The 72,089-nt window shown below is 36.9% G+C and overlaps 3 protein-coding genes, 1 long non-coding RNA gene and 2 pseudogenes across 4 annotated transcripts; 3 read left to right on the top strand and 3 right to left on the bottom strand.

Annotated features, from left to right (window-relative positions):
* Window positions 1-19,385: 19,385 nt before the first annotated feature.
* On the top strand, window positions 19,386-19,532 carry LOC149202473 (dolichyl-diphosphooligosaccharide--protein glycosyltransferase subunit 4C pseudogene; annotated as a pseudogene).
* Window positions 19,533-28,017: 8,485 nt separating this feature from the next.
* On the top strand, window positions 28,018-29,169 carry LOC149202474 (uncharacterized). Its single transcript, XR_016253527.1, has 3 exons — window positions 28,018-28,615; window positions 28,726-28,842; window positions 29,059-29,169. It is a non-coding gene; the product is annotated as an uncharacterized LOC149202474 (long non-coding RNA).
* Window positions 29,170-34,146: 4,977 nt separating this feature from the next.
* LOC149202475 (cytochrome P450 750A1-like) lies at window positions 34,147-51,237 on the bottom strand. The gene is made up of 6 exons (XM_089401597.1): window positions 51,190-51,237; window positions 51,038-51,056; window positions 50,627-50,717; window positions 38,040-38,301; window positions 34,669-35,550; window positions 34,147-34,419 (listed from the first exon to the last, which is right to left on the bottom strand). Exons 1-6 carry the CDS (start codon window positions 51,235-51,237, stop codon window positions 34,147-34,149), a joined length of 1,575 nt encoding a protein of 524 aa, XP_089257723.1.
* A 2,855-nt stretch (window positions 51,238-54,092) lies between these two features.
* On the top strand, window positions 54,093-54,665 carry LOC149202476 (uncharacterized). The gene has a single exon (XM_089401598.1). The coding sequence runs from the start codon at window positions 54,093-54,095 to the stop codon at window positions 54,663-54,665; it is 573 nt and encodes a 190-aa protein (XP_089257724.1).
* Window positions 54,666-63,641: 8,976 nt separating this feature from the next.
* Window positions 63,642-64,742, bottom strand: LOC149202477 (nematode resistance protein-like HSPRO2). The gene is made up of 2 exons (XM_089401599.1): window positions 64,278-64,742; window positions 63,642-64,082 (listed from the first exon to the last, which is right to left on the bottom strand). The coding sequence occupies exons 1-2, from the start codon at window positions 64,740-64,742 to the stop codon at window positions 63,642-63,644; spliced, it is 906 nt and encodes a 301-aa protein (XP_089257725.1).
* Window positions 64,743-66,934: 2,192 nt separating this feature from the next.
* Window positions 66,935-67,081, bottom strand: LOC149202478 (dolichyl-diphosphooligosaccharide--protein glycosyltransferase subunit 4C pseudogene; annotated as a pseudogene).
* Between the last annotated feature and the right edge of the window lie 5,008 nt (window positions 67,082-72,089).

The raw sequence follows: 72,089 nt of genomic DNA on the forward strand, positions 1-72,089 counted from the left end.
CATCCTCTATTATATTCTCCAGATAGATGATTACAATTGAAAAAGTGTCCAGACTTTGTCTATCATCAAAGTTGGATCTGTGTCATCCCCCAGGGAAGCTGAGCTTCAGCCTCCTCTCCCCGGCAACAGTGCCAATTATGTTAGCACTCTAGGAAACTCTCCTAGGTTGTAGCTTAGAGATGCCTAGTAACATATAAATCTTCAATATCATTCTCCAAACTATTGGAATGGATGATGGTCTGGATCAAGTCAAATCACTGTTTCAACTCTATTTTCACTGAATACATGCATGAACACCCTCAGCTTGACAAGGCTTTAGACCACTAATGCTCAATAGTTTATAGATTCAATGAATAGATGGAGAATCCTAACTGTACCAGTAGATACATATATAAACACATATGAATGGCTAGCTACAGAAAGTAAATGAAGCTTGCAAATCTAATTTATCAACGTAGAGATAAGATGACAGTTATCTGCATTAGATACAGAAGAAAACGTGAATAACCTATTCGAGTGCAAGCTTAGAACAGAGGAGAAAATGGGAATTGAACATGTAACAATAAAAGAAGCTTGTACTATTGGAATGAAGATGAGATACTGAAGGAACAAAGTATCCACAGTCTCCAAAAGTTGAACCTTTGTTTCTTCTAGCTTTTAGCCATTTATAGGCTTTTTACAATGCTCTCGGGTTCTCTAAGGCTCGGGATGTCTTAATCTATCCCCTCTGGCTTCTAACTGCTTGATGCCATAATTAGACAGACATGAGCCAGAGGTCTCCTTTTCTAACAACACAGTAACCAAATTCTGGTAATTTTTCCTCGCTGACAGGTGGCTCACTCGTGCCAATGACGTTCCATGACCATTCATGTTGGTTCAATTGCACAGTGCTGTTGTTTTTCCCCTTTTCAGCCTTTTACTCCCGGTCTCTGTCCGCTCGAATCCCTCTTCTAGCATTAAATAATCATTGCATAACGCCTTAAGGGGAGGCGGCCCCCTATTTTGCCACGGATGAGTGCATCGGGCCTTTTAAATCCCTAAAACGACCACTTTCTGTTAACACAGAGAAATGCATTCAAACTGTGAAAATCTGCCAAAAAACATTGTTCATCTGGACTTCAAAAGTCCTTAAATCTGGTATATTCTCCTATCGGGTCCATCCTCAATTGTTGTCGCAAGTCGCTTCAGCCTTGTTCCAAGGCTTCCCTTTGTATTTTGGAAATACATTTAAAACATTGAAAATAACAGAAAAAATGGCTTCCTTCGTACTTGAAACAATATACATTTTCATTCCCAAACCTCTTCGGGTCTTGGTTTTATCGCATCGGCGTTTTCCATTTGTATTTCGTTAAATAACAAAATATATGAAAATATATTAAAAATGATATTTGGCATATCTCAAATCCTTTATAATAGTGTTTATATTCCCATCGGGTCCGGTTAATCGCATATATATATCTATATATATATATATATATATATATATATATATATATATATATATATATATATATATATATATATATATATATATATATATATATCCCGCTCCTCTCTGAAGCTCCGATGCGATTGATCGCAATCGCATATCATGATAACCCCAGGCCATTTGGTGAGCACTCTGTTGTGTTGGTCGATTGCGATTTTGCGATGCAACGTGGGCCGTCGATCTGCACGCTTGATCGACAGTTCTCGTTGACTTCGTCGATCGCCATCACAACTCATATATGATATGCATCGATATCCTCCATCTACCTGTGCCGATTGTGATTTGCCGATCAGATCTGGACCGTTGATCAGCCAGATCTGACTGCTATTGTGCATTCATTGTTCAAGCCTCTACTGCTCTATTTTTCATTGTTTTCTCTATGTTTTTCGTCTCCCGATAGTGTTTTATGCCTATTTGAAGGTTCCCCTGATGCGACTATTTTGATCTTTTGAATGATTTTAGGAAGATCTCGAAGACTTAGAGAGTGTTTTGGATCAGTTTGGATCAACACCTCAAGGCTAACAAGGCTAACAGATCCCTATCCCTTTCAATGTACTAACCATAGGTCGGTCGGCCTCATTTGTTGTAACTGGTGCCCCTTCTAGCAACACTATCGTGTTGGTTGTATGAGCGTGCAACATTTCTTCAGTTGCGATTGTCTCGATTGCGAGGCTGGTTGAGAGAGTACTAGCTTGAGGAGCACACATCTGCAACTCCTGAATCTGTGCTCGGAGGGCCCCCAACACAATCTAATTCTTTGCCACAAAGTTTTGGATGGCCTCTGTGGTGACGTTGTGCACCGTCTCTCCTATATCATGCAGATCACCCTCAGTAAGGGTGATCGGGTCGATCAATAGCTTGGATGCTTTCACCTTCTTATGCAGCCTTGTCTGCTCGCTCAGGCGCTGGCACTTCAATTGTGTTGACATTGTTTGTGGGTCCGCGTTGCCATTCTCTTCCTTTGTTTCCATATGTTTCTCCTGCTCAAGTGAAGGAGACTTCTGGCCCTCTCACACCTTCTTTGTTGCCTCCTGTGTTGTTGTTGTTGTGGCCTTTTTCTGTTCTATTGATGTCTGCACAGCATCCCGTACCTCCTGCACTTTTGCTGCTGCTGCTTCTTGCCTTCTCTTTTCTACCAATTGTGCCATGCACAGTTTGGCCTCCTCCTTCTTCTTCTGTCCAGCAGAATTTTCTGACGTGGTGATGTCTGGGGCACACCATTCCGGTGGCCACGTCTCCAGTACATCGAAAATCACATCATCGGTGGCTATGAAGGGTAGCTTGCTCCACTTCTTGGCAGGTTCCTTGCACACCCTAAGATAGATTTGATGAAAGTCCACTTTAAAATCTGCAAAACTTTGCAAGCTATTGTAGACCATGGGTGATAACCGCAGCTTGCAGTTAATCCCCATTCTAATGTTCATCTCCATGAAACCCAGAATATCTTGCTTTCGTGGATCCAGTTCATGTACTTAGTGTCCCACAGCGAAGCATACTTCGCGGCCTTTGGGAGATCCCTAGCAATCGTGGGGAACTGGCTATCCTTCGAAAATTCCCCTGCCATCAGCAATATGGACAATAGAAACCATGCATAGTGGAATGTTTTTCCTTATTCTTGTGCCTCGCGGCAATTCTCCAGGAACTCTTTGCAAAGGAATTTGGACCAATTAAATTGGATCCCTTCTAAGCATTGTTCAGCAAGTGCCACCATTGGCACCGGTACCTCATCCACGTGGCACTTTTGCATGAGCTTACCTGCCAGTATCTGGGTCACAACTTTGACTACTCTATTATTGATGTTGGATATTGTGTAGCCCTTTTTCTTCTTCTCCAGGTTGTATTTATTCTTCATGGCCTCCGAGATGGCCAGGTCACTACTCTTCCTCTCCAAAATGTCTATGGGGTCCTCTCCTTTACACGGGAATCGGGGAATGCGATGGATTAAGTGGTCCGTGATGGGGATGGGCTCCTCCAGCCACAAACAACCACCATGCACCAGGCAAAGCAGTTGCCTGATGACGAAGATCATCACTGGGGCATGATGGTAATGAAACACCCAGAGCAGGTTTAATAACCCTGCCTTTTCAACTCTGCGTAACCACTTGCGCGGCTCCAATTCTATAACTCCCGCTACGGTGTTCTGCTTGGGCGTCATGAGATGCGCAGTCTCTAGGCGAGGGAATTTCTCGTGGTTAGCGAGATCCCAATATTCAAACTTAAAGTTTGGCACCCATCCCAGGTGTGTGCCCTCAAAAATGATATCGCCCGAGAGGAGCAGAGTTTGTAGAGAGTTCTTGCTCTCGTCGAGGTCCTTGGGTGCTTTTGCCTTCCCCTTTTGCAGAGGGACATATGTGGGCAGCCTTGTTGGAGGGTGTGCAGCCTCAGTTTCTTCCTCCATGCCCTCATCCTCATCTTCTTCAATTATGAGATCCTCAAGGTCTTCTTCCTCCTCATCGATTTCTAGGTTAACTACTTTCCCTTTTCCTCCATCGTTAATCTGGTGCGCAGCGGGTTTCGTGGGGACACACATACCAAAACCATTGGCTATTTATCTTTCTTCGGTCTTGACGTGCACGGTAATTTAGGGAATTCTGCAACAATCCTGATGCCTTCAGGGGCATCTTCTATGGTGAGGGTCTGTGCGGCTTCTTCGACAGTCATCTTTGTGATTTCCCTAGCTTCTTCAGACGTTGCCATCTTGCTTGCCTAGAAATTTCTCAACTGTTAACTTAAGTGCTCAACCAACGCTCTCCACAGGGCAAATAGGTCTTGGCTCAAAATACGTGGGGCATATGACAACTCAATTTCGCAAATGACCAAGTGTTGTTTGTGGTGCACCCATTTGTAATTTATAGTGCCTTTTGTATTTAAATTCGACCGTTCCCCCCAAATCCAGTTCATTAATGTTCCCTTGGCAATAGGTTTTCCCAAATCTTGCCCATAAATCGCATCTTAAATGCCTTTCGCCCGCTCCATTTGGTCTTAAGTCAAGCATCACATAATGAATAGTGACTACAACGGTCAGTTTCTAGCCAACCCGCATGGTAGCATAGCCCCTCTTGCGCGGTCGCGGACCTTGTGACACTTTGCTCCTATGTGCAGCCTCAACATCATGCAGCTCCTGGGAAAAGTAGTTTATAGTCCCGTGCCTCCTTTCAACTACTTGGAGCACTAAGACTGTACTTCCCCACAGCTAGTCAGGTGGTCATGCCACTTTTATAGGGCTCCAACTAGTCATTCATCACCTTTCCTGGAACAAATCTGCCTTTTGGTTTTATTGTCTACGTCGAGCACTTCACCATTTGCATTGCACCACCACGGGTAATCCCTTTAGTAATAAATGGTCCAAGCCAAGGCATCAAGCTAATCAACTCTCAACGGTAGTCCCCAAATTTGTTACCGTAGTCATGCGCACCCTGTTTTACCTCCCTGGTTTTATCGAGAAAATCCTTCTTTATTTCTTTCTCGATCTTCTTGACTTTCGCTTCTATCAGAGTGCTTTCCTCCCTAAAACACACTCTTTCTTTCGTGAGTTCTTGGAGCCTAAGATCACCCTGTTAGATTTCTTCTTCAAGTCCGAAGTGGTCTTCTTCATTCAACTTCGCTATCCCTTCTTCCAAAACTCTATGATTCCTCCTATCTATCGGCACTACTATGCGTGGACTAGGCATTTTATACTCTATTGGGACTACAACGTTCACTCCATACTCTAGCCTTGGAGGCGTCTGCCCCATCAGTTTTTTGCATGTGGTCTTATAGGCCCATAGAACTGCTAGTACATGTAGGTCCCAATCAGTCCATTATGGATCATATACCTTGTTCAGTGCTTCACATACTTCATTAAACGCTTCTACGTGAATAACCTTTTGCACACTCATTCTTTCCATACTCCATTGTTACAACCAAAGGGGTCGTTCGCGTAATTGCCTCGCCTGCACATGCTTTTTGACCGTGTTTGTATGTATTTGCACAGGTTTTCTAACATATGCCTGTACCCATCTGGACAGGTGCATGCGCAGATCGTTTTGTTTGACAATCTTGTCTGTTAATCGCATTTGAGGCTTCCTAAAACACATGGACATCATTCTCCTACATTTGTGCCAGTCCTAAAAGCTTCCTTGGTACGTACCCCACCACTTCGCGGGAGTAGCACGCATCAGAACGTTGTTGTTCCGACACCTCCCATTTAAATTTGTTTAAGAAAGAATCTACCTCACTTAACCTATCATAAGTAGGTAGATCCCTTACCTCTGTCAATATGCAGTGCAATGGTCTCATCATCATGTTACAGTTCAGCATGGTTACTTCATGTAATTGGTTCTGCCATCGCTCTATCTCCTCGTCAGAATCCGATGTACATGAGCTTTCGCGCTCCCATGAGATCCATCCATCTGCGGTGGGATTTACCTAGTCTTGCTCTCGCATAATTATTTTGTAGATGCAGTCTAAGTCGTCGTCACTTTCATAGTCGTGCACTGGCTCCGTGTAGCGCGATCCTTCTATAGGGTCCAAAGGTACTACTACACGCATGGATTTTTTCTCAAAAATCATCTTGTGCTTCTTTAGGTTTATCACCCCGTTCATGTCAGTGGCCCAATCGATTCCTAATAGCGCGAGGTAGGGATTGCTGTCATCAACAATATCTATCACTTCAAAGTCTGCTAGTCCTTCAATATCCACTGTGATTCCCTCCAATCTCCCCATAGGTATTATCTTTTGTTGGTTTGATATTCGTAGTTGGATAGGAGACCATTGCAACATAGGCCTCCCCATGCACTCCCATGTTTGCTTCGGCAGAATGTTCGCATCCGACCCTAAATCTAGAATCACTTGGTCCATCTCATATTCTCCAATCTGCACGGTTAACTTCATTTCTCTTCTCGTCCTTTTCGCATGCTTTCCAATATTCCGAACTACGTGCGGTTATCCTAGCATAGTCCCAACGCATCTATTAATGAGTTCTTGCAATCCTTTTACAACCTTACTATCATGTAGCAACTTCATGCATGTTTCTATGAACATTGTGAGCATCGATGGATCCATTTCTGGCTCCGGTCTGTCTTTGCTTCCTGGAGTGGAGGCATCAGCGAAGCTCTTCTTGGCTTCCATGAAGGTTTCCTTAGCGTGCTCCAAATCAAACTCTGGTTCTTTCTTCGGAGCCTTGCGAACCCAAGTACTATCTTCAAGCTGCATGCCTTTATCATCCCTTGTTGTAATTCCACTTCGGAGCACAATATTCACGTTAGGTATTCCTCGCGCGACTCAGATCTCGTCATCTACGGGTTCTGAGTCGAGGGAGGTTGGAGAGCTCCCTTGTCGCGCAACCTAGCTATCAGTGTGGGACAATCCTCTATCTCATGGTCAAACAATGTACAATATAAACATGACGATTGCGTTGGATTCATACAATCACGGGCATAATGTCCTGGCCCTCCGCAATTGTAACATATCATCTGTCTTCGACCTCTTCTAGGCCCTCCTCCACCTCAGCCTCATTCGCGCCCCTGAAATCCAGTTCGCGTCATCACTGTGTTCTGGTCAAGGGGCCGCATTTCAGTCTGAACTCTGTAGGTGGGAATCCTATCCATCATCAGGTCATAGCTTCTACAAGTGCGCTCATCATGTCCCACTGATCTACATAAATTACAAAACAACTGTTGCGAATTCTGCGTGTACTTCTGCAATAGATGACAATCGTCTATAATATGCTTTCCTCCTATTTGACAAATTGCACACCACAAAGAAGATGCCACGCTAGGTCCTGCTTGTGCCTCCAGTCTTAAAAGCATCGACCCTCCTCCCGCGACGTAATTCACAAACACTGGGTATTGGTCCTTATCATGGCCCTAACCATTACATTTAACACACCATAACTCTTCACGCACTTTCGGGTGTGTTGTCTTGTACTGTTTCAGACTTTGCATCTCAAGGCATTGGTTTTTCAACTACGCGTGGATCTGCTAAATTCCCAGGTTAGGATCCTGTATTGGGGTCTCATGCAGTCTCATCACGATCTCCAAGGCCTCTGCCTGAGTTTTTAACCTCTGTTGTGATAGCGCGTTCCTCAAATGCGGCATTAGCGATGCTATAAACCATTTGCGATGATGTCCATTCGTCAAAGTCATATTGGCTTCGAAAATTGTGCACTTTAGTCTCTGGTCCAATTCCCAAGGAGTCTCGCCTCGCATCATTGTGATCTCCTTGAACCTAATGATCGACTATGCCTTTGACTTTGGTCTGCTAAATTCTTTGTTCAGCACAATTTGGAAATCCGCGAGCCTCGCATTCAGATTGTCATTAGAATACTTAATATACTAGGTCATTGCGCGATCCTGCAGAGTGCTGACCAGCATCACTTTCTGTATATTATCGTCTGTAACTTCCTGTGCTTCCCATACATCCCTTATCACGAACCAAAACTAGTATGGATCTTCATTTCCTATTCCCTTGAATATGGGCAACTTTATTGCGCTTGCCATATCGACTCGCGGTGGTGGCGGAGGTGGTATGGGTGAAGATGGGGGTGAAGGCGGTGACACTAGTGGTGGTGTGGGTGGGGGTGGTATGTACGGAATCCTCTGCCTTATCAAATTGATCGCACTTCTTGGTGAGACCTTCGCGAGCTCTTCCTTGCCCCCTCGCAGAGGTGAAATCAAGGGCCTAGTTTCTAGTTCTGTACTTCCTTCGTTTCTATAAATTCTTCCACTTCGTGTAGCCCCGAACATCAATGTATTCGCATAATCCAATTTTCACACAGTAGCATTTTAATCCAAGTGTTCAAAGACTTAACGTACTTACCTCACAGTCCTTTGAGAAAGCGTCGTTATGCCTCGCTATAGCTGACTGAAGTATCTACCGTGAACTCAGTAATGAATCCTCCTATAATCCGATCAAGCCGGTGATCAACACCATGCACAAGCTTACCCTCTGATGCTTCCAATTTGCACACCAATTCTGGAGTCCACACAATAGGATTATCAAGTCTCCACCTTCCTTGGCTATCTGCTAGCTTCACAATCAACTCGTACAACTCAGCAAGGAAATATGTGAAGAAAATTTTGTGGATTTCCCTGTACAAGTAGCAGTCTAACCACTTTTCCTTTGATAGTCGCAGATTCTTGTTCTCCTGTGCCGTGAACTCGTGAATCTTCCAATTGAACCAATCTTCAATTTCTTTCTTAGTTGGATTCCAGTGATATGACATCAGACATCTCTATGCAGATTCCGGTCCCAATAATGGAACCATTTGTTTGCTTCTTGGGGCTTGACCCACATTCAGAGTTAATTAGCCAAACAAATCCCTATACTACTGGCCCTTTCGACAACAGTCCGCGGAGCGCAGACTGAGGTCTCACCTGAAGTAGTATGGGGGGGTGATGGAACCAGGTTTCCTCACCCTTGAGATGTCTAAGGGGTTGATTTGGTCCAACTATTGATACCTGCGCGCAGGTCACTTTGCGTGCTTTCCTGACCTACGAGGCCTTCGCAACCTTGTTATACTTGACTTCGTGCAACCCTAACCATGGGTTGTCGGGCTTTCATGCTTGGAGCAGCGATCTGCATGGTTTCCCCAAGTCACACCATGGATCTTACTTATCTTCTTATGATAGTTAGTTATCTTCACGTAAACAGTTACCTTTTATTATATTTACTTACTCAGCACATTTATATAAGTTCGTGCAGCAACATAACAGTAAACTTGCAATTCATACCCAATATACTTCAATGCATAAACATGAAAAGATACATAGAAATATGGTAAAACTTCTCTTTATTAATGCTTCCAACCGGTTATAGACTCAACCTGCCCTGCACACTCAGCTGCAGGGGTCCACGCACTCAGTTGCAGACTACTAGGCCTCTATGCACTGAGTTGCAGAGCCTTCTCCTACTCTACAACCCAAAGACATGACTTACACTTCGACTCAGCACTTTATTAATTCCTTAGATTCATTGATCCATCATTCCATGATCTCCCTTTACACCTAGAGCCTCACACTATTTATACAATCCCATGGTCCACAGACCATGCATAGATCTTTCAAACTGACATTACTTTACAAAAACAAGGGCAGACGACCCTATGACTCTATTATGACTTCGCGCTCCACGCCCACGGACCACAAAGTATTTGCAATGGACTTAGTCAAAACTTGGGCTTTAAGCCCCAAAACATGCCTCGGGGGGATCCCACGCCCAACAATGTGGCACATCATTTCTTCATTGTTTTAGCAAAAATGACCCCACCTTCTCAACAAGGGTTGGGAATCTATGATCAAAAGAAACCTGAGACGAATGTTTTTCCTAAGAAGGAAGTTGGCTTTGGTGCCCAACAAGATACGTCATAGTATGGTTTTGTAATGATAATGATTTTATTCCATTTGAAATTGACGTCAGTTGTGTATGTTAATTATTATGTGTCTAACAAAGCCACTGCACCCCTCCAATGATATTCACGTCATCATACCTTTTCAATAGTTAGCTACTTTGAAAGTAACTACTACTTTGAGCATAATATATCTTAGTAATTTTTTGGGATAATAAAAAACCATAGAATATATGAGGTTTTGTATAGTGTGATAATACAGAAAGTTACATTGTAATGGGTTACATCAGATTTGGTTCGACCCTTTTTATTATTTATATGTAACGAAACATTAAGCATAGAAGGGCGTTTGCAACCTCTCAATCCATGGAAAACAATGTATTATATTCAAAAAAACAAATTTCAATACAACCTTCATTTAACCAACTCTAATTTTAGCTCGTCCTCCCTAATTATCCATATCCAAACTTTTTACCTAGATTCGAGGAAGAAAGAGTTTACATAGTGGATATTGTTTTGCCTCTGAAAATCCCCTATCCATGATCTCATGTTTGCCTTTGTGGATTCCCTCACCCATATCTAAATTAGCCTGAGAGGAACAAACATATATGGATTTATATATACATATGAATAGGAGGTAGATTGGTTCTAAATGTTCTCTAGTGATTTCTAGCATACTAAATTTTGCACCATCATGTAGGCTCAATATAGTATCATTCAAGGCCAATATACATCGACCTTAAACAAAAGTACCCACATGTTTCCCATGTAAAGTATTAATGTATTAACATGAGGCTTAGGCATCACTGGTGAAGCTACCAACAACATGGATATGACACCTTAGATGAATAGATGATTAATGAGCTACCTCCTAGCTTTCATGATGAGGATTCATCTATAGTTTTTAGGGATCTTTGCCCTCTATAAAAATAATGGAATGGAGACATGAAATTTGCAATTGAAACTACAAACTTATTTATGCTTAATGTCAAGGAAGCTAACTTAATGGCAATGTCACTGCTAAGATAGCAATAGCATAGTTTATTTGAGAAACATTTTTTTTAGATGACACAAATTAAAACAAAAGGAGATGATGCAAAATTTCATGAATCAAGACTCTTAGTATAAAGTTTTCTAACATAATGTGAATGGATTTGTCTTTTACTTTCACAATTGTGAGGAACCAAGTATGCCACTTATCATTGACTTCTTAAATGATATTCTCATGAACAAGGATTATGACGCCAATAGCATCATGGTCTAATCACATTTAGAATGGGGAATTTCACAATTGTGAGGAGCCAATTGTGCCACCTATCATTGACTTCTTAAATGATATTCTCATGAACAAGGATTATGATGCCAATATTGTTAGATGATCCAAAAATACAATTTTATCATAGGTTATAAAATTAGAATAAAATAATTATTAATTTAAGATATTAAATTAATAATTATTATTCTAGAATGTTTAATTATTTAATGGAGACTTTTAGAATTAGCATATTGTTGTAACTAGATATGCCTCTCCAAATGTGTCGTATCTTAGGCTCTATTTTAAGAGATTAGTTAGCTAATTGGTTTGAATAGCATTTATTGTAAATGGACACTTGTTATTTAATAAGTGATCCATAATTAGAGGTAGTTAGGACATGGAGCTTATATATAGCTCATTGCAAGAGTGTTTGTGTTGTTCGGGTGTAAACTCTTGCAAAATCAATTATGTAATTGTTTTTTCCTGATTAATAAAATTACGTGTCTGAGGACACTTCTGCCATTATTGTGGTATCAGAGCTCCAGTAATGCTGCAGTGGATGTGAAGAGGAGATTCTAGCTCTACAAGTTTGTGGAAGACTCCCTTGAATTGATCAACAAATCACTGGTATGAAATTGGCCAGTTTTGTGTTCAACAAACAATTTTTTTTTTCTTTTTTTTTTTGTTTTGTTTTTTTTTTTTTTTCTTTCTGCAAATTGATTCTGTTAATTCTTTGATGCTGGAACATACGCCCTTGCTGGAATTTAATGCAAAGTTGGATGGTATTTTTTTTTTATTGAGTGTAATATTGAAAGCGTTGAAGAAAATGTAATAATGAAAGCGTTGTTGGTCAAAATTCATTAACACTGACAATCAGCATCTAGTTGTTTGGGACGCAGTTGATTTTCTGGATGCAGTTGCGTCTTTTTCAGTATAGGCAAACTCAAGAATTAAAAATTTGAATGATAATTAGCAGAACGGCCCAATTGAATTCCGCATAGACGGATTCAAAAATTGTGGACAGTTTGGGAAATTTCACCGGTTCTCCCAATGCCCAGTTTTTGCAAAAGGCCTACGAATCATAACCACATACAGCCTATGAATGGTTGTTCTGTATTAAAGGAATTACCCAAAGGATTTTGCTCGACTTGAACTGTTGTATTCCTCATTAATTCATGGAATTTGGATTTAAGGTGGTAGTTGATTGAGCAATGAATTGAAATCAGATTGGAAGAAAATGATTGATTGGATATCCACGGACTTTGCTCAATGGATGTTACACAGTAGATATCCACACGAAGGACGATGGTCGGTTACAGTGCATATAATCCCTGAAACACTGCATTGAAAAATAAACTCGAGTATGCAAAATATTTTTATATAATGGCTACAATGGCTTCAATCTGAGGGTCATTTTCTCTGCGAAAGGATTGCTGTTACGCGACAGGAACACTCATCCATCCCCACAGTGACGATCATTGATACACAGTGCGATTGAATTCGAGTTCTGCGTGTATAACGCTGACACGGCAATGGGTTTTCAGTCGAATATAAAATTTCGAGTTGCGCCTGGATCTCGATTTTAGAGGAGGATTTTTAAAGAATGCAGATGATACAGCGATACGAGGGAAAAATGGCGGGTTTGGCCAGCCTTACAGAAAGTGGTTTTTATTTCCTCTAAGAAGCGGTATTGGATTGGCGTTGATATCCTACCTGCGTTAGAATGCTGCATTGATTAAAACATGGTATGTGTGAAGTAATGTTGGCAACGGACTTAACCTTTTGATTGTTCCATTCCCAGTCATTCTTGCAAGTTAAATCTCAAACATACATTAATTCCAGTCAAGAATAACAGACTGAATTATGCAACGCATGCAGAGGTTATGGAAAGAGTAAGAAGCTAGCGTGAAGCCAGCCTGCCAGCAAGAAGCCAGAGTGAAGCCTGTCAGCATAAAGCCAGAGTGAAGCATGTTAGCTTGGATCATAAAGTTTTTTTTGTAATATAAGGCATATTGTATTTTGGAGAGATTTGGTGATTTTTTTTTAATTTATTGTTTGTGGAGTAATAAGGTGATTTGTAAATTTTTGGAGTAATAAGGGGATTTCAATTGTAATTTTTTGAAGGGATAAGTGTAACTCAAAGTAATTTTACTTTGAGGGGGGGTAACTTTTTTTTACCAGATTGTGCAAAAGCACCATTGTAAAAGTCAAATTTTGAAAGTTGCCTTGTAAAAATTTGAGATATTGACTAGAGCCAAGTGCAAAGCTCAGTCAATTTTCTCCTGTTTTGACGACTATTCGAGGGTCAAGGCCAAGCCCCGATAGATCGTGTTTTTTGCGTCGTGTGTTGCTATTGTGTTGCGCATCTTGAGTTTTTTGGAGCTTGATTCGTGGTGTGAAGTCTTAACGCTACAATGTCTAAGTTGATTAATTTGTTTTCTGATTCCGACAAACTAGAAGGCACCAAATCTTATAAAACATGGCATCGTCTCATCGAAAGCACACTCATTTACAATGAATTATGGCAGGGAATATGTGATGGAGATGTTAAGCCAAATAAACCCACAGATGCAGCTGCACTAGCAAAATGGGAAATCAAAAATGCTAAAGCCTTAGCTCTTATTAAATCTTCTGTGAATGATGAAATGTATGTCCATATAGAAAATGCTTTAGATGCATGGACTGCTTTGAAAACTTTTAAAGACCTCTTTGATACTCAGCCTAAATCAAAGAAAGTCGATCTACAATTAAAATTGTTGTAACAAAAATTAACTGAAGGTGGTGATGTTCTTGAATATATTTCAAGACTTAAGAATATCAGGCAAGAAATTATTAATGCTGGTTTTCCAGCAATTGATGATAGCTTTATGGTCACAATTGTAATTGTTGGGCTTCCTTCTTCCTATACGCATTTTTTGGAGACTCTACAAATAACTGGGAAATTAGAGAAATTAAAGTTTGATGAACTATGTGAAATGTTAACTCAACATGATAAAACTTTTGGGAAGAAGAAGAAAGTTGGTGAAGATGTTTTTCTCACAGAGGCCAGCACTAGTAAGTCATCAGCCGATAGTTCTCGAGGCAGAGGCAAATGGAATCAGAATCAAGCAGCACATAATCGAGGTCGAAGCCAAAGCAGAGGAAACAATTTTAACAGAGGAGGAAGAAATAATTTTCAAGGTAGAGGAAACAACCAAGGAAGAGGCAATTTTCAAGGACAAGGATATAATAATCAAGGTAGAGGACAATCTCAAAATAGAAGTCAAAGCAGAGGCAGAGGACAATCTACAGGAAGAGGAAGAGACTTAAGTCAAATTGTGTGTCGAAGATGTAACAAAGTTGGCCATTATGTTGAAGATTGTCGAACATCACTTAATAAAATTCCCAAGTTTCAGCAGCATTCAGCACAATTTGCAAATGATCAAGATGAAGATAACTCAGAATATGTTTTTACTTCCTCACCAGCATCACAACTTTCATCCCATCTTAGAAGTGACTATGAAGATGCCTGGATCTTGGATTCCGGGGCAACTCAGCACATGACTTGTCGACGTGATTTTTTCTGGAATTTTCAAGATTGCCAACTTAATTCCATTTTTCTTGCTGATGATACAAAACATAGTCCTTATGGAAAAGGAGTAGTAAAAGTTTTTCTCCCTGGCATTGGAGAAAAAATGATTTCCAATGTATGGTATGTACCCAGTTTCAAGAAAAATTTGCTCTCTTTAGTCACGATTCGACAAGCAGGACATCAGGTGATTATGGAAGATGGTTTAGTGAAGATTAATTCAGTGAAATAGAACTTGAAAACAGTCATGACAGGTTATGAAGATGGAAAATTGTTACGGATGAAAGGGACAGTTATTCCAAGGCATTCTGATTTTACAGGGGCAGTGACTACAGGTATTTCACCTATAAGACTATGGCATGTAAGATATGAACATTTGAATTTTGAGAGTCTTTCTCAATTTCCGAAACAAGGAATGGTTAAAGGACTTCCCACATTCAAAAGGGAAAATACAAAATGTGAAGCTTGCATTTATGGCAAACAAAATCGAGAAAGTTTTCCAACAAGTTCATGGCGTGCAAACAGGCGGCTACAACTAGTTCACAGTGATGTTTGTGGTCCACTACAGACTTCATTTGGTGGTTGCAAATATTTCTTACTATTCATTGATGATTTCAGCAGAATTACTTGGGTTTACTTCTTGAAGAACAAGTCAAAAGCATTTGATAAGTTTAAAATTTTTCGCCAACTTGTTGAAAATGAAGTCAAAGAAAAGATAGGTACTCTCAGGACAGATAATGGGGGAGAATTCACTTCAAATGAATTCAAAACTTATTGCAGTGAAAATGGCATCAAACGACATCTTACTAATGTTTACACTCCATAGCAAAATGGAGTAGTCAAAAGAATGAATCGCACTTTGTTAGGCATGGCGAGATCCATGTTAACTTTCAAAAGGTTAAGTCCAACATATTGGGCAGAAGCAATCCATACAGCTGTCTACTTAAGAAACAGATCTCCAACTACTTCTTTAGACGGAGTCACACCTTATGAAGCTTGGTTTGGTTTCAAACCTTGAGTTAAACATCTTAGAGTTTTTGGGTCAGTGTGTTATGCCTTAGTTCCGAAAGAAAAACGAACTAAGCTTGACTCAAGAAGTTTAAAATGCACAATGATTGGCTATTCTGATGAGAAGAAAGGGTATCGTCTTTTGACCAATGGAAAATTCATTGTGAGCAGGGATGTCATTTTTTATGAAACAGAGAGTAAGAGTGCTGAAGAAATTGAAAATCTTCTTCACAAGTTAGAAACTAAAGGAAGTAAAAGAAATGGAAAAATGCAAAGTCAACCAACTTCACCAAATTGGTATGAACTTGATTTTCCTTCCTCTAAAGATGAGTCATTCAGTCCATCTACATCAACAACATCATCTGGGTCTTCTAGCAGTTCATCCGCATCTCCAAGCAGCAGCAGTTCTTCTGACAGTGATTCTGCACATTCTTCACCTGAACGACAAACATCAGTTTATATTAATCGTCTTTACAATGATGGGGACTTTACAGAAGCGCAAACAAGTGAGCACCAACTTCCGAAATGGGTAGTTCAACTTTTGAAAGATGTAAAGCCTGATGAAAAGAATAAAACTAGCACTAGAAGGGCACATAGAAGTGAAGGCAATTTTTCCTTGATAACAAATGATTTTACTGAACCTTCCACATACAAAGAAGCAGTAAAACATAAAGAATGGCAACAGGCTATGGTTGAAGAATATCAAGCAGTAATTGATAACAACACTTGGAAACTTGTTGATTGTCCAGCAAATGTTAAACCCATAGGATGCAAATGGGTTTACAAAATTAAGTATAATCAAAAGGGAGAACTTGAAAAGTATAAAGCACGACTTGTCGCAAAAGGTTTTGCGCAGCAGGAAGGCATTGATTATGAGGAAACTTTTGCTCCTACAGCTAAATGGAACACCATCTGATTAACACTTGCATTGGCCGCTCAAAAAGGATGGAAAGTTCATCAAATGGATGTGAAAAGTGCTTTTCTCAACGGGGATTTACAGGAGGAAGTGTATATGACCCAACCACCAGGTTTTGAAGTTGAAGGACAAGAACATAAAGTCTGCAAATTGATCAAGGATTTATATGGATTAAAACAAGCTCCCCGAGCTTGGTATGCAAAGATGAATGAATACCTTAAGAAAGTTGGTTTTCAACGAAGTGAATCTGATGATACTTTGTATGTGCGACAACAGGGAAAATATCTGGTAATTCTTGTTATGTATGTAGATGATTTGATCATTACTGGCAACCATGATGATCATATTGCACAAGTGAAAAAGGAGTTACATGCAGGTTTTAAGATGATAGATTTGGGATTACTTCACTACTATCTTGGAGTTGAAGTCTTCCAACATCCACATCATATTCTCATTTCTCAGAATAAGTATGCAGCAGAGGTTCTTCAGTGTTTTGGCATGCTGGATTGCAAGCCCGTTCTTACCCCCATGGAACAAAACTTGAAACTTTCAAAATTTGAAGGGGGGGAAAAGGTGGACAGTACAACTTACAGACAGTTGATTGGAAGCTTGATTTATTTGACAAATACTCGTCCTGATCTATCTTATGCAGTCAGTATTCTTTCATGTTTTATGCAGGAACCACGAGACAGCCACTGGAATGCAGCCAAAAGAGTTCTTCGATATATCCAAGGAACAAAAGATTTTGGTCTTCTTTACACAAAGACTAGAAATTTTGTACTTGGTGGATATTCTGATGCCGACTTTGCTGGGAGTATTGATGATCGAGCATCAACATCAGGTTATTTAATGAACATGGATCCGCAGCAATATCTTGGAGTTGTAAGAAACAAGCTACAATGGCCACTTCTTCAGCAGAAGCAGAGTACATTTCAACATGGGAAGCAGCATGTGAAATTGTTTGGTTGCGCCGAATTTTGCAGGACTTGGGCATTTCTCAGGCATGGTCAAACAACAATACAATTTTACCCTAGCCAATGTAAACTCCTTTCTACAAAGTCAAATATATTGGTTTTCCACCAACATTTATTCAACCAAATCTAAGAAATGCATTTGAAGACATTGGAGTCAATATGGAAAGAGAATGATGGGCACCTAGTTGAGACTATGGAAATGATTAAGTTAGATCATCGCTTGACTGAAACTTGAACCTACTTTCATTTCATTATTGCTCGCCATTATGTAGGTCTCCCACGGATTCAAATCCAGATTAACACGCAACATAACTTTCTTCTCGTCAATGTGTAAAATAATAACACACAAGGTAACTCTTTTTTGGAAATGGAGGTGTCCAATGGTAATAATATAATTTAATTAAATGACATTTTTTTGTCGAAGATTCGGCTAAGGATGCTATAATATAATGGTGATTCCTAAATCCACCTCTATTGCATAGTTAATGCCCCCTGGCATGCAGGGGCGATAGCCATATATAACGCGCGCCGTGATGACTAGAGAAAAAAAAACAGCGCGCGTTATATGTGGCTATTACCCTCGCATGTCAGGGGCATTAACTATGCAATAGAGGTGGATTTAGGAATCGCCTAACATAATGTCCCTTAGGTTTTACCAACTTCAAAAAAACAAGAGATGATTATGACGTTCCCGAGAAACGTCATACCGTGGCGACGTCACACCCCACTTGCCTGACGATGTCGAGGCCTCTTACACGCATGTGAAAGAGCATGCATTTTTTAAAACCGGTCACGCAAGCGCACACGAAGACTTTCGCTGCAAATTTTGGCGAGCCATATTCCCATTGTGGATATAGCTTTACTTTTAATCAGGTCACATCACGCACAGCTAATCATCCACTAACGTCAAGTACTATAATGCGTCAAGATCCCTTCAACTCCTCAGTGCGCATTCTGAGATTGTAAATGATGCCGAGCAAGTTGAGATTACGAGATCAGTTATGGATCCCTAGCTGAAACCAGGACGAATAAAACTCGCCAGGATAATATTTTCGATACCTTTTCATTGGTTGATTGAGGATCCGCAACCAGCCGTCCCCAATGGCGTCACCTACAAACGCTGATTTGGCGAGTCCTATTTCCACCTCCATAGCAAATTTAATGCTATGGAGGTACCCCCTCTGACAGCCGCAGATAGCATCATAAACCATCCTATTTCCACCTCCATAGCAAAGTTAATGCTATGGAGGTACCCCCTCTGACAGCCGCAGACAGCATCATAAACCATGCATCCTCGACCATGCATCATAAACCGCATCCCTCTCCGGCATGGCATGCATCCCCCTCCGGCTTCCATCGACGCCCCCATCGACCCTGCCCGCAGCCACTGGTGGCCTCCACTCAGATCGTATTGATGAGCACATTTACCGACAGGAGAGCTCATTTACGGCATGTACGAACCACACCAACCTCCTCCAGGCCATTCAAAGTCCCGGCAATCATATCTGCAAAACAATTCCACCACAATTCACCTTCTGTACTCCGGCTAACAGAGAGGGAGGTGAGCACTCCGCGGCGAACAAAGGAGACGTTCAATAGACACAGGAGCTTTTACTGAAAGTTGGAAACTATATGCAGCTGGCCATTGGTGATTGAAAATTGCGGTTGGCAAGGTTAGTGCGCATCTTTTTTATGAACTCTTCCCTGGTTAATGATCTGTAATTGGTATATATCTTTGTACCTCCAGCCATTTCAGGATGGATACATCTGAAGCCTGCGAATTCTTGGTGAATTTTAACATCTATTTGCCTCTAAATTTCCATCAGAGTAGCTACTCTGCACACATAAGATGATTGACGATCAGGACCTTGGATTTTTTGCAAATTTTGTGGGTATTTTCATCTTTGTTTTAGTGGTTGCTTACCATGCAGAAATGTTTAATCCGCAGTCACAACAATGGGTGTTAGTTTTGTTTAAAAAAAAACAACGTTGCTAATTATTCAAATGCTGGCCCAGGGTTCGACTTGTGCAGACGCAACAATGGTCGTTTTGTTTCAAACACAACGCTGTTAATTATTCAAATAAAATGCTAGCTAAGCCTTTGACCAAGGTTCGATTCCCGCAGGCGCAATAATGGCCTTCTGTTTTCTTTCAAATAGAACGCTGTAGTCAATTATTCAAATAGAACGCCCGTTGTTCCGCTGTTGTTACTGGACTCTGTTAATCAAGAATAGTGGAGGAAAGCTGATAGTTGTTACAGTTTCAAAAAAAATTCATGATCATTTTACAAATTTTTTAAACAAAACTGACTCCCACACCTCTGGTACGGGGGGCCACCCATTTCATCAACCTTCCTGCGCATTCAAGTAGGAAAGTCAAGGGTAAAAGGTATCAGCTGTATTGCCAGGTCTATCTTCAAATTATCACTCCACACTCTAGGATCACGGGTTCGACCACCTCACATTGTAGCAAAACAAGTTGGACCAGCTCTCACTCGGTAAATATCAGAGAGAAGCTGGAAGGAAGGCAGGAAAGGGAAAAGGTTGGAGGGAAGGTGATTAGGTGTGACAACTTGAGTGTTCCCATCCCTAAGATTTCGTGCATTTCTCTCTCTTCATCGAGACTAAATTGGGTTATACATTTTGTTATTCGATCACTTGTTCATTACACGTTCTATCTATATTGAATAGATGGCTCAGCTTCATGGCACTCATACTATCTTAGCTCGTATCACCTGCACGTTGTAATAGAACTCTTGTATATGCTGTAATTATGATATAGCTTGTATAAAGGGTAACCTCGATATAACCATTGTTTTTCAAATTTTATTTCTGATGATCAATTACGATTCATGTACGACAATATAGAATAAATCCAATAAATAACTTATACTACTCATCAGGATGGAATTTGATGGGTGATTTACCTGTCAAATATCTTAGCTAATGTCTAAACAGATTCCTTAACAACTACTCACAAGCATTCAACCATCATTGGCATTCAAATATCTTAGCTGTGAAATTATAAATTAATTACTTTAGAATTCAACCATCATTGGCATAATTTTGTATCAAGCACCGGCATAATTTTGAAACAAGGGTTGCGCCTATAGCAACCATAGTCTATAACCTTTTTTTAGTTACTAATGATAATGATATCGTCAACATCCATAGACTCTATCCATCCATAGAATCTATCAACGCAAATACGTACACAAAAAAGTTCATTTTTAATTAAATAATAAAAATGATGTTATCACCATCCACAAAAAAACTCGAACAAAACAAAACTGTATAAAGAAAAGTCCATTTTATTAGGTTGGTTTCCGAAATCTGATAATGTTGGTTGCGTGATATGAGTATGTTTTTCCTTCATAGATTAATATCTACTTCTGTAATAGAATGTCTTCTATATTGTATGAACTCATATCACGCAACCAACATTAAATAATCACTGGTTTACATCTTAATTACAGGGTACCCATTTAAACGTGTATGTCGGTAGATGAAATTGGTGTCATGTGTTTGGATGGAGAAATGGAAAACGATAGTAAAAAATCACAAAACAATTGCATAGTCTAATAAATGTCGAATATTGTTGTTAAGGAATCTGTTTAGTTATTAACACTGTGAGTATATATGCACAGTGGAAACAGTAGATAAATTTGATCTAATAAGTATAAATGGAGAAATAAAGAAATGAGGTACACATGGAAATAGGAAGAAATGAGAGTTGACATTATTTACATTAAATATTAACACTTTAGATATTCAGACTAAAATCAGTTGATGAAAGCACTGACAGACTTTGTCCTTGCCAGATGTGCAACAGTGACCACAAAAAAATAGATATGAATATTGATTTTTATTTTAATGTGTTTTTATGATGTTTTTAACAACATTGTTGTTTACATATTCATTTATAAGGAAGTAAGAAAATGGAGAAAATTAGACATGAATGGGAGGTAACTATCAAAGGCACCAAGCAAGTGTTCACTTGTCTTGTTGGTGGCTGTGCGGGGAATTTGAGTCGATCTAAGCTATCTGGCCTTAATCATCATCGCGATACCACCCACAATCTCCCACCAATTCCTCCACGTCAAAGAGGTCGAGTAAGAGATGCAAATGCTACATGGGCGGTCAAATCAACAAGTGTAGTTAAAAGGCAAAATACCAAAATACAATATGATTTAGATGCAAGGCTATGTCGTGCACGACAACAAGCATATAAAAGATTTGTCAATGAAGAAATTCTTTCAGCTGTAAGTATTTATTAGTATTTATTTGTATATGATTTTTTATTAATATTGTCAATGAAGAAATTCTTTCAGATGTAAGTATTTATTAGTATTTATCTGTATATGTTTTCTATTAATATTAATTTATTTTTGTGGACTAAATTCATTGAAACTTGTTTTCACAGTCAGTTGTTACATTTGATCAGCTTAATGATACTTCAAAGCAAAGGATTTGTGAAAAAATTCAATGTTGGGATCAGAGTCTACCTCGTAGACGCATGGAGACAATGAAGCGCATAGATATTGCTTTAAAAGAGAAAGCAAGCTTTGAGGTTCCCGATGATGTGGGGGAAGAAGGATCAGATGGGCACAACCATATATTAAACTTTGATGAAACTAATCAGGACAATGACAACACAGTTGAGTCCATTTTTTTGCATATATTAATTTTTTAGACATTTTAACATTAAATAATATTTATATTTATTATAATTGTATACTAATTTCTCATTGTTATTGATATGCATAGCCTAATCAACAAAATTCCCCAAATTCAAGCCACCAACCATTGCAACGCTCACCTAGATTTCAAGGTTTTCAAGGGGTTACTGGGCCAGTAAGTTTTTAATCCATATAACCTATTCCACCGAAAATATTAATATATAAATTGTTATGTTTTACCATAATGATGGGATGAGAAATGGGTGTTTTGTATTATATATCGTTATCTTTGATTTTTTTTATTATGTGTGTGTGTGTTATTTCTTATTTATGGTGCAAGTGTTCCCTTTGGAACCATCACAATAAATGAAAACCCCTTGTAGAAGCCTTAAGAAGAATGGAAATGAAATGGTTCAAATGCTACAACCATCTTCATGTCCAATGTCACAATGCAAGGTAAGACTATATTTATTTATACTCTTATAATTTTATCATATTTTTACATTTAATTCTTTTTGAGTCACATACTTATATCTATGTATAATCTAATGTTCAGAGTAATGAATATACATCTCCTAAAACACCTTTGCACATGTATGATGGTGGACATGATACTCAGCAAAAATCACATTCTCCTCAACCATTGCGGCATTCACCTAGACTTCAAGATAAATTAAGAGAGGTAAGTTATATACTACATATCTTAGCTCATAATAACATTGACATATTTTTTTATCACTAGTTAATGCATTTTCTTTTCATATTCGTTACATGTTCACCATATTCTCATTATATCTATATAGATTTTGATATTTATTGATAGCTAGTCAATGAAATGTCTTTTCATATTCGTTACATGTTCAGCATATTTTCATTATATCTATGTGGATTTTGATATTTATTGATAATGTTTTAATTTCCACAGAAAACAAAAAAGATAAATTTTGATGCTATGGTTAAAAGGACCAAAATCACGCCAAAGGACTTGAAAGAACGTGGGTTCAAGTCACGCAAACAATACATAGAGCATATATGCTCAACTAGCATTGCTCTCACTAAACCCACTAGGTTTGCTACTTTGAAGGCTAAACATTCCAGCAAGTTTAAATGACTTAGGCTACAATAATATAACGTTAGCCATTGTTTTATCTATAAAGGGGCTACAAGGACAGTTTCAATATATGTAATCTCTGTATTCTTTAGACTTTTTAATACATCATTTTTTTTTCCAAAAATTGTTTCCAGGTGCTAAGTATGTCTTTAAAATGCCAACATCATAAAGATTTTAAATATATTTGCATGATATTCCTCTGAAGTACTGCCCTTCACTAGCTACGTTTGCCCTTATCTGTCCAAATTTATCCTAGCTGCTATCGCATCAATCCAAGAAATAGTGAATCCATGACTTTAAAGGCGAAATAATGCACACAAATATATACAAAGGAATAAAAACAGGATAATATATTCCTGAACGATTCAGTGCCCAGTCTCCTGGCATCCTTATCAAAGCATAATTAACAAAATCTAATGTTATTAATTATTAATGCAGTAAACCGCTCCAAGACGTCATTATCTCCATATGTGACCGCATTTCTAAGCACCCATTTCAATCATCCCTCTGCTCACGTAGATAGTTTGTGGTTATGTTAATAGGTGTGATAGGTCTTCATAATTTTAGTTTTAAAAAAGGAAAATAATAATGTTGTAGATTTCAACTATATATCTGTTAATTTTTAGTGGTGTATTTTAGAATAAGTTTTTCCAGAATTTTCATTCTTTAAAGAAAAATTATGAATGTTATAGATTTCAACGATATCTCTATTTACATTAATATAGTTATATGAATAGGTGTAGTTTAATTTAGTTATATGAATAGGTGTGATTTATTTCTACTTTAAATTTTTAGTGTTTTATTTGGTTTATTTTAGAATACATCTTTCAAAAATTTTATGTTTTTAAAGAAAAAATATAAATACTTCATAAAGATGTTGCAGATTTCAATCTTATCTTTCTTTTTCTTTTTTTTGTCCCTTTTTTTTCGTAGTTGCTTTTAGTGCAATTTTTTGGATTTTCTAGTGTGAAATCCGGTGGAAAAATCTGAGGTGAAATCTTGATTTGTGCTATTTAAACTAGTTTTTTTCACTGTATATAGGGACTCAGCACCCTAGAAAACCCCTAGGGTACTTCGTTTGCACAAGATTACCCATCTAGCTTGTGATTTCAATAAATTTCTGCTAGATTTTAGAGAAATTTGACGGAAAAAACCCTAGGGCACTGCTATTGCACAAGATTTACCATGAAGCTTGTGATTTCAATAAATTCCTCCTAGATTTTAGAGACATTTGATTAGAAAAACCCACCATTTCCAAATAAAGGGGGGGTCAAAATAAAGTAGGCCTATCTGATCTAGTGTCTCAGGTGATTGGGCCTTAATTTGTCATTTGGTGCCACTAATAAATGTGATGACAAGGAAGAAGGAAGTGATTCTCTTCATTCGATTTGGCCGAGGATAACCACCTAGGGTCTTGTTATCTTTTCATTTAGTAGGTTTTTTTGTTAATGGAAAAACCTGTGAGCAATTTAGGAAACTGACGTTTCGGACTAGCTAGCCGAGGATAACCACCTAGGGTCTTGTTATCTTTTCATTTAGTAGGTTGTTGAATATTCTATACAACCTGCTATGTCTGGCACACAGAACAAAGGCCCATTGTCATATTGACCTAAGTTTACACTCTTTGAGCCCAACTCCTACCAAAAATGGCTATGGGAGGCTTCCTGTCGATGAATCTAGCCAACCACTACAAAGCTAGTGCCTTATAATGGTGTCAACTGGCTGAAGTGGAGGAGTTCACTGCTCCTGCTGTTCTACTATAAAAATCTGCATAAAATGCTATAAATCAGCAAGAAGTACCTCAAATACCAACATAATATAGCAAATAAATAATCAAAATTGATGTATACAAAATATACTTACTAGATAGTAGATATATGATTATTTCTATGATATGTCACTTGGTTGGATAGGTTATTGTATAAAATTGCTTGTTGCCCTTTTTGATAGGTTCGCAAGTTCTGCAAGTAATACTAACAACGAGCAAGAGACACTCAAACTTGATTAAATATAACATGTAAATAGTCAAATTGGGCGCATAAAAAATATTCTAACCAAACATATAATTAGTTTAGTCAACAGATCGTCTGTTAGGGGGTTGCTATATAAACAACTTGCTGCCCTGTTTTTACATGACTGTAACTTCTGTAGAAAATGTAGAAATCAGCAAGCCAACCCCTTGAGACTCACCCAAAAGTACCTGGGAGGAGGTTAGAAGGTATAAGTTTGGACTATTTAAACCACTTTTAATCCTTTAGGCCTGCAATAAAATGATTTTCTACAAAGCTGAAAATTCATTATGAGGTCTTGGGGGCAAAACCCCTTGGGTACGCAACATAGAAATTTGTTTCAACAAATAAATACATTTATAAAGGGTTGAAATAACTAAATCCATGCTATATTTTCAAGATATAAACTTAATAAATAAATCTGAGCTAAAACAAGGCAAATAAAATATATTTGCTTGTAAAAGGGAGCTTTGTTGAGTGAAAATATGCAAATGAAAGTTTGCTACAACTATATCTTCCTACACATCTGCACACATAAACTAGATATACTCGTGTAAATGTGGCAAAATAATCTTAAAAATAGATATATCAATTCCTTGGCTGTGATAAATACTTAAGCTATTTTTCTTCAAGGTTTACTAGCGCTATATATGATAGGTAAATTGCAGGAAGCTAGTAATAAAAATATAAAAGGAATTTTTTTAAAGAACTTTTAAATGATGAGATGGTTGAAGGGTGAGGTTTTACCTTTTCTGTTTAAGCTTACCGATTTGCAGAGTTGCGATCACAACCTTTTTTTTGTTGATTTTCCCTTTGAGACTAGAGATGAGTGGGGAGTTGGGGGCAAGATTATCCCCCTCTTTTAGCCTTGGACAACCTGCAAGAAAATTCAACCACAGTAGGAGGATCTACTCCTTTGAGATCCCCCAACTATAATAGCAACACTAGTGTCAATAGCTCACAAATGTGAAGGGAGATTCCCCCCTAAGAGAGCTTGTCCAACACTTGGAAAAGAGTATTTTTGGCAACTAGAAAATTGTGAGGTGAATACTTGGGCCTTGATCTCCCCTTCCACATGACCCTCTACAGACTGTTGTGATACTATTGTGATAGCTTAAGTATACCTGCAACTTAGTCCTTAAAAGCACAAGATTGTAGGAAAAAACCAAGAAGAAAAGGCATAGAAGATCAACTCAATTCATAAGAGAGTATTTTCACAAATAGTTTCTTTGTATTATCGCGTCAAAATGATCTCCTACTCAACAACACTTACTAGAGGAGAGACTAGCCTTTTGTAAAACTTTTCTTAATGGTTAGATAACGACTAGCTAATGGCTAGTTGGACTCTTCCTCTATAATTTGTTTTTACTAGTCATCCACATGTTGAAGACTCAATAACTTTTAATTAAAACCAATTCATGAATTTTCCCACTAAGGGGTTGAATTGACTCAAGATTCCTTTGGAGGTCCAACAACTCCTTTGCTTATGGCTTGGGAGTTGAAGAATGGTCAAAGATGATTCGACATTCCACTTGACATTCCAATAGGTGTGGTTTATTTCAGAGTAATTTCTAGTTATGTCAATAAGTATTATTTATCTCAGAATTAACATTTCTCAATTTAGATTTAAATAATGTTTTGTTTCAAATTTAATACATAATTTATTCAAAAAATATTTACGCCGTAAGGCGTTTCCATTTGGAATGAATTGACCCAGCTGACACCGTGTCCTATTGTTAACCGTTGATTTGTGGTGTTAGACGATCGAACAAAGTTTGATCGTTGATCGTGGGAAGCCGAAGATCGTGGGAAGCCGAACGATCAAAAGCAGTTTTCTTGTCATTCTCCTGGTTGTATTCCTTCCTTCTGCCCTTGCGCGCTGGTCCTTCGCTCGACCAGGATGCCTCAAATTCAGTACTCAGATAAATACACTGATGATACTTATGAATATAGGTCTGTAACTCAGAGCTTGCGCTATCATTGACAACCTCCTATCGATTTAACCCTATACATACATACAATTGCAGTTGCCCTTCATTGCCACTGTAATTTGGAGCCTGGTTCTTTATTATTCAAAGAAAACGCTCTACCTGTAAACTCCTTCAATGCACTGTCATTCACTTGGCAGAACATATTCTCCCATCCATGGGGTTTGATGGCCCTGTTGCGAAGGCCTGGAGCTCGATCTTGGGACATAATGTCTTCAAGTTTTATGCTAGCGGGAGCCGATATTGCCAGGGCTTGTTGGCGACCATGGAGCTTCAGAGCAGGCATGATGTGATCTTGAGGATGTATAATTCTATAGTGCCTTGTAAGGATGAGGTCAATATCGAGGTTTATATGAATGAGGATGGTATGGATGTTGTCGTATTTGCGCTCCTCAGCAAGAAGGCTGCCAAGAGTATGCACAAGGATACCAGGGATCTCCAACAGTATGCCAGCTTGCTTACGCCGCGTTCGAATTGGAAGTGGCTCAGCGAGGAGCTCGTTGCAGTTGCCGAGTCGCAGATCCTATTTTCTTTCCCCTCATTTATTTGTATATTTATCCTAATAATATAGGAGTTTAAATCCGCCCAATTCCCATTGATGTGGTAAACGAAGATTTGTATTATCGTTACTTATTTTTGGATCTATCCAATAGGTTAGTCCACATAGGAGAAACGGAAATGTTAGACAGAGAATTTCCTCGAGACCCGGAACTTATGGAAAAATGTTGTTAGGCAGGGAATTTTCGTGAGCCCTAGAACTTGGTCAATAACATTTTTTCTTCATATTCGTGCTTCAAAACTTCTAGGTATGAATTTTCAATGTCCACCCTTAACAGGGATGCTCCTATTTCATTCTGGAAGGTGTCAAGACTGCCTGTGTATCTCTGCCCAAATCATAGTTTAAAAAGAGTGGTTTCATATTGAATAGGATTCAAAAACTTATAACCTTTTTGTTAAAGACTGTTAGATTCATTATAATTGCATTTAGAACAGATAGTAACAGGTCTTGGGAAGCGTGTTTCAAATTTGTCTTGATTTACATGGCTGCTTTTATTCCACTCTGTATCTTTGTAAAAATATTACGTTAATAAAAATAGTTTCAAATTGAATAGGAATTCAAAAGTTTATAACTTTCTTGCTGAAAATTGATAAATTCTTTATAACTGTATTCAGCAGATTTGCCTTAAAGGCAGATCATAGCTCTGTCCCCTCAAAACAACCGACATGAATACATCGATATGGTGGTCCCAGCCTTGTCACCACTTCTTTCTGATTCAATTCCATTCTGAAGAGGTCAAAACTACCTGTGTCTTTGTCCAAATCTTAGTTTAAATAGAACAGTTCCATATTGAATAGAATTCAAGAGCTTATAACCTTACTGAAAATTGTTGGATCCTTTACAGCTGCAATAAGAACCGATAGTAGCATGTCTTGGGAAATCCTGTTGCAAATATTCCGTGTATGAATTGTCAATGTCTTGACTGAAGCCATTCCACTCTGGAAGAAGTCAAAAGCTACCTGTGTGTTTCTGTACTAGTTTAAAATTAAATAGAATTCAAAAACTTCTTATAACTTTTTTTTGTTTGTGAAAATCGTTAGATTTTTTATATATATAGAGGATTGTAGAATATATATATATATATAGATATATATATATATATATATATATATATATATATATATATATATATATATATATATATATTTCCTCTCTCTTCTCTTTTTCCGGAAAAAAGAGGAAGCAACGCTCACTGGTAGATATCAAGATGGATATGGTTGCTGCTTCTCACTGTGCCTTATTGCTTTCATAGGTGCACAACTTCGTTCACCGCCTTCAGACTTGCAGGTATTTCTAAAACTTGTTTTCCATTAAAATAATAATAATAATAATGGATCGAACACTATATGCAGTGAATTATTGTTTTATGTTCAAGATAATGGATAGCCTTTAATATTTTTAAGTTCTGGCTGGTAGCTATCTGCTTTTTGGATAAATCTTATATTTATTTAGATGTCAGGATTGATATCCATGTTACTTCTTCTTTCATAGGTGCACAACTTCATTCACCGCCTTTAGACATGCAGGGATTTCTGAAACTTGTTTTCCATAAAGATAATGGATCAAACACTATATGCATTGAATTATTGTTTTATGTTCAAGATGATGGATAGTCTTTAATATTTTTATTTTCTGGTTGGTAGCTATCTGTCAATGTCTCACCTTGCTTAACAAGGCTAATCTCATTCCATTCTGGAAGAGGTCAAAAACTACCTGCCTACCTGTGTCTCTGTAAATCTTAGTTTAAAAAAGAACTAATTTCATTTTGAATAGAATTCAAAAACTTAGAACCTTTTTATTGAAGACTCTGAAATATGCTTATGATTATATTAAAAACAGATACTAAAAGGTCTGCATTAAGAAAATATATTTTCTATCAGGGATTGTTCTTGGTTATGTCAAGAGCAGCAAAGCTGTCTAGATGGATATGGACGTTGCTCCTTAGCCTAAGGAATTACTAATTTCATATATGCACAGCTTCATTCACAGCCTTTGGACTTGTATGTATTTTTTTTCTTTTTCTATTAGGATAGTGGATGATGGATGGAGACTATACAATGGATTATTGTTATTTCTCAAGATAATTGATAGGTTTGGTTGTCTTTATAAATGTTATGGTTATTATCCATGAATTTTTTAATCAATTTTATATTTTATTTATTGTAGTAATGAGTTTAAAGCAACGAATCATAGATGCAGAAAGATAATTTATATTTGAGTTATTTACCACTAAAATTTATTTGTGTGTTTTTTTAAGTAATAGAACACTTCCAATCCGCCTCAGTGATGTAGTGAACGAAAATTTGTATTATCATTTGCTTATGAATCTCTACAATGCTTAGTGCAGAGAGGAGAAACGGAAATGTTAGAGAGAGCATGGAAAAATGTTAGACAGAGTATTTTCGTGACAAGTAGAACTTAGTCAGGAAAATTTTTCCTTCATATTCGTGCTTCAAATCTTCCAGGTACGAATTTTCAATGTCCCCCTTAAAAGGGTTGTTCCCATTCCATTCTGGAAGAAGTCAAAACGGTCTATGTTTCTTTGCCCAAATCTTAGTTTAGAGAGTGGTTTCATATTGAATAGGATTCAAAAGCTTATAACCTTCTTGTTAAATATTGTTAGATTCATTATAATTGCATTTAGAACAGATTATTCCATTCGGGAAGATGAAAAAAACTAATTGTATCTTTCTAAAAAATCTAAAATTAATAAAATTCAAAAGTTTATAACCTTCTCTTTGAAAATTGATACATTCTTTACCACAGTCACACTTGCCCAGGGAAGACACAAGGAGAATCTTTCCCTCCCAATTTCTAATGGCAGCGTCATAGATGCCAAACTCATTATTAGACCTTTAAGAGACTAGTTGTATCTGAAGCCCATTCTTGAAAACAAGCAGTCCACTTTCTGACAAAATCCATATTTTCAGACAAATGGAATAGCTCCTTTTTTGTACTCTATATTGCTGGCAATTGTACAACTTTTTACATGACACGGTCTTCAAAATTTTGTGAAATATGTCAGAATATACTTAAGACATCTGATACCTTTAGGAGTATCGCATAGGTTGGAGGGAGGTATATTTCGGACAAAACAATGACCTACATGAAATAGGGGTGCCCTGGAGTAGCGCTAAACAATAAGGACTACGGATAAATAGGTAGGGGTGCGCGATGTCCTACCAGCAAAAGCGTTGGGTGTACTTAGCCAAACCAAAAAGCGATGTGTACCCAGCCGTACATGGGAAGAGGTGGTTTCAGGGTACTTCATAAGGCAAGGGCTAACCAGCCTGCCATAGGGCATTAAATGCCCAGGAATATGCATGCTCTATAACAAAATAACACCCAGTCTTTACTTTTAATTTATGTAGCCACCAAGGACTGTGTGTTATTTTGTTATAGAGCATGCATATACCTGGGCATTTAATGCCCTATGGCAAGCTGGTTAGCCCTTGCCTAATGGAAAGAACGTTCAGGGAAAGAGGGTAGTACACAAAAATTATTTACTACTTTAATTTGACTTGAAACCATCGCATAGATTATAAGAGCTGAGGATTATCTCGAAAGCTATACAGATTTATCAAACTTATTAGTGTAGTTTAGATTTATTATTAGTTTATTTAGCCGATAAGTCTTTTTATGCATCAACAATTGTCAACATTTTTACTCTGCATCGTTCGATCAAGTGAGACACTTTCAACCGTTGATTTGAAGTGTCATTTGGCGAGCATGCACTATACTTCGTATGCTTTTTCCAAATATCAGTTGAGTTGCCTTCTTTTCACCTCCGAGTTATGCGGTGCATTGAACCTGACCCTATTACACAAAAACTATGATCCCTTGAAGGCCCTCAATGTTACTACATAGAGTTCCTTTGTGTCACTTTCCTGATCGCCTTTGTTGTCCATTACTTCGTGGGCCGACGGCAAAACGAGCAAATCACCTTAGCCTGGGCAACGTAATTTGCAATGAAGGACGGGGTCTTTGAGAAAAATTTTAGTTTATTAGGTACCGGGGATGGAAACGATACTCCCTTGCTGTTGAAAGAAGGACAGAATGTCTTCAAGTTTTATGCCAGTGGGCGCCGATATTGCCAGGGCTTGTTGGCGACCATGGAGCTTTAGAGCAGGCATGATTTGATCTCGAGGATGTATAATTCTATAGTGCCTTGTAGGGATGAGGTAAATATTGAGGTTTATGTGAATGAGGATGGTATGGATGCTGTCGTATTTGCGCTGGCCAGGAAGAACGCTGCCAAGAGTATGCACAAGGATACCAGGGATCTCCAACAGTGTGCCAGCTTGCTTACGCCGCCTTCGAACCAGAAGTGGCTCAGCAAGGAGCTCATTGCAATTTCTGAGTCGCAGATCCTGTTTTCTTTCCCCTCATTTTGGTTTAAATTCTGCTTCTTTGTTTTGAGCGATGCCGAACAAACCATCTTTGATGTCAAGAGACTCATTGGGAGAAAGTAAGTACTCTGATCTCTGATTTTCCCATTCATTAGACAATTATATTTATTGCAAGTCCAATTCTTGCCTTGATATTGAACCCACAAGGATGCCAATCATGAAATTGGCATGTTAAGTTAGGGGTCGAGCAACATTCTAGTTGGGGTCAGATCAGGATTTGATTTCTGCCCTGTCCAAACTTCAAGAAAATGATTTCAAACTTTTACTTGATGAGCACAATTAAATGAAAACATTTGTTTTATATAGGTTTGAAGGCAAAGAAGTTCAGAGGGATATGAAACTGGTACCATACAAGATTGTGAACAAAGATGGGAAACCTTATATTCAAGTTCAGGTACGATATGGAGAGACAAAGGTATTTAGCCCTGAGGAAATCAGTTCTATGATTTTGACTAAGATGAAGGAGATTGCAGAAGCATTCCTTGGCAAGACTATAAAGGATGATGTGGTCACTGCACTAGTACCATACAAGATTGTGAACAAAGATGGGAAATCTTATATTCAAGTTCAGGTATGAGATGGAGAGACAAAAGGTATTTAGCCCTAAGGAAATCAGTGCTATGATTTTGACTAAGATGAAGGAGACTGCAAAAGCATTCCTTGGCAAGACTATAAAGGATGCTATGGTGACTGTCCCTAGTATGCTTTCTTTTCAACCTTTTTTTTAATGAGGTTGTGGGTAACCAATTGTTGACTGCGTTGTCACTGTCAACTTGTGGGCTTGCGCAGGTTATTTTATTGATGCACAGCGCCAAGCAACGAAGGATGCCGGTGTTATTGCTGGCTTGAATGTAGCTCGTATTATCAACGAACCCACAGCTGCAGTGATATCTTATGGCATGGACAAGAAGGGTGGAGACAAAAATATTGTTTTTTTTTATCTTGGCGGTGGCATGTTTGATGTCAGCGTTTTGACTATTGATAACAGAGTTTTTGAGGTTTTGGCTACAAATGGTGATAGCCATCTTAGAGGTAATCTGTCTAAACTTTGTCTGGCAGTTTTACATTATGAATTTGAATGTGTGCACGGTGGTTATCATTGACTTTTTTGGTTGGCGTTCGAGCTTTGAACTTACCGGGATGTACACTAATATGTAGGTGAAGACTTTGACCAAAGGATAATGGAATATTTCATCAAATTGATCAAGAAAAAGCACATAAAGGATATTAGTAAGAATAGCATAAATGAAATAAGACATTCAATGTGTTCCATGTAATATAGATATAATCAAAACATCTAAAGAAAAGTAATTGTACAATGATGCAGTAAAAAAAAACAAGGTTTTTCACAAACCACTTAACTCTTTTAGAAAAATTCAACAATTCCAATTTAATAATCCTATCGGCCTCTCTTTGTACTTTTTGGGACAATCAAAGTAACAAAACCATACAAATTAGGTAGCACAACCAGATACTTCTCAACATACATACTGTCAAAGACCTTCCTTCCTTATCTTTGGAAAAGCAAAGAGCGGAAAATGGCTTGATATAGAAGACCCACCTTCTGTCATATCCAGCTCTGATGGATCACCATCTACTCTCCAGTCAAAAGAGTGCAGCAGCTGAGCTAGTGCAAGGTCAATCATGGAAACAACCATGGCGTCCCCTGGGGACCCTCTCCTCCCTGCTGAGAAGGGAAGCATCCTGAAATTTGATTGACCTGTCACTAAATCCATAACATGGTCATGCTCACCCAATTCATGCATGAATCTCTCCGGCTTGAAAACCAAAGCATCCACCCCCCACACATTGGGATCCCTTCCAATAGTCCACACATTCACGATTACTATTGTTTTTTAAGGTATATTGTATCCGCATATGCTCGCGGTCTCTACAGATTCATGGGGAATCGCTAGCGGCCCCGTTGGATGTAATCGCAGCGTCTCTTTCACAACACATTGAAGGAACTTCATCCTTCCCACATCGGATCCGTTTACTTTGCCACGTTTTCCGACACAGGATTCTATTTCTTGCTGCAACTTTTTCAGGACATGGGGATGTCTGAGCAGCTCACTCATTGCCCATTCTAACGTGGATGCCGACGTCTCCATTCCAGCGATGAGTATGTCCTGTACAAACCAATGGGAAAACAGTTTATGTTGTCAATTAAAAATCAATGTAATATTGAATTGCTGAAGTTAATTTATTTGCATGTAGATTCAGGGGGTTCTTGGGAATATTTTGAAATTTGAAGGACAGGGCAGAGTGTGGTAAAGAGGGATGTCAATTATGTGACCTTCCAATAGATTTCCTAAATTTACAATAAAAAAGAATCGATTTAGTTGTTTAACTCGATTTAAGATTTCCTATCTACATACAAACATAATCAATTTAACTGCTTCCCGTTTGGCTTTGGTGTCTCCCTTTATATCATTGTTATCAGCTGTCATCTGCAGCAACACATCCACGAAATCTTTAACATGCTCTGCCTCTGCCTCTGCCGGTCCCTGGCTGTGGCCGTCGCTGGAGGGCGTGGCGGCCTGAACATGAAGATGATCGTCTATAATTTTCTCAGCGAAGGCATCGTATGTTTTGCTTATTTCCACCATACGCCGCTTGATGCCTTGCAAGTCCATCCAGTCCACATAAGGAATGAAGTCTCCAATGTTGACATCTCCTAGAGTAGCTGACAACTCTAGTAACAGGTGCTTAAATCCTTTGCCATCAGCTCCCAAGTCATCGTCAGAAACTTTCCTCCTGAACAGTATTCGCGAAATTACATTGAAGGAGAGGGTGAAGATGACCTTACTCACATTCACAGCAATTGTGCCGTTCTGGCTCTGCTCCCAAATGGACCGGGTAATCGCCGACACCTCTTCCTCTCGCACATTTTTGAAAGACTCGATTCTCTTAGAGGTAAAGAGTTCCAACACGCAGAGCTTCCTCACTTGCCTCCAATAATCTCCATAGGGAGACAGTACCATACCCTTGAAATTGTAGGATAAGTACTTTCCAGCTGCAGTTGCCAGTCGGCTGGCAAATATGGAATCCTGAGTTGTCAGAAAGTGTTTGGCTGTCTCGGAAGAAGAAACTACGACGGTGGGGACAGAGCCCAAGCGGAGAAACGTGATGGGACCATATTTATCAGCCAGGTCTTTCAAAGCATGATGAACAGGGTTCTTCAATTGGTGGAGATTTCCGATGATTAGCCATGGATGGGGTCCTGGAGGAAATCTTCCTCCGTTCCTTCCACCCTTGTGCTGCAATATCCAGTATAACAAGAAGAAAATGAGAGCTCCATATCTAGCCGTTGCCCTCCATGTTGCAGGCAGAGGCGGAGGAAGAGTTTGAGGCAACCAATGAAAATCCATAATGAACTTTCCTCTATCATGTCTGCAACCAAAAGAAAGATGTTTCCCATATTTAAGCGATCCGGGATTCCCTACAGTTGACTATCGGCCAAAAGTTGGTGGGTCATTGTATAATGTTTTATAAAAAATGTTTTTAAAACATTAATATATTTTCATTTTTAAAATTTGATATTTTCAATTTTTATTAGTTGACTATAAAGAATGATATTTTTTATTTTTATTTTTTAAAAGAGAATTATTAAATAAAATATTTAATATAAAAATTTTAAATAATTTGAAATGTTGTTTAGTTATCATTTTATTGTGTACTAAATACTGCCTATTTAGATTCATTTTAATTTTGGATTTATTAAGTGTTGAGAAGGATCAATTCTCTTTTCACTATTAAAGAGGTTTGCATTTCAAAGAGACCTCTAAAGACACCTCTAAGGACTTGGTAGATCCGGAATTAAAATAGATCTAGGTTGGTATAATATATATATAGTTGACATTAAAACATTTTATTTATAATTCACATTAAAATATTAAAACATGTCCCCTCATTTTTTTCATATCAACATATATTTAATTATTTTTATTATTAATATTTTCTAAAATATTACATATCAAATTCATATTAAGCATTAATAGAATTACAAATCTCTTTTGTACATTGAAATAGAAAGTAGTTATTAATAGAATAAGAATCTTTTCAATCTTTCTCTCTATATGTTTTATGTAAAAATATTTTACATAACATGTGTATTGAAATATTTGATTTATAAACTTGTTAAAATTTTCTTTATTATTGATATTTACTCCGTAAGGCATTTCCCTCTGAAATGAACTCCCCAAACTGCTTTCGTGTCAAAATATGTGCCATTTGATTTTGTTGTTAAAAGATTGGGTAATCATTACCCGTTAATTTGAATTGAGCAATGCTAGCCGCGGCAGTTGTTACTAGGTCATTGGATCCTGCAATAATTGTCAACTATCTTCCTTACGAACTGTCAACCGACTTAACTTATTATATCGATAATATTTTGCTAAGTGAACAAATTTTTTCTTCAAATTTTCAGGTATGCTTCTTTCATTAATTTTGCGAGTCTGTAACTTGATCTTGCATTGTAAGTTTTGATTTACGCTGATATCAATAATATTTTGCTCTATGAACAAGGTTTTTCTTCATATTTTAAGGTTAGGCAACTGGTATTTCAAAGGCAGAGGTGCATCTATTGCAGATCATTAATTGGATCAATAGTTTTCCGGGCTCAAATTTGTAAGGTATGTATCGTATTCTTGTACTCTTAGCCCCCTTGCATGTGCATTACTTGCTAATGCCTGAGAGAGGATTTCGATGGTGATTTTCGCGCCAGTAATGAGAGTTTTGTTTTCTTGAGTGTTTTCTGTTTGCTCGAAAGTGCCTCTCTGAGATGGCCGAGGTTTTGTTCTGGGTTTGGTAGATATCACTGGATTTTTTGTTTCTGGGTGTCGCAGTAGTCCAGCGTTTGTTTAGGGTATGACTGCTATTTTTAGCACAAATCAACTGGGATTTATATTTTTGTAGTTGCTTTTATTAATAGTAAATAGTGCAATGGTTATAGAATGTAATCTCCTTGGGTATTTTTTTGGGAGGGATATGGCATTGCATGGTAACTATGTTATTACATGACAACAGTTCTTTGGGGAAGGAAAAATGTCAAGCGGTGGGTTTCATGTGCTGCATCTTGTGAGACCATTTCTTTCAATCTTACCAACAGTCCAGACAACTGAACGAAAAATACCCTTTAGGGAGAAGGTTCTTTAAATTGTAATCTCCCTTTTAATCTTTCTCGTATGTAGTCAGTTGCCTCTATATGGAATACATTCAGCAACCGGTGCGGATCCATTCTATTGGATGCATGTAATTCTGGCATAAATGTGCGCATCAATCAGTTTGATAAAAACGGAAAGAAGAAAAGAGGAGTTGGAGGTTATAGTTTAAAGTCGATCAACACTAATCAAATTCGTTAGCAATTTTGATAAAAACAGAAAGAAGAAAATAGGAGTTGGAGGTTATATTTTAGAGTGGATCAACACTAATCAAATTCGTTAGCATTTTTGGGACAGCGGCAGACGTAAGGAATAATTTAATGACTTTTGAGATACACGTGGTCTTGTAGTACATCACGATTGTGGGAAGAGGTCATGCTGGCGGAGAGCAATGATATTCATGGGAGCAATTTATTTCAATACCAGAACTATCTATGCAATAATCTTATCTTAGCGTCTTGTTTGTCAAGTTTTCCCAATTGCGTATGCAGACAGTATGTTAAAAATGACAATATGTTAAAAATGAACGTAATAAAAGCGAGCACTGGTTAAATATTGTCCAGGTGTGACAAGATGCCCTGCATTACATTCCGTATATCTGTATATTCTGTATCTTTGAAGTCTGGACAACTATCACAATTTGCAAGTTGCCGTATATCCATATATTCTGTATACATTCCGTATATCCGTATATTCTGTATCTTTGAAGTTTGGACAACTATCACAATTTGCAAGTTGTCGTATATCCGTATATTCTGTATCTTTGAAGTCTGGACAACTATCACAATTTGCAAGTTGCAACTAAGGTTCCGTATATCTGTATATTCTGTATCTTTGAAGTCTGGACAACTATCACAATTTGCAAGTTGCAACTAAGGTGCATTGAATATGCTTCGATGTACTTTTACGGTCATTATCATTAATAAAACAAAACAAGTACATGAGATATCGTTGACATCCATGTGGGATAATTTAAAATATAATTGAAAGTGCTAAATGGTGTTTTTAAAAGTTGTTTATTAATGATATCAATAAAAAAATAGTGAACATGTACATGACATATCGTTGACATTCATGTGGGATAATTTAAAATATAATTGAAAGTGCAAAATGGTATTTTTAGAAGTTGTTTATTTAGATTTCTGTTTAATTAATAATATTTCATCTATATTAAATGTATTATAATTATTAATAATTAAAAAATAAAATAACAATTATTATAATTTCTAAAGTTATGAGAATATTTCATAGTACCCACTCATACATAACTTACTCTATATAATTTGGCACATTATTGCATACGTTTTTTGTTAGTTTACTACATATTTTAAAAATAATTATTTTAAATATTACAATGACTTATTAAAAATTGAAATTTAAGAAAAATGATCTTAGCATGCATTATTTGAACAAAATATTGCAGCTTGAAGACTCTTTTATGTGATATGTCTTAGCCCTATTCAAAGTTGTAAAGTGTGTTTTTTGATGATCTCCTTGTTACTAGTGGTAATGCTTCAAAGGACAAGGGAAGTGCTTTGATAGACAACAAGATGGGGCAAATGAATGGAGCAAAAATGATGGGAATTGAATAAAATCAAGTGGTCAACTGAAGAAGAATGGGGTTCATATGAGGATGGGAATGCTCTTTTTGATGGCAGGTCACATCCATTGCAACAATTCGGATATAACACACATCCACTCTAGGATTTAGTGTTTCTTGGCTCCATGATGAAAATAGTGAAGACAAAATACATGAAAATAATGACGACAAAATACATGTTAATCTGTTACTTGTGTTCTTTGATGGAAGTTTTGTAATGAATGAACGAAATGTGTTCTTTGATGGAAGTTTTGTAATGAATGATTGAAAAATACATGGTGAGAGAAAAATGCATATTATGCTAATTAAGGAACGTTTTTCACTTGTTGAACTTGTAGTATACATGGTAATTTGTTACTTGTGTTCTTTGATGGAAGTTTTGTAATGAATGAACGAAATGTGTTCTTTGATGGAAGTTTTGTAATGAATGATTGAAAAATACATGGTGAGAGAAAAATGCATATTATGCTAATTAAGGAACGTTTTTCACTTGTTGAACTTGTAGTATTGAATTTAACACACTAACACTTTACAACAATGAACTAACAATCTTCATGATGAAAATAATAATATCGAAGATTTATCTACATAATGAAAAAGGAAATATGGGATATTCCAATCACGTTCCGAGGCATTTTTTAAAATGTGGATGTGAGAAAAGGTTGTTGTGGAAGGTGTTGTTTGTATATGGGAAATTTCTTGATCATGGTGTGTAATCTTAATGTTGATAGGTGGAAGGTGTTGTTTGTATATGGGAAATTTCCTGATCATGGTGTGTAATCCTAATGTTGATAGATATGTCTACTTTAAAATGTGGATGTGAGAAAGGTTGTTGTGGAAGGTGTTGTTTGTATATGAGAAATTTCCTGATCATTGTGTGTAATCCTAATGTTGATAGATATGTCTACTAAGTGGTTCTAGTTAATGGGGCATTGATGTGAGCATTCAATATATTTTTATTCTTTATCAAAGTATTTTTTTGTTGTATTTTCGTAATTCAATTTATGCCTTATGTCGTTTCCTTTGCAACATTTGGTGCAAATGCTAGTAAATATTAATTTTAAAATGTTTTAATAAAATTAGTTTATTTATATTATATTTTTAATAAATAAATTTAGGTAAAAGTTTTACTAAATATATTTTTGTTAGTGCTTATTCATGTTAATATCAACTATGCTATTTGGTACATATATGACATTTAAAATTAGCCTACATTTATATTTTCTTTCTTTTTCTTTTAAAAGGTTCTTAATAGTGTCACCTTGGAGTTCAAACCATGCTAACTCTAAGCATGTACACAGGTCAGATCAATTAACAAAACTCACTATCGTTTGAAGTGCATCAAATAGTCATATATGAAATGTGCATAAATTTACTATGCTCTTTGGTACATTGACACCTCAATGTAAGGGTGATAATGAACTTTAATACAATCCAAACTCATGTATATTTGATTCCGTATATCATAATAATGACAATTATCTAAAGCATTTTGTGTATCTGTCATTTATTTACATATGCACTTTTCACCAATTTTAACAAAATTGAAATCAAATACTTTAGTTAAGATTAAGGTAAATTTGATAATTGTGAAAACTTAATTATTATTAGAATGTAAGTTTACAACAATTTCAATTTAGATTTAAATAATGTTCTGTTCAAATTTAATACATAATTTATTCAAAAAAAATATTGAATATTAATTTTAAAATGTTTTAATAAAATTAGTTTATTTATATTATATTTTTAATAAATAAATTTAGGTTAAATAATAATTACCTATCCATAATCTCGTGAATAAAATAATAATAAAGACATAGGAGATCATATATTTATATATACAAAACACCTAAGTGCTATCGATTTATGATTTTATGCACATTAATTAACTGAGCTAAACATTGATTTATTTCTATTCATTATAATATGGCTTATGACTTAGGAACTATTATTCATTTAAATTTACCAAATAAGGATATGAGCCAACCATACTTTGTGCATATGTGTGAGTAAAAAAAAGCACAGTATAGTGCACACTACCTAAAAAAAGTGCACTTGTTATTCTACCACAAATATTGACATCATTCCCTTCTTGAATTACTGCAAAAATTGTAACAAGTACATTTTCAAGAACTTTTTTTCTTCTAGGTGTACATGTAGTAAAAAAACCACCAAATTTTGCTGCAGACATCAAGATGGAAGAAATCTTACTCATGGTGTTCTAAAAGAATAAATTGTATGACATAAAATTCTCATATATATCTATATATATATATATATAGATATATCATCATACAATTCATATGTAATATATCTTCTACAAAAAAAGCTAAAACCGTCTACATTTAAAAATAATTTGTTTAAAGGGACTGTAATCCAATTAAATTATATCATAAATGATGTCAAATAATCAAGTTTTCCTTCTATTAGGTTTGTATCGCTTGATCTTGCAATTTTTTTTAATTAAATAAGACACTCCATAATTATATGCTTGTTTCTACGATTTCCATTCACAACTCTAAAATACTAACCATATTTCCACATTGTAGAATATGATAGTACATGCATGCCTAGAAAAGATTATTTATAAAATAAATAATTAGACTTCAATGTGTAACAATACATAGAGATGTTTAATCAAAATTTATGCAATTAATATCATGATCAATCCAGTATCACATACTTTTGCTTCACATCTAGTTCCTATGGTCAATTCAGTTAATTTACTTTCCTTGTTGGTTAATTCCAAATTCCAAATTTTCTACTTCACCCATGTGTTTATTTATTGAAAATATATCTTTTTAAGGACTAGAACATGAGTTTAGATTGACCGTGTAAGTGATTGTATGTCTCCTAATCATTTTTTATGTATCTCACAATACATATGTGAAGCCATAGATATTGAGTTATTGCATTTCTTTGTTATACTAGTGTTTTCCTTATTGGCTAGCTAGACCCTTTAATTGTAATTGTACTCATTTTCTTCTATATATGAGGGAGACCAAGTTTTAGTGAGCATCTCATCTTGTACATTGGTTATATTGTAGAATAAGGTTTCCCTATCGAAGTTACTTCTTGTCCATTCTTCTATCTAATTCTCAAGGCATTGAGTTAGTTATCTTTCTATTTCTATTTTAATTGTGTGTTTCATGTATAACAATTGTTATCAGAGCATATGATTCTTAGGTTTGACTAATTCAAATTAGTCATATTAATATTTTCATGATATTTTTTTTTTAATTTTCATAGATATTTCAGATTGTGACATTTTCTGAAACTTCAAGTAATGTAGCAAGTAAATTTGGCTAAGATTTCTAGTTTTTGTTCACTATACTTTCAACGATATAGGCTATGGAAATTTGCATTTCTAACAAGTCCTAAAATTAGTCTTAAATAAGTCATGTTGGTGTTTTCTCTATACATTTTTCTAGGATTATTCAAATAGTGAACTTCTTGGGAGACATAACAAAGAACTTGTGGTACATGTTTTAGGTTTTATTTTTTTATACTTCAAGAAATACAATCTATGCAAATCATGATTTTGGATTATTCTTGAACCTAGTTTCAAATGAGCATTCTTGATAAAAATTATTGTAATATTAGAACCTACTGTTATAGCCCTAGTTTCCACTCCACTATAATCAGAGAGACCCTATTTAAACTTACCTCATTTTCTTTCTATAATGCATCCCCTCTTACCTTTATTTGTACTTGTACGGGTTTTATACAAATTTTATTAGATATTATAGCGGTGAAATTACATAGTTGAACAATTTATCATAATTCTTATGTCACAATTTCATAATACTATGAAATAATATTTTTTTCATAATATTATGAAATAATATTTTTTTCATAATTGAGGAAAAAATCTTAATTGAGAACAAGATTCTCAGTAAGTTGGGAAATTCTCATTATTGAGCATGAAACTTGTGCATGAGTTGTATCCACCCAATTCACATGCCACCAAGCCTAAATTCTCATGGCCCTAGTTGTTTAGATACATTCTCTTTGATTTAGGAAAGGCATGTACAATGAGACCCTCTCAAGGGGGAAGGAGAAGTAATAGAGAGAATAACTCTGTAATGATGGTGAATTTCTACTAGAACTTTATTCTTTTTTCATGTGAGATGAGCATGGTCTTCCTGTGAGCTAAGGGGAGAAAAGTGCCAAGTATTAGAGAAGAGTCTGTTGGTGAATTAGGGTATAATTTTTTTTACTATTCTTGTTTATGAATGGAAATTGTGAATTCCCTTCCATATTTCATGTTCTTATATGCATGAATTTGATTTGGTTATTATTATACATTTTGGTGCATACTAACTTTCATGGAGGAAAACATTATCTTGTTTGGTTGTGTATGTGTGTATGGGATTAGATTAGGTAGCTTAGAGTGGGATCTTCAAATTGGAGCACGATTTCCAAAAAACTCTATAGGGTATGCTAACTACACCAACCTGTGTGGATGTGTAGGTGTGTTCTTATGATATGCGCATATACGGAAATATGCGCATATACGGAAATTGGCCATATACGGAAGATATGCGCATATACGGAAATTGAGCATATACGGAAGACATGCGCATATCTTCCGTATATGGACAGATTCCATATACAGAAATTGTGCATATACGGAAACTAGGCATATACGGAAGACATGTGCATATCTTCCGTATATGCCCAGTTTCCGTATATGCGCATATCTTCCGTATACAGGAATTGCACACATACGGAAACTGTGCATATATGGAAGATGTGCGCATATACGGAAATTGGGCATATACGGAAGATATGCGCATGTCTTCCGTATATACGGAAAATATGCGCATATACAAAAATTGGGCATATATGGAAGATATGAGCATATATGGAAATTGGGCATATACGCAATATATGCGCATATCTTCCGTATATGCTCAGTTTCCGTTTATGCACAATTTCTGTATATGGAATCTGGGCGTATATGGAAGATATGCGCATGTCTTCCGTATATGCCCAATTTCCGTATATGCGCATATCTTCTATATATGCATAATTTCCGTATACAGGAATTGCGCATTTACGGAAACTATGCATATATGGAAGATGTACGCATATACGGAAATTGGGCATATACGGAAGATATGCGCATATCTTCCGTATATGCCCAGTTTCCATATATGCACAATTTCTGTATATGGAATCTGTGCATATACGGAAGATATACGCATGTCTTCCGTATATGCGCACATCTTCCGTATATGCCCAATTTCCGTATACAGGAATTGCGCATATATATGGAAATTGTGCATATACGGAAGATGTGCGCATATACGGAAGATATGCGCATATGCGCATGTCTTCCGTATATACGGAAGATATGCGCATGTCTTCAGTATATACGGAAGATATGCGCATATACGGAAATATGCGCATATACGGAAGATATGCGCATATACGGAAATTGGGCATATACGGAAGACATGCGCATATCTTCTGTATATGCACAGATTCCATATACAGAAATTGTGCATATACGGAAACTGGGCATATACGGAAGATATGCCCAATTTCTGTATATGCGCATATCTTCCGTATACAGGAATTGCACACATACGGAAACTGTGCATATATGGAAGATGTGCGCATATACGGAAATTGGGCATATACGGAAGATATGCGCATGTCTTCCGTATATACGGAAAATATGCGCATATAGGGAAATTGGGCATATACGGAAGATATGCGCATATACGGAAATTGGGCATATACGGAAGATATGCGCATGTCTTCCGTATATACGGAAGATATGCGCATATACGGAAATTGGGCATATACGGAAGATGTGCGCATATACGGAAGATGTGAGCATATACGGAAATTGGGCGTATACGGAAGATATGCGCATGCCTTCCGTTTATACGGAAGATGTGCGCATATACGAAAATATGCGCATATACGGAAGATATGCGCATGTCTTCTGTATATACGGAAGATGTGCGCATATACAGAAATTGGGAATATACGGAAATTGTGCATATATGGAAGATATGCGCATATACGGAAATTGCGCATATACGGAAGACATGCGCATATCTTCCATATATGCCCAGATTCCATATACAGAAATCATGCATATACGGAAATTGGGCATATACGGAAGATATGCGCATTTACGGAAGATATGCGAATATACGGAAATTGGGCATATACGGAATATATGCGCATATCTTCCGTATATGCCCAGTTTTCGTATATGCACAATTTGTGTATATGGAATCTGGGCATATATGGAAGATATGCGCATGTCTTCCGTATATGCCCAGATTCCATATACCGAAATTGTGCATATACGGAAACTGGGCATATACGGAAGACATGCGCATATCTTCCGTATATGCCCAGTTTCCATATATGCGCATATCTTCCGTATACAGGAATTGCACACATTCGGAAACTATGCATATATGGAAGATGTGCACATATACGCAAATTGGGCATATACGAAAGATATGCGCATGTCTTCCGTATATACGGAAAATATGCGCATATACGGAAATTGGGCATATACAAAAGATATGCGCATGTCTTCCATATATATGGAAGATATGTGCATATACGGAAATTGGGCATATACGAAATATATGCGCATATACGGAAGATGTGAGCATATACGGAAATTGGACGTATACGGAAGATATGCGCATGTCTTCCGTGTATACGGAAGATGTGCGCATATATGGAAATATGCGAACATACGGAAGATATGCGCATGTCTTCTGTATATACGGAAGATGTGCGCATATACAGAAATTGGGCATATAAGGAAATTGTGCATATACGGAAGATATGCGCATATACGGAAATTGGGCATATACGGAAGACATGCGCATATCTTCCGTATATGCCCGGATTCCATATACATAAATTGTGCATATACGGAAATTGGGCATATACGGAAGATATGCGCATTTCTTCCATATATACGGAAGATATGTGAATATACGGAAATTGGGCATATACGGAATATATGCGCATATCTTCCGTATATGCCCAGTTTCTGTATATTCACAATTTCTGTATATGGAATCTGGGCATATACGGAAGATATGCGCATGTCTTCTGTATATGCCCAATTTCCGTATATGCACATATCTTCCATATATGCACAATTTCCGTATATGCCCAATTTCCGTATATGCGCACATCTTCCGTATATACAGAAAACATGCGTATATCTTCCGTATATGCGCATATTTCCATATATGCGCACATCTTCCGTATACACGGAAGACATACACATATCTTCCGTATACGCCCAATTTCTGTATATGCTCACATCTTCTGTATATGCGCACATCTTCCATATATGCCCAATTTCCGTATATGCGCATATCTTACGTATATGCCCAATTTCCCTATATGCGCATATTTTCCGTATATACGGAAGACATGCTCATATCTTCCGTATATGCCTAATTTCCGTATATGCGCACATCTTCCATATATGCACAGTTTCCGTATGTGTGCAATTCCTGTATACGGAAGATATGCGCATATACGGAAATTGGGCATATCTTCCGTATATGCCCAGTTTCCGTATATGCACAATTTCTGTATATGGAATCTGTGCATATACGGAAGATATGCGCATGTCTTCCGTATATGCCCAATTTCTGTATATGCGCATATCTTCTGTATATGCGCATATTTTCGTATATGCGCATATCTTCCGTATACAGGAATTGCGCATATACAGAGGATGTACACATATACGGAAATTGGGCGTATACGGAAGATATGCGCATGTCTTCCGTATATACGGAAGATGTGCGCATATACAGAAGATATGCGCATATACGGAAATTGGGCATATACAGAAATTGTGCATATACGAAAGATATGCGCATATACGGAAATTAGGCATATACGGAAGATATGCACATGTCTTCCGTATATGCACAATTTCTGTATATGCGCATATCTTCCGTATATGCGCATATTTTCGTATATGCCCAATTTCCGTATATGCACATATCTTCCGTATATACAGAAGACATGCGCATATCTTCCGTATATGCGCATATTTCCGTATATGCGCACATCTTCTGTATATACGGAAGACATGCGCGTATCTTCCGTATACTCCCAATTTTCGTATATGCGCACATCTTCCGTATATGCACAGTTTCCGTATATGCGCAATTCCTGTATATGGAAATTGGGCATATACAGAAATTGTGCATATACGGAAGAGATGCGCATATACGGCAATTGGGCATATACGGAAGATATGCGCATATACGGAAATTGGGCATATCTTCCGTATATGCGGATATCTTCTGTATATGCACAATTTCCGTATATGTGCAATTCATGTATATGGAATTTGCGTGTATACGATGCAGATACATGAACGACGTGCATATCTTCCGTATATGCACAATTTCTGTATATGGAATTATTTTAAAAATTGGCATTTTGAAAACCATTATCACTACTTTGAAAATCCAAATTTACACTTCAAAACAGCTAATATTAACACTTAAAATAAAAACTCACAATGTTTTACTTTAGATTTTACTTATTATTTCAAATTTAATAAAATTAAAGTTTTAAAATTAATAATTATTTTTGAAATCAAAATTCACAACTTCATAATTAAATTTTGGAAATTAATAAATATTTTTAAATCAAAATTCACATCTTCATAATTACGATGGACACTTTTGGAATTGAAAAATTTATTTTTGATAGTGAAATTCACTATTTTTTAGTTTAAATTAACAACTTTGAAATCAAAATTTATATTTTTGAAATCAAAACATGACACTTAACGCTTTAGAAATCAAAATTCACAGTTTGGAGGTTTGAAATTAATGGAATTCACATTTTTGGATTCCAAATACATACTTTTATCCATCGATATTTCCACTCTCAAAAATCAATATTTCACTTTAGAATATTAACCATTTCAAAATTATAATTTACAACTTTTAACTTTATACTTCCTTACTATTTCAATTGTAATTTTATTTTGGTAATCTTAATATTCCCTCTTCTCCAATCACACCCTTAACCCCATAAAACAAAAAAAAATCAATAAAGGTTAAAGAGGTTAAATAACAAGTACATGTTTATTAAATGGGTTGATTCTCACATGTAAAATCTATGGAATATGAACATAAACTATAAACTATAATTCATATGTAAAGAAATAAATGAATATTCTAAGGTTGAGGATGTGAAAATATATTTAAGCTTTCATATTTTTTTTGATATATATTTTTTTTATACTTAAGAGTCGTTGTTGTATGGTAGCTTATGATAAAAATATCTACGGTTACATATTTGTTAAGAGACTTGGTAAGAATATTTTTAAAGCGATATTGGATTGTAATGTGTGGTTATTGTTTTTTTATCTAGTATCAAGTTTGAAAGGCATATGTATTTTTAGACAGATTAATCTTGAGGTGCGAGGTATAAGTCTTAAGATTACATTTTAAACATCAAATAAGATATAAATATAAAAGTAACTTAACTTATAAACTTGATAATTTGTAAATAATAAAAACAAAATCCGTTACAACTATTCATCAAAAGTAATGTAATATTGATAGAATATAACATCGCATCCACATAAGGATTTAAAATTCAATGAAGATGTTGTCATAAACAAAATATAAATTTATGTATTTTTTATTCAAAATAGGTCCAACTATACATGTTTCTTTTTTACAAAATAGAACTTCATTTCCAACATAAATAATGGAATCTCATGCCCATCAATGACATAATGGAAAAACAACATCATGATCGATCTAAAGTATGGGTCTATAAGTCACCCTCGTCCCATGAGGCACTCCCAGGTGGATTTCCAAATTGATATCTCTGCAAAAAATTACAATAATCAATTAGTTGTAAAAATTGAAAGGCATATAATCAATTTCATTAATTCATGATGATATTTTGATCAAATACTCATTCTCACCGTGAGGATTTGAGGCAATGGAGAAGACAACCCTTCCTGGGTATATGGCGGAGCACTTGGTGACGGATATAGGCATGGTTCAGGGGTGCTGGATAAAGGCATGGTGCATGTGAAATAGGGAAAAGGTAGTGGGTGCGGGCGACGATACACCCCCACCGGTTGTACAATAGTGGGAATCACTGTAGGCCAGGGGATTAACCTAGGGGGGGAAATTGGAATGTTAAGGGTGGACGATTGAAAAAATGAGAATGGTGGATGATTGAAGGGTAGGGGTGAGCATTGGGAAGGTATTACAGAGGTGGTTATAGGCATGGAAGAATTTATGGAGGAAAAAGGTGGTGGGTGTGGGCGATGATACATCTTAATTGGTTCAACAATAGGGGGGAGCACCCTTGGGGAGGATATTGGGGTGTTAATGGCTGAAGCAGTGTTCCCAATGCTAGATCTTTTTTCAGTAGCATGTTCATCGAATAAACAAATTCGACAATTTGGAATGTTGTGAGATGTGGGTCCCTCTGCTGTAACAATAAAAATAGTTCATATAGTCATGCAAATGTGTTGAACATGATAATATATCGCATTTAACGTAAAACAATGCATAGCATGAAATTTCCATACCAATATTGGGTATAATAGAATCTTGAATTATCTCAGGCGCGTGGTCCACATTTCCTTGTTTTTTAGAAGATGACTCCAATCGTTCATCCATTCTTCTTTTCCTTTCATGAACTCGTCCAACCCTTTCAAATTGTAGTATATCTGTCCCTGATTTTGACTTGCGACCACATCGCCTCTTTTTATTTACTGGACTCAAGAAACTATGTTTTCTCTTGGTAGTGATCTTGGATGGAGTTATAGTATTGCAAAACATTTTGTTGTATTCTTGACATGCTTTGTCTACCAAGTTGTTCAATGCATATGCCTGTTCCAAATTTGTAGGTATTATGGATCTCAATTTCTCAAGAGTTGATGAGTTAACACGTTTCATCTCATCATGTTCAGAGAATGCACTATCTTGTCATACATTGGTCGATTCAACATTGTATGAGAAATTCTCTAAATTATCAATGCTTGTTTCATTATGATAATTCAGATTGGGAGGAGGATCAAAGCATGGCAAAAGCTCTGTTTGGATTTCTGGGACCAATATAGGTGTTTCATTCAAATCAAATGAAATTCTAGGCCTTTCTGTCATGGGGTCAGTGACACCCGGTGCTACATTTTCACCCAAAATAGTGTTACTCACTAACATCTCAACTTTCAATACATGTTTACAGATATTTCCATTTAGGGCCCAATTGAAATTGCAGAAGTGTAGATTAGAACCCTTATATATGACATTGTACCAAATGTCATGAGTATCCTTATTTTGGCTACGAACCCAGTAGTCATTACTCTTTTCATCAGGCACACAATCTTCATTTGGGATTTTCTTAGCTCTACACTTGGATCAATTCAGTTGTTCCTGTATTTTTCTGGCTCGTACAAAACCAGCTTATTTTAAACGGTGCATATGATTGTAAAATAATACAACCTTTGTCAGCAAAACATAGATTAACCAATCAACCCTTATGTGGCATGCATTGTTCTTCTCACATAAGTACCTTTCCTTGATATACCGATGGTAAGATTCAATGGCGTTGTTCGTATCTTGATTTGAATGTGGAAATTTTCTGTATGCTTTTGCCCACATATCTGTAGAAAGAAATTTATTAGTTATATATTAATAAGTATACATATGACATGAGAAAAGAGTCCTTAAAACCACCAATAAGAAGCTTACATATTTTGTTGTTGGACAGCCAAGTATTTCTAAAATATTCCAAAAATCTTTTTTGTTCACTGAATTCTTCAAATAAGCTTTCAACTTTCTTTCGCACAGATTCATCATCTTTACACATGTGCATGATTTCCCCTAATCCACAAAAAATGCGTATTTGGTTTTCCCTCCCTTTGACCTTGTTTCCAACATTTTTCAACCATGCACGACGAACATGCCACACACATAATAATACCTTGCACTTGATTGCAGACCTGCAATAACATAATTTTTAGAGAGATTATACATTAACAATATTTTTTATGCCTCTTATAAAAATAATAAACACATCACCTCAATGCTTCAATTTCAGCAGTAGCATCATCTGTGATGAAGGCAAGAACATACCAATCTGGTCGCTCTTTGTTTCCAATTGCAAGTAAGGCCAACATCCATTTAGAAAGATCAGCTATAGTATTGCGTGATGATATCACCCAAGCTATTGGAACCCCATTGTGATGTTCGTCGAAAACCATTAAGGTGTAAAGTTGATACTGCATTACAAAAAATATGCATAATTATATTTATATAAGATACATGCATTAATATGAGGTTAAATAAATGAATCGGATTTAGGATAAATATGTACTCACCCCGTACTTATTTGTACTAAAGGTTGAATCCATTGAGATAATATTATTGTGAGAGTATTTCAGCATCATTAAACACATCCACTTTGTTTGTATGCCTATGATAAAAGGGATATGTTCAACAAGATCTTGTTTTTGGTAGAAGAAAAAACTCTCTGGGTTTTCCTTATACCAGCACTCCACACTCTTTGGATCACTTTGATCTTTAACATACTCTAGCCTTATGATATCATTGTAAATGTTACTTATATCTTTTTTTGTCATGTAGGTATCTCGAAGTATCCCTGTGTATAACTCACCAGATCCATCCTTCACATCAGAGATGAACTTGTCCCATATCATTGTAACATTAAAACCTCTTTTAACGAAATGTTGGACACTAGATCGCATATTCCAACTTAAATGTGGTGCATAATTGAATCTCATGGACCTTCCGATTGCATTTGTCCCATGACAAATAACATTGGATTCATCAATATGTCTACATGTAGTATATATTATTACAGCATCATCTGGTCTCATCACAAGTCGTCGCACAAAGAAGTGACATTGGCAACCAACTTTAATACTTTCATGTCGATTGCGGGTTGTCTTTGGATCTGATGATGCACTCCTAATTCTCCTTGTCGACAGTGGACCATATGAACACCAATAACTGGACGTAAAAAAGTTACTGCAAATTAGATATAATATTTATGCATATTGAAAAAATTACACTGTTGGGTACCCATAATACTAGTGATTACCCCATTACTATTATAGTTATACCCCTTATTTCAACTTCCTTTCCTTCCATAGAAAATTTCATGAAAGTTCTTGAAAATTAAAAGCTATTGGACTCCTAGTACAACATCAGCACCTCCCATTGGAATGGAAAGCATTGGGCTAGTCAATACATATTCTCCCATGGATAGCTTGGTATTGCCTCTGATGTATCTCTGTACTTTCCAATCATCTAGTTCTGAAATTGTGATCTGTAGTAGCTCTCTGTGTCCTCTTTCCAATGCCACCAGTCTGATCCAAATTGGATTCTCCAAGAAAGAGTTATGCACAATCTCCCAAGATGACCTGATTATAGACCTTTCCAGAAGAGTTAACTTGTATGAAGTGTCACGTGTACAATTTTCGAGATTTGGTTCTGCAAAAGATATCAAAGAAACTACTGTCCGTCCTCTTTCTGTACCTTCTTATGAAATTTAAATCCGATCCCCAGAGAGAAAGTTATGATGATTTTCCCTAGGTCACCTGTTTTGAATGTAGTTCAAGAGTCTGTAAAAAGACCAACTTCCTAAGAGCATATCTCCGCAAATATCGTGCGAAAAGATTTCAAATTCGTACCCAAGGTTCGGCGCGATTTATTCTCAAATGGGTTTTTTTTGCGACTTCTGAAACGTCACAGAAAAAAAGTTATAGTGAAAATGCCATGATGACCTGTTTGGAGCAGCGAAACCCTAGAATCCAAAGCTCTGATACCAAATGTTATGAAACCAGCTCAAGAAAAGATAGAAAAGAAAGATCAACGCCTTAGAATTCAGCCTCTTCGAGGGGGCAACCTCCTTTACATTACATAAATGAAAAATTCTTGGATGATACAAATGACAAAACCTCATTTCTATATATAGGAGTCTAAGGAGTCACAATATAATCCAGCCAACCTAACAATAATAATATAAAGCCACAAAAATAACAATAGAGGGATTCTATGGGGCACAGAAATAACAATATGGGGGTAGTAGTGGCACAACAATATAAATAAGGGGTATAAATACAATAGTAATGGGGTAATCACTAGTATTATGGGTACCCAACATACACGTATCTTGAAAAAGCATATAGAGACTCACACACTGTACTCCAAGAATGTTGAGTAATTGGTGTGTTTTATATCCTCTATTTTGTTACTTCGATGATTCTTAAGAAGAAATTGAGTGGGTGCACTTTCATTTGATTCCTCTCCACTTATGAAATCATCAAGTCGACAATATGGAATAACTGCAACTTGGTCCCCCCTCAATCTCTGTCCATGTTAAGTCTTCTGCTGAAAATTGTATCATATCTTCTGGGTCTTCAACTTCCAACTCGTTAATCCTCCCCCACTTATTCATTCTTAAAATACCTGTACAAATTGCATTGAAAATAATTTAGTTTGAGTAAATAATATGGTCTTGATCAATGCATAGCGTACTAAGCATGGAAGTCTCATTTTTTAGTAAATATTTTATACTTTTCACGTAAACCACTTTGGGATTAAGTAATATTCAGGGGATCTTAGATGACATTGTATGATAACTAAGATCATAAGAAATTGGGTCATTAATAAGCTTAAATATCTCTGACAAATTTAGACTAACCCATGCATGACATATGAATTCTTTCTGGAGGTGGGGCCACCATGTTATTGTCGAGGGGTGACTTGTGATGAGTCGCTGCGCTGGAATTGGTCAAAGGGAACTGCCTAACATTGACACATAAGATGGTGCGTTAATGGGTCCCTTCAAATAGGGATGAAAGGGAGAGACATAAACCTGTCCCTAACAAACCCCCAATATCAAGAGTAATAAGCTTGAAGATTACCGATGCTATATGAGAGACCATGCTCTGATCTGTAAGTTTATAGGATTTTGGCTATCCGAAAAGGATTTAACAAAATGGATTCAACAAATGTGGAGGCCAAAAGGGCATATAGACCTAAAACTAGGAGCCAAAGGCTTTTTCACAGTCATCTTTGCGAACCTAGAGGATAAAGAAAGAACTTTTAAGGAGGGACCATATTTCATGAACAATGCAGGACTGTTTATGAGACACTGGGAGGACAGATACAATCCGGATGAAGAGAAAATACTGGCAGCCCCCATATGGGTTAGACTGTTCGGATTACCAATGGAGTTCTGGGATCCTGAAATATTGGAAGGGATTGGCAACTCGATCGGAACCTTTGTAAAGGTGGCAGAGTCAACCAAAAGAGGGAAATACACATCTTATGCAAGGATTTGTGTGTATATGAACATAGCAGAACCCTTGCCGGAGTCCATAGAAGTGGAATACCATGATGAAATATGGCAGCAGCCCATAGACTATGAGCACATTCCCTTCAGGTGCAGAAGGTGTCATGAGTATGGACATCTATTCAGGGAATGCCCACAAAACCGACAAGAGGAGGCAACAAAGAATCTGACGGAGGAACAGGGGAAAGGAGAAGGATCGGAAAACGAAGAGAGGGAATTCCAAGGTTAATAACAAATGAACAAAACAAGGCTCTGATGAGGGCAGTAACCATGGAAGAGGTAGAAGAGATCATGATGAATATGAGCAAGATCAAGGCACCAGAACCGGATGGATATACGGTGGAATTTTATCAGGTAGGGTGGCATTTTCTAGGAAAGGAGGTCTTGGAGGCTGTAGAGGAATCAAGAATGAAGCAAAAAATATGGCTTGGTATAAATTCGACCTTTTTGACCCTGATCCCTAAGAATAACAATTTGGAGGAGGCGCAAGGTTTTCGGCCAATAGCACTATGCAATGTCATCTATAAGATTATAGCCACTCTGATAGCGAAAAGGTTGAAGCCATTACTCCTGAATATAATCGCACCAAAGAAAACTGGCTTTGTGGACGGTCGCCAAATACTTGACAGAATAGTAGTTACTCAGGAAGTGATACACTCCTTAAAGACGAAAAAGCAGAGAGGGATGATGATGAAGTTAGATTTGTCAAAAGCCTATGATCGGTTGAATTGGAATTACCTTAGAGCGATTCTTGGAGCATATGGATTCGATAATAGATGGATTGAATGGGTCTACAGTATGATTTCAACTCTGAATTTCTCAATTCTGGTAAATGGTACACCAACGAGTGCTTTCAATGCAACAAGGGGAATCAGGCAAGGAGATCCTATTTCTCCATTCCTATTTATAATGGCAGTGGAGGGTTTAGGAAGAAATCTCATAAAAGAGCTAAGGGAAAAGAGAATTAAAGGCATAAAACTATGGGGAAACTATCTGCCCATCACACACCAACAGTTTGTAAACGATGTGATGCTATTTGGCGAAGTTTCAGTCAAAGAGGTGAGGAACTTCAAGAGAGTATTGGAAATATTCATGGAGGCATCAGGTATGGAAATAAACAATGAAAAATCATGCACTTTCATATTTAATACTCCTGATTCTATCAAAGCTCATCTTACCAGAACTCTAGGCTTTAGACAGGGAGAACTACCTACTAAGTATTTGGGAATCCAGTTGGACATAAACCCTACTCGGATGAAAAACTGGCAGAGTACGTTGGAAAAAATAAAAAACAAATTGGCAAGTTGGTCCTTTAGATCCTTGAACATTGCAAGTAGGATTGTACTGTTAAAATCAGTCCTGCAATCGATACCTATCTATCCTCTGTCCATTATGGCAGCACCCAAAGGAGTATGTTCAAGAATGAAGGAAATATTTGGGAAATTCATATGGGGCGGACCCAAGCAACAGAGGAAATGGGCTCTGGTTTCATGGAAAAATGTAACTAAAAGAAAAGAAGAAGGAGGTCTGGGTGTGAGAGATCCGGAAATTTTAAATAAGGTACTAGGGGCAAAACTTTGGTGGAGATGGGTGCAGGGGGGGAAATGATGTATGGAAGAGAATATGGAATCAAAAATATAATATGCCGGAAACAGTAGAGGGAAGACTGAGAGCTGAGGAAATCCCAAAAGGATCTTCAATCTGGGAACTTGCAAGCCAGAATAGGGACATAGTTAATAATCATGCCTTTTGGGAAATCCGTGAGGGGAGCAATGCCAGATTCTGGGAGGAAGGATGGCAGCAGCGAGATAAATTGGCAAGGATACAAACCCTACAAGAAGTCCAACAAAAAGCGAAGAGGGCAGGATTAGAATATGTGAGGGATTACTGGAAAGAGGGAGAGTCCAATGATATATGGAGGGTTCAGAGGAGGCTAGAGGAATGGTATGAAAATATAAACCAGGATATAGAAAAATTATATACTAAGGAGGTAGAATTGAGGAAAATTAAAATCAGACCAGGAAGGGATATCCTCAGGTGGGGAAAATCTATGAAAGGAACCTATACAGTAAAAGAAGCGTATTATTTAGCAACGAAACAGGAAAGGGAGGAAGGAGCTGTTGATTGGAGAGTAATATGGGAAGGCAAGTGGTGGCCGAAAGTAACAATTTTTGCATGGTTGGTGAGCAAAGAGCGGACTCTGACATGGGACAAAATCCAGCAAAGAGGCTTCTATGGGCCCTCAAGATGTAGCTTATGCAGAAAAGAAGTTGAAACCTAAGAGCATATACTTAATAAATTTCCATTTGCGAGGTGTTTGCGGGAGGAAATCAGAGTACTCTTTGGAAAAACAAAAAGAGATGCGAACAACATCGTGAATACTATGATGCAATGGGGCAAAGGAAAATTCCTCAGTAGAGTAGTAAGAAGAGTATGGAATTTGTCAGTGGGGTTCGTCATATGGTCTATTTGGAAAGAACGAAATAGGAGGATTTTCAGGGATAAACGCTGCCAAGCTGCAAGAATATGGGAAGAAATATGTAGATCGATAAAAGAAACTGTTCTATCGGAGGTATGGGAGGAGGGGGACTGGAAAATGAATCAGGAAGAATGGAGAATAGTTTCCAAATTAAATATGGAATTTAGCATGGTCTACCCCCGAGCAGAGAAAAGGATCGGACCTCTCACACAGAGCCCTAACCATTTCAGATATCCTGGAGAACATTTGATTAAGTTGAACTTCGACGGGGCGTCCAAAGGAAACCCAGGGCAAGCAGGCCTGGGGGGCATCTTCAGGGACAACAGGGAAAATACAAGGTGGGTGTTTGCGGAATGGGGAGGTGAAATGACAAATAACGAAGCGAAGCTTTGGGCGGTACATCAGGGATTACGGATCGCAGTAAGGAATAGGTACATGAACCTGGAAATCGAAGGAGACTCACAGATCACAATAGAGATGCTCTGAAAACTAAGGGATGGCAGGAGTTGGGAACAAGTAATGAAAAGTTGGAGGACTGCGGGGATCATTCAAGACATTGAGGGGCTACTAAATAGAATTGACTATAAAATAATAAGCCATGTAAGGCGAAAAGGGAATAGAGCGGCGGATCTGCTGGCGAATTAGGGGAGTAAAGAGTCGAACAGAAGACTAGACGTTAGTTGGCCATCAATAGAGGATGAACCGAGCTGGAGTGAACTTAAAAATATAATAATCCAAGATCATAATGAATCAATTGCCTGGAAAAAGGACAATCAATGGACTTCCGATCGTGAGGAGGAAGAGAGTAGACAGGACAATAAATGCCCGGACAGGGAGCATGCAGGAACGGGCAAGCGGAGATCAAATCATGATTAATGGGATCAAGCGAACCGTGGAAAAGGATATCATCCCAAGGAGAGGTGAGGGAAGATTACCGATGAAGGGAGGTGGAGATGTCAGGCTGATAGGGGATGGGCAGACTCATGATAGCAAAGATAAGATAGGTGGAGGAGCGGAAAGGAAGTTAGTCAATAAGAAAAGGAGGCAGAGGAGAAAGTTTAAAGCAAGAAGGTGGCAAGACAAAAGAAACAGGAGAGGGGCATGCAGGAGAACGAAGAAGGGTGACAAAGCGTCGACGAGCACAGTTCAAGGGCGGGGAAGGACCAGGAACCTGCAACAGAAAGAAGGAAGTCAGGAAAATCTGAGGCGAAAAGGGATAATGGCTGAGGGAAGGAGCATGGGTGCAGGGAGATGGACGCGAAGTAAGGCTGAGGGAGGCATTCAGAAACGAGAGGAACGCGAGGAGAAAGGCAAAGGCATTGCGGAGGAGGAGACAGAGAAAGAAATTCTGTCAATCCATGACGATTCGGAGGATGAGGTCGACATTCGTGACTTCGAGCCAGAGAAGGAAGTACCTGGATATGAAGATTATGGCAGGGGCGGAAGGTCGGGTAGGACTCAGACGAGGAAAAGAGGCCGAGAGGTTGAGGAGGGGTACCAGATTGAGGAAGAAGGAGAGGATTATGAAAGAAGAGTAGGGAGAAGAGGACGGCGAGGCAGGGGAGGATAGAGGAGAAGGGGAGGAGCAGGAGAAAGAGGCGGGCGAGGAAGAAGAAGCGGAGGAGGGATGGCAGAAGCAGGGGAGGCCAGCGGAACAAGGAAAGGTACAAAAAGGGAGGAGAGAGATAGGAAGGAGAGTGCAGGCTACTGAAAGGGCATACTGCCATAACACAAACCCAAAAATTCGAAGGATAATTGAACACCTGGAAGAAGAGTCAATGTAGGCTCAGTCGGAGTCGGAAATGGAGGACTGGGAGTATCTTCTCCCGGACCCGGGTAATAAGAGGGGACGAATGACCCTATATAAACAATCTCTGCACGTATATTGGGTGATGAAGAGACTCCTTGCCAAAGCCATGGAAAAAGTAGCCATGGAAATGGCAGAACTATCCCAGGGGATACCAAACCTGAAAAAGGAGCTGACACATATTCAGATTACCTTGCTCATGCAGGACAAGGTGATGGACGAAATTCAGTAGCAGTTACAAGCAGGAGGATCGGGAATCAAGCAGGAAAAGGAGCAACAGGCAAGAACAATGAACCAGTAAGAGAAGGCTTGATGTAAAGAGGTTTTTATGCAAAATCTCCCTCTAGTTACAGTCAGTTTTTTGTAGGTTGTTGTTTTTATTTTAATATGCAGACAAAAAACAGTTTAAATAGATATAGGATCGCAGTTTATAAAGCTTGGAAAGATAGACTGAGGATATACTATTTTTGGCTTGCTATTAAAAACTTCAGGTGGTCAAGAAACCCGGTTTCCCTTAGGGGCGGGTTGAGATCACCACAGTTTTGTATTGATCTCAATTTATGATAATAGAAAAAAGGGACTCTCCTCAGCTTACAAAAAAAATTAAAAAATTAAAAAATAATAAGTAAATGGAAATATTAGTTATATGATTTAATAAAAGATGTAATTTATAAAATATGATATCAGAGAAATCTAATTAAAAAGCAGACTTATATTCTATTATATTTTATTTAATTATGAAACTTTACATACAGAAAAACGAGTATTTATTACAGAGTTTTTTTTGACATTGTATTCTTAATGGTTCTTATGTTATGCTCTTAAATCTAACTCTTAGATGCTCTACTCTACCACGAGACAATACAATGCTAGAAAGATGGAACCCCCTCTTTCTAGTGACCTGGTGTTTAACATAGTTTGATAATGATTTCAGATTAGGGTTTTCGCATGTCCCAACACTTCGTTAGTGTTAGATACATATAAATATTTAAACCCATAAAAGAAAAAAATGTAATTGAATATAAAAATCATATAATTTAATACAAGATATAACTCAGGGGATATCATATAAAAGAAAACCTAATTAGAAGGTGAGGCTTATACTCTACTCTTTTTTATTTAATTATGGAAATACAAATACAAAGAAAGGGGCATTTACGATTGAGTTGCCTATGACATTGTTGTCTATATGGTTGTTGCAAATTATCTTTCTCCTTTGTTTTGATCTCAAATGCCACTCCTAGATGTTGTGCTCAACTATGTTTTAATACAATCCTAAAAAGATGGAACCCCTTCTCTTCCTAGTGACGTAGTATTTAACATAGCTTGGAAACTATTTAAGGTTTAGGGTTTTCACATTTTTCAAGCCACTATTAGTGTTATGGTTTTGGACCTTTTAGGATCTTCTTGAATGTCCACACGTGACTAACTCCACATATCTAAGTAATGGTGTTGATGCAGCGTCCACTTGGTACCACCGTATGAACTAGTTAGCTAAACTTGTGGGAGGCATAACTTCAGCATATGAAATTTGATTAAGGTGATTTTCACATTGTTTGAATGCTAGAATTGGTGTGTAAAACGACATCAAGAGGCAGAGAGCTATGCTCACAAAGCTGTCACTCGTTTCATATCCCAAGATAACTTTAGAGGGCTTTAAATTCTAAATCTCAAAATTAAGACATATCATAAAATATGTCACAAAAGATAATTCCTCCAATTTTTCTACCCAAAAAATATCAAAAAAAATAACAAGTTATCCAATAATTCATTTTAAATCAGTTAAAAAACATGTTTCATTTCAATTTTTATTTGTAGAATTTATTTTAATGTATATTCAGGTGAAACAAGAATTGGAATGTTTTGTGTAGCATTGTCTTGTTATTCTTAATATGAAAAAGTAAAGTATTTATGTATTCTTAAAATGGAATGTGTGTCACTTTTGTGGTGAGGAGAGGAATGTGTATAAAAAGAAATTAGATACATAAAGCAAAATGAAAAATAAAGTGTTACTTTCCCTTTAAGTTAAGCTATGTGATCAATCAAAAAAGGAAAATATTTCAGATTGTTTTGCGTATGATAAAAGGTCCTATGAAGACCTATTCGTCCTTTCCACTCTATAAGTAACTGGGCCTTGCGGAGATATCTTTTGTGACGGGTACTGGGGCTACGTCCCGAAAGAACTGGTGACGCTTCCAGCAGCCAAAAATGACGGGTACTGGGGCTACGTCCCGAAAGAACTTGTGACACTTCCAGCAGCCAAAGAATGACGAGTACTGGGGCTACATCCCGAAAGAACTGGTGACGCTTCCAGCAACGAAAAGAATCAACCAAGGTATTGAATGAGGCTTTAGTGCTTCCCACACCTCCACCTATAGGGAAAGATGCCCTAAAATTTGGCCAATAGGATACCTTCGTCTCACGGAGGCAGTCGAGTCTTTAGCTTCTTGGTAATCGATTATTAGTACTGAGCACTATACAGGTTGGGTAGCCCCATATAGGACCGCACGCACTGAGCCTAAGCCGAACCCCCTCTGAATCGGGTCTCTGTGCTGCCTGGGTTGTCTTTTCCGTGGACTGATTGAAGGATTTGAAGCACCCTAAAAGACAACTTCTATGTTTCAAAATGTAACATGACCATGGCGGCTTATTGGATGCCTACCCCCAATAGTCCTAACCTAAACTATAAATTATTTTGTGGCCCATGTGGGGAAATTTAGTTTGTTCAAGTTATGATTGCTTTTACGTGTCTTCCTTCACTTATGGTGTGAAAAATTAAGCTTAAATAAACTAAGTACAAAAGGTTTTTACACTTGATTCCCTTTGTTCAAAGTTTAGAGTAGCTTAGTGTGTGTAGTGAAATGTGTGTGTAAGTGACAGAGTGAACATACAAAGTTTGTATTCATGTGGATATTCGATGATCCTTTTCAAATTCATCTACTTACACTAAATTATGTTTGTTCCTTACCTGCAAATAAAATAATGTATGCTTGATGGGCCACCTACTTCCTTCCTATTACACTATGTGAGCCTAAAAAGGGAGATGAAAAACTGAGTGCTTTGAGAAAGATTTCAGATGCAAGCCCAGGATCATCTAAAAGACGCAAGGGAAGCAGGGGCTACTCCCTTTCTTTAATAACACCAGTGCCTAGTCCCAATGCTATTGAAGTAAAGATGCTTTGGTTAGTAAAAAATATGAGTGAATTATGGGCCACTTACTCCTTTGCTAATTAAACTATTTGACTTCGGTAAAATAGCAAAACAAATTGAAAAAATGTGTGGATTATGGCCACTTACTTTTCCCCTTATTAAGCTATGTGTGAAATGTAAAAATTTTAAAGTAAAGGCTAAGTAATTGCCCTACTAATACTGATTATTAAAACAATCTAAACTATATGGAAAAAAATTGCAGAGGTGAAGGCAATTCACTAAAGGTTGCCAGTCACCCATGAAAGAAAAATTACAATGATTGTTTTTGTTCTTTGTAAACCGTGAGGTTAGGCTCTACACAAGCGAGTGAACCGTGTGTCAATCTGCAAGAAAATGATAACTGTTAAGCCAAATTATAGATATTAAGAGTGAGAATGATTATAAGCAATATGCATTATCAATGTTCTAAATTTAAACTTATATGACTAAAGAACAACGTATTTTATAAATGATACTATACTAGAAATAATTTGACTAAAATTTACAATCTCACTAAAACAAATTAGTATTGAAGAACTAAAGGCAAAATTTATACCTTTACCATAAATTCAGTTAAATTAAATGACATCCTAAGCAATAACACAAGGCCATGTGCAAGAAAATTAAAGTAGAGTATAAAGAAGTATCAGAGTACTTTGTAAAATAAATGTAGAGATAAAAAACTATACTAATTATATGTTATTAGTCAATCCGAAATGCATTATCTAATATTTTTTCTCAAAACTTTGGAAATGAGTGGATATTTATGGTAGGAATGTAGCTTGAATATGATATAGATTTAATACATTAAATTTTTTATGATATATTCCATTAAATAAATTCAATAATCTAAAATTATAATTATCTCAATTTCACACGGTGAATTAAAAAATCTTAAAAAACAAAAAATCTGATAAAATATAAAAATAAAAAAAAAATAAAAAAATAATGCATCAAAAAAATTATGATGCATTCCATTAAATAAACTTAACAAATTATAATTATAATTATCTCAGTTTCACACACTGAATTAAAAAATCTTAAAATATATATATAAAAATAACAGCATTAAACTACATTTCATGTTAAAATTTATAATGAATTATATAAATATCATTAAACTCATCATAAAATTTAGGTAAAGAATTAAAAAATTAAAAAAAGAAACAACTTGTAAAATTTAATAATTTTAATAATTACCTTTTTAATTTTGGACAATCTTTTACACTATTTAACGAAGGAGGAATTGCACACTATGAATCCTTAGTATCCTATCCATGTTGGAGAGGGAAAAAAAAAAATCCAAATTTCTAGCACTGTTCTATTGATTGGTCCTACTGATGGGGATGAACAAAAGTGAGTCTAATCCTATATCCAATATAATTCTATGTATAGTACTCAAAACTGTCAACGTAAAAAGTGTATGTATGAATTTGGGGTAATACATTGAAAAACTGAAGGCACTGTTCTTTCTCTTGTAAACTTCGCTTGATTTGTCTGTAGATCTTCCAGTGTACCATCCACCATAGTTGTAACTTTTAGTGCCAATAGTAACCGAAAAATGTCTTTGCACCATCCACACTAGGGAAATAAGGTGGTTCAAAATATATTTGACGTAGGGCATCACAAGCACCTAGATATGATGGACCCTTCATTTCAGTGCTACCCATGGTTGTTACTACCAACTGCTGATATGAGAAGAAAAACATTTTCACCGCAGCTTCTATTGCCTAGAAGGCCAACAGAACATGTATTGTTGCAACATGGTAAGCACCTGAAGCGTTATGTGAGCGCAGTCCATGTGAATGAAACAAATGCATAAGTGCCTCCTGGAGCCTTGGTCCACCCTTTGGATCAGCCTCAACACCAATGACTTTGGGCACCAGATGCCTTAGTTCCTTGCATGCATTTGTAAGGTCTCTAAGGGGGGCAGACCGAAGGCAATATGCACCTACAAGCGTACTAGTGCTGCTAATTGCCAACTGGTGTTTAAGGCAAAGGAAATCATCTGGGTCCATCACTAGAAGCAAATTCACAATTTCTGTGAGCATGTTCCACATCCTTTCAACCATCCAATAGTCTATGGATGCTCCTACGAAATCCCCAGAGTCTATTCTTTCATATACTCTCTGCAACAATTCTTGGCCTAGAAATACCCCAGCCTCAAAGATCTGGAGGACATTGCAAAGTTTGGCATCTTCTAGATTATGGAACTGTTTATGTTGTTTTAAAGAGTGTAAATATCTTGGCTTGCAGATTCTATCATATTCAAGAAGAGGCTTACCTGACATATTTGGTTCCCCCAGACCTAAAGTGAAGGGAGTCCTCTGCATATGGCCTTCAATGGCAAGCCATATTCTAGAAACCATAGCTTCAGCGCTTTTCCATGTACCCAAACGAGGAAGTAATCTCTCTTCACTTGTTATGCTAACCACAGGTAAAGCACCAGGTCTCTGCCATACCTCATGGAAAACTTTCCATGAGAGAACACCACTACTTACTGACAACTGAAGAGTGGGAACCTGCTTGTCATTTTCACAAATCATTGAAATCAACTCAATCTGGGAACTAATTAAGGATTCAAGCCTTCTCTTCCATTCCTCTTTGTCAATGTAAGTCCTTGTGTCACAGAGGATAGACGAAACAAACTGAAAAGTAATCTCCAATGACTGTAAGGCAGCCTTTACCAACCCCTCTCTAGACCAACCAGGCCATTCCTTGAATTTCCACATGGCACTGAGCTCGGGGAGATGCACATACTGCTCGTAACCCTCACACTCCATGGGGGAGGGCTCTATGGATTCTTCAACAAAGGCAAAATAGGATGCCATTTTTTTACAGGACATATTTTTTCCCTGCAAACGTAACGAGGAGAGTAAAGACACTAATGCTCTCCATATACCATAATCTAAAAAGAACAACATAATAATAGAATAAACACTAAAATCCATTTTAAACACTAAAATTTTGAAAACTGGAATAGAATAAAATGTTCTTAAATCCTTGATATATTTAAAAAGCTATATATAATATGTTACTGGACAAAAAACATATCTATTTGTTGCAACTCAACTTTTTATGTAGATGATAAAAACTCAACACATAAATAATGAAAAGAGTTAAATAATGTCAACACATAAATATATATTTTTCCAGTTAACAAAGTGAATAGATATAAGCTAAATATACGGTAGTTGGTCTGTTGGCACTTAAATTTTGAGCACATTACTGTTGCACATCCGGCAAGGACAAAGTCTGTAAGTGCTTTCATCAACTGATTTTAGTCTGAATATCTAAAGTGTTAATATTTAATGTAAATAATGTCAACTCTCATTTCTTTACTTCTCCATTTCTTCCTATGACATCAGATCCTTCTGTTGTTTCCATGTGTGCCTCATTTCTTTATTTCTCCATTAATACTTATTAGATCAAATTTATCTACTGTTTCCACTGTGCATATATACTCACAGTGTTAATAACTAAACAGATTCCTTAACAACATTATTCCACATTTATTAGACTATGCAATTGTTTTTTGATTTTTTACTATCGTTTTCCATTTCTCCATCCAAACAGATGACACCAGTTTCATCTACCGACATACACGTTTAAATGGGTACCCTGTAATTAAGATGTAAACCAGTGATTATTTAATGTTGGTTGCGTGATATGAGTTCATACAATATAGAAGACATTCTATTGCAGAAGTAGATATTAATCTATGAAGGAAAAACATACTCATATCACGCAACCAACATTATCAGATTTCAGAAACCAACCTAATAAAATGGACTTTTCTTTATACAGTTTTGTTTTGTTCGAGTTTTTTTGTGGATGGTGATGACATCATTTTTATTATTTAATTAAAAATGAACTTTTCTGTGTACGTATTTGCGTTGATAGAGTCTATGGATGGATAGAGTCTATGGATGTTGACGATATCATTATCATTAGTAATTAAAAAAAGGTTATAGACTATGGTTGCTATAGGCGCAACCCTTGTTTCAAAATTATGCCGGTGCTTGATACAAAATTATGCCAATGATGGTTGAATTCTAAAGTAATTAATTTATAATTTCATAGTTAAGATAATGAAGAGTAAGATAATAGTAGTTGAGATAATCAAAAGTAGTTATCTTAAACTGTTGCAGCTCCACTTTTGCACACCTCAACAGCTCATAATCTTTTATACGACTGCGTATAATATATCTACAGTATTCATAATTCATTTGTATAATATAAAATTGAATGAAATGAGGACAGATGATTTGCTATTAGATTTTGCAGGCAACACGAATACTTATTAATCACAAGTTTTAATTGAAAATTTTTACGATCCTAAAGCAGATTTTTGAGAAAAACAAGTCATGAGGAGAAAAATTTGAATCGTAAAAAAATTATAATTATATTCAGAAATTTAAGTCTTTTTTTATCAGGTTGGAAAAAATAAATTAATAAAAATATTTGAGCGAGGAAAAACTTCTGATGACACCAGTTTCATCTACCGACATACACGTTTAAATGGGTACCCTGTAATTAAGATGTAAGCCAGTGATTATTTAATGTTGGTTGCGTGATATGAGTTCATACAATATAGAAGGCATTCTATTGCAGAAGTAGATATTAATCTATGAAGGAAAAATTGTTATGAAATCTCAGGGATAATATTCAAAATACTTTAATTGCACGAAGGGATACAATGATTTAGGGTACATTTCCTTATACTGATTGAATTCTAAAGTAATTAATTTATAATTTCATAGTACAACTATCAGCTTTCCTCCACTATTCTTGATTAACAGAGTCCAGTAACAACAGCGGAACAGCGGGTGTTCTATTTGAATAATTGACTACAGCGTTCTATTTGAAAGAAAACAGAAGGCCATTATTGCGCCTGCGGGAATCGAACCCCGGTCAAAGGCTTAGCTAGCATTTTATTTGAATAATTAACAGCGTTGTGTTTGAAACAAAACGACCATTGTTGCGTCTGCACAAGTCGAACCCTGGGCCAGCATTTGAATAATTAGCAACGCTGTTTTTTTTTAAACAAAACTAACGCCCATTGTTGCGACTGCGGATTAAACATTTCTGCGTGGTAAGCAACCACTAAAACAAAGATGAAAATACCCACAAAATTTGCAAAAAATCCAAGGTCCTGATCGTCAATCATCTTATGTGTGCAGAGTAGCTACTCCGATGGAAATTTAGAGGCAAATAGATGTTAAAATTCACCAAGAATTCGCAGGCTTCAGATGTATCCAGCCTGAAATGGCTGGAGGTACAAAGATATATACCAATTACAGATCATTAACCAGGGAAGAGTTCATAAAAAGGATGCGCACTAACCTTGCCAACCGCAATTTTCGATCACCAATGGCCAGCTGCATATAGTTTCCAACTTTCAGTAAAAGCTCCTCTGTCTATTGAACGTCTCCTCTGTTCGCCGCGGAGTGCTCACCTCCCTCTCTGTTAGCCGGAGTACAGAAGGTGAATTGTGGCGGAATTGTTTTGCAGATAGGATTGCCGGGACTTTGAATGGCCTGGAGGAGGTTGGTGTGGTTCGTACATGCCGTAAATGAGCTCTCCCATCAGTAAATGTGCTCATCAATACGATCTGAGTGGAGGCCACCAGTGGCTGCGGGCAAGGTCGATGGGGGCGTCGATGGGCAGCTGGAGGGGGATGCATGCCATGCCGGAGAGGGATGCGGTTTATGATGCATGGTCGAGGATGCATGGTTTATGATGCTGTCTGCGGCTGTCAGAGGGGGTACCTCCATAGCATTAACTTTGCTATGGAGGTGGAAATATGACTCGCCATATAACACCCTATAATATGCCGTGCGGCCCTATAACATGCCACGCGTTTTTTTCTGCGAGACATGTTATATGGTGTTATATCCCTATAACATGCCGCACGTTTTTTTCTGCCAGACATGTTATATGGTGTTATATCGGCTCGTGTCAGGGGACATTTACTATAGGATATGAAATAGAAACCGCCTTCCCAACACAAATCATGAAGCCGCGCGATTCACTGATTTGAATTTGAATTTGAATTTTTTTGTCGCGCAAGTTTCATTTTCATTTGAATTGTGCGGTTCGGGTTGTTTTGTTAGTGTCGTCGAATCAGGTCTATTTGAGCTTAAGGGATGGGCTGGCATGGAAAAAATCTCTATGGGGCATCGGTCCTTTTCTTCCTCAATCACTTTGGACGGGTAAGAGGGTAATTCACATGTTGGAAGTTGCTTGGTATGGCTGGATCGCCAAGATCATTATTGCAAGTGCCTCATGATGTTGTGCTGAATGGTTTGCTCCGTTATATGATAATGGAAGAGTTTGTATCAAAAAATGTGGGTTGGGTAGGATATTGTGTGACGTATTCAAAGTAATCTGACAACTATCAGCGTTTTCATAAAGTGTAGAGCTCAGGAGATGGCCGCGAGAAGTATGCTCTTTTTGTGTATGATGGGAGGCCAGACACTTGGCCTCCTGCGGAACAAGTCTTTGTGGGAGGAGAATTTTGTGGCCAGGACTTTGAAGATGCATGAAATGGATTGGTGACACAGGCAAGATGACAAAATATAAGTCTTAAATTCTTATCAAATCATTTATAGTTAACAATGTGGATCTGAGAATGCAAATATTAATGGTATTAATCTTTTGGTGTTGTGATATCGATTGCAGGGAATTATCGGAATAGGTTTGAGAGACTTTTAAAATCTTTCATGGTATTTTCCAAATGCAGATAAGCTTAGAAAAGCAGTAAAGAAGTGTGGAGTTGTTCAGATTGAGAGTCTGCAAGAGTGCGAGAGGGTGCCGAGCATGGGTGAGGAAGATTTTGAAGATATATTGAGAACCAAAAATGTTTTGCTGTGTGAAATCCAATCTGTTGAAGAGCTTTCTGGGTAGTTTGGTTGAAGCCCACATTGGCAAGGAATCTACAGAGATTTTTTCAGGTTTTTTCCTGAGAATGTCTCAGCACTTCTGCTGTGCAATCCACCTTCTAAACTATCACCTGCACGTCGCTTAACTTATAAGAAAGTAGTCGACAATGTTTACATAATCATTTCAATTTTTATATGAGGAATAAATTTACGCGAGAGGTAATCCTTTTGATCAACATATTTATATGGAGTTGTAATATTATATAGTCTTCTTATTATTAAAACGACAGGGCCAATCTATTATTACAAGTGATATATGGCAAGTTGTGGGGAGTTGCATTGAGATGGGAAGGACAAAGGATGGAGAAGAATTTTGTATTGAAATTGAAGGACATAGTTATAGGGAGGAGGAAGTGCCGAGTCTTTTGAATTTGAGAGTAATTTTTTTTTTAATACAAATCCAGTCCTTTTTTGTCGATTCAATTTTATGAAATATTTTGAAATTTATAATGGAGTGACCCTCGAGTCAAAGTTAGTAAAATCTGGGTTAAATGGACACTGATAATTAAACCTGCGGATTTTGTAAGCTTTGCTAATTTTGTAACCCTGCCCATGAATTGTTCTTTATTTTAAACTTGGTGGTTTATTTGGTACATTTTACTGTTTAAAAAAAATTATTTGAGGTGTAAAAAGAAAACAGTTAGTTGTTTTTTATTTTATTTTAAAATGGATGGTTTATTTGGTATAATTTACCTTTCAAAAAATTATTTTGGAAATAAAAAACTAATCATCAGCAGTCCGAGTTAATTTTTAATTTTTATTATGTTTAGTGGAGATGATAAAGTGGATTCATGGTAAATTATAAAATTATTGTAGGTAAATGATATTATTTTAATTATAAAAATAAAATTTTGGAAATAAAAACCTAATCGTGAATAGTCATATTTAATTTTTAATTATGTTTTGTGGAGATGATAAAGTGAATTCATGGTAAATTATAAAATTATTTTAAGTAAATAATATTATTTTAATTATAAAAATAAAATTAATAAAAAATATTATTATTATTATTATTTAATAGGTTTTCTCTTTTTTTGGAAAAGTTTTAATAGACAATTTTGTTTTATTTATTTATTTTTTCAAAAATTTTAAATAATAATTGATCAATTTTGTATTAATAAATATTTTATAGTAAAAATGAAACTATAAGTTTATTTCAAACTATAAGCTTATTTGAAACTATAAGCTTGGAAACATGGTACATATGAAATATTTATATATCAAAATGAAAGGTGTAATAAATTTTTAGAAAATTAAAGATATTTTTATTATTATTAAAATATGATATTTTATATTATCATGACAAAAAATTATATAGTCAAAAAATGTCAATCTTTGGTCTATCTTGAGGGAAACCAAACTAGTTTAGCTTTAAAGAGGTTCTCGATGCCTCTCCTCACCATGGTATCTATCATGCAAAAAGAATAGCATAGAAGCTAGCTAAATTAAACTATAGGCTCACCATACAAGGGCTAGAAAAACAAAAAATATAGAGGTGATGTTGCATAGGATTCATTATTCAAAGTTGTCTTGTTTGGGGAGCTATTGTTCAGTGTCCTCAGTTCTTAGAAAGGTGTTGTTGTATTTGCTAAGGAGAACATTGATCTTGTTATCAAGATTGTGCCACTTTTGCTCCAAATTTTAGGCTTGAACTTGCTGAGGTTGATTATTGTTGGTGAGGATGCGCCCAAGAAAAAATTTGGTGTGCTAATGTACACTGATAGCTTTCATGTACCCTGAATATCTAGAGCTAGTTGATGTGCCCAAATTGAGAATCCATTCCCTTGTTTAGGCTTAGACGTGGTGATCTGGAATGCAATGCATTTCTCGATGGATCATGGCTTTGTATCTTCCTATTTCTTGTTTAATGAGATCCACAATAAATTTCTCATACCAAGCCATTAATTCTCTAGCCTAAGCTTGGGCTTGCAACTGAGAACTTGATGCCATTTGCCTGAGCATTAGAAGAGGGACAAAATGATAGCCTCTTCCCCTCCCTCTGCGAAGGGAAGCATCATGACCTCGAATCATATTCATGCAGGTGCTTTGAGTATAGAGCTGAGTGTGACAAGGGTCAATAGGGTTAGCAAACAAGGGTTGGGGATAATGAGGATAGGAAAATAAAGTTAGTTGAGCGAGTGAGAGAATGTAGGACAAAGGATACAAATTGAAGTTGATTCTGGTACAAGTGGTTGAGGTAGAATTGAGTGAAGAGGATTAACTAAGTGCAGGGCGTAAGTTGGTAGAGGGAGGTTACAAAAGGTCAAGGAAGACTAGGACGCCAAACAAGATTGAGGTTTAGTTGAGAAAGACAGAGACCCATAGTGCCAAAAAACCAAAGAACGAACCAACAGAGCACAAGACAAGATTGGAGTTGTTGAATTGCAATGAGAAAAGGCTTACCCGATGCTTTGAAGAGTTGGTGACGAGGTCTACCACGAGTGCATATGAGTGAATTCGATAGATTTCTCCATCTAGGAGTGCGATAACTCCCACGAGGGTTCGCATAGTTGTAATATAGGGGTCGAAAGATATTGGGTTGCACAATTTTACTATTTCCAAGGGCCTCCATCCTACAAGTTGTCTGAGCATGCGAAGCATTAAATGGGGATGTTACGTTGTGCTTGGAGGTGGTGTTATGATTTTTTAGTGTTTCGTCAAACATGTAGCCAAGAATTCTCATAATTTTTTCTCCCCATAAGAAATGAATCACCATCTTCAAATAATTATTGGGTTCCATCATATTGGAATTCATCATTGTAAGAACCCTATCCTAGAGTCTTCTAACAGATCTATTTTTCTAGAATTTAAATGCAATAAGAAGAAATAATTTACTTTCTTACAAGACTTTTAAACAATGAAAATTTTACCATCTACATTCTAATCCTTATAACTTATGTGAACATTTCATTTTAATAAATTTACATGAGTAATCTATAGAAGAATACCTGTACTGGTGGCTGGTGGGGATGCCTTTGAGCTGCTGCCCCTGTTGAATGCTCCTCTTCACCAACCCAATTGGATTTACCTTCCAGCCAACTAGAAAATAAATCCCTAGCTCAGGAAACCTCCACAGGTTCTCTAGCCCTCCAAACCCAAGTCCAACTAGATGTGGTGTGTGTGTCCAAGATGAATGATCTAGACCAAGATGAACAATATTTCCTTCCTCTCAACAACCCAAGAAACCTCCACAGGTTCTTAAGGTCTCCAAAAATAACAACAAATCCTAAAATC

The sequence above is a fragment of the Pinus tabuliformis genome, chromosome 2_1, assembly GCF_031772625.1.
Source record: "Pinus tabuliformis cultivar Carrire ecotype Pingquan chromosome 2_1, CPIR1, whole genome shotgun sequence".
In the NCBI taxonomy this organism is placed as follows: Eukaryota; Viridiplantae; Streptophyta; class Pinopsida; order Pinales; family Pinaceae; genus Pinus; species Pinus tabuliformis.

Excerpts from the sequence above, each read along its gene's own strand:
- LOC149202475 (XM_089401597.1), bottom strand. The coding sequence starts at position 51,237 with ATGGATGTTGGCCTTACTTGCAATTGGAAACAAAGAGCGACCAGATTG. Across the intron at positions 38,302-50,626 it reads CATCGGTATATCAAGGAAAG|TTGTCCAGACTTCAAAGATA; the intron begins GTACTTATGTGA and ends AAATTGTGATAG. Across the intron at positions 35,551-38,039 it reads AATATACAGATATACGGAAT|CACAAGGGTGGAAGGAACGG; the intron begins GTAATGCAGGGC and ends TGGATATTGCAG.
- LOC149202477 (XM_089401599.1), bottom strand. The coding sequence starts at position 64,742 with ATGGCATCCTATTTTGCCTTTGTTGAAGAATCCATAGAGCCCTCCCCC. Across the intron at positions 64,083-64,277 it reads GGAAAAGCGCTGAAGCTATG|ATCTTTGAGGCTGGGGTATT; the intron begins GTTTCTAGAATA and ends AATGTCCTCCAG.
- LOC149202476 (XM_089401598.1), top strand. The coding sequence starts at position 54,093 with ATGTGGAGGCCAAAAGGGCATATAGACCTAAAACTAGGAGCCAAAGGC.